Source organism: Bombina bombina, chromosome 2 (assembly GCF_027579735.1).
Source record: "Bombina bombina isolate aBomBom1 chromosome 2, aBomBom1.pri, whole genome shotgun sequence".
Lineage (NCBI taxonomy): Eukaryota > Metazoa > Chordata > Amphibia > Anura > Bombinatoridae > Bombina > Bombina bombina.
This window is the reverse complement of record NC_069500.1, coordinates 1,437,466,902-1,437,529,401: the sequence shown is the minus strand read 5'-3', so window position 1 is coordinate 1,437,529,401 and position 62,500 is coordinate 1,437,466,902. Positions and strand designations below refer to the sequence as shown.

Here is a 62,500-nt window from a genome sequence, read left to right as displayed (position 1 = left end):
TTTTTCGTACTTTAGATAATTTTATTTAATTGTAATTAATTGTATATTATTTATGTAATTAATTTAATTATAGTGTAGTGTTAGGTGTAATTGTAACTTAGGTTAGGTTTTATTTTACAGGTAAATTAGTCTTTATTTTAACTAGGTAGTTATTAAATAGTTAATAACTATTTAATAACTATTCTACCTAGTTAAAATAAATACAAAGTTGCCTGTAAAATAAAAATAAACCCTAAGATAGCTACAATGTAGCTATTAGTTATATTGTAGCTATCTTAGGGTTTATTTTATAGGTATTTAGTTTTAAATAGGAATAATTTAGGTAATTGTAGTAATTTTATTTAGATTTATTGTAATTATATTTAAGTTAGAATGTGTTAGGGTTAGGGTTAGACTTAGGTTTAGGGGTTAAACATTTAATATAGTGGTGGCGACGTTGTGGGCGGCAAATTAGGGCTTAATAAATGTAGTTAGGCTGCAGCGACATTGGGGGCGGCAGATTAGGGGTTAATAAATATAATGTAGGGTACGGCGATGTTGGGGGCAGCAGATTAGGGGTTCATAAGTATAATGTAGGTGGCGGCGGTGTCCGGAGCGGCAGATTAGGGGTTAATAATATAATGCAGGTGTCGGCGATGTCGGGGGCGGCAGATTAGGGGTTAATAAGTGTAAGATTAGGGGTGTTTAGATTCGGGGTTCATGTTAGGGTGTTAGATATAGACATAAAAAGTCTTTCCCCATAGGAATCAATGGGGCTGCGTTAGGAGCTGAACGCTGCTTTTTTGCAGGTGTTAGGTTTTTTTCAGCCGGCTCAGCCCCATTGTTTCCTATGGGGATATCGTGCACAAGCACATTTTACCTGCTCACTGCTAACGTAAGCAGCGCTGGTATTGAGTTGAGATGTGGAGCTAAATTTTGCTCTTCGCTCACTTTTTTGCGGTTAACGCCGGGTTTCTAAAACCCCGTAATACCAGCGCTGTCTGTAAGTGAGCGGTGAGCATAAACTGCTCGTTAGCACTGCACCCCTCCTGACGCAAAACTCGTAATCTAGGTGATAGTATGTCATATAAAGTGTATATAGTATGACATATGAAGTGTATATAGTATGTCATATAAAGTGTATATAGTATGTAATATAAAGTGTATATATTATGTAATATAAAGTGTATATAGTATGACATATGCAGTGTATATAGTATGACATATGAAGTGTATATAGAGTGTCATATGAAGTGTATATAGTATGACATATAAACTGTATATAGTATGACATATGAAGTGAATATAGAGTGACATATGAAGTGTATATAGTATGACATATACACTGTATATAGTATGACATATGAAGTGATGTGTATATAGAGTGACATATGAAGTGTATATAGAGTGTAATATGAAGTGTATATAGTATGACATATAAAGTGTATATAGTATGTCATATGAAGTGTATATAGAGTGTCATATGAAGTGTATATAGTATGTCATATGAAGTGTATATAGTATGTCATATGAAGTGTATATAGAGTGACATATGAAGTGTATATAGTATGTCATATGAAGTGTATATAGAGTGTCATATTAAGTGTATATAGTATGTCATATGAAGTGTATATAGTATGTCATATGAAGTGTATATAGAGTGACATATGAAGTGTATATAGTATGACATATGAAGTGTATATAGTATGACATATGAAGTGTATATAGTATGTCATATGAAGTGTATATAGAGTGTCATATGAAGTGTATATAGTATGTCATATGAAGTGTATATAGTATGTCATATGAAGTGTATATAGAGTGACATATGAAGTGTATATAGTATGACATATGAAGTGTATATAGTATGACATATGAAGTGTATATAGTATGTCATATGAAGTGTATATAGAGTGTCATATGAAGTGTATATAGTATGACATATGAAGTGTATATAGTATGTCATATGAAGTGTATATAGAGTGTCATATGAAGTGTATATAGTATGACATATGAAGTGTATATAGTATGCCATATGAAGTGTATATAGTGTCATATGAAGTGTATATAGTATGACATATGAAGTGTATATAGTATGTCATATAAAGTGTATATAGTATGTCATATAAAGTGTATATAGTATGTCATATGAAGTGTATATAGTATGTCATATGAAGTGTATATAGTATGATATATGAAGTGTATATAGTATGACATATGAAGTGTATATAGAGTGTCATATGAAGTGTATATAGTATGTCATATAAAGTGTATATAGTATGTCATATGAAGTGTATATAGTATGACATATAAAGTGTATATAGTATGTCATATGAAGTGTATATAGTATGACATATGAAGTGTATATAGTATGACATATGAAGTGTATATAGAGTGTCATATGAAGTGTATATAGTATGACATATGAAGTGTATATAGTATGTCATATGAAGTGTATATAGAGTGTCATATGAAGTGTATATAGTATGACATATGAAGTGTATATAGTGTCATATGAAGTGTATATAGTATGACATATGAAGTGTATATAGTATGTCATATAAAGTGTATATAGTATGTCATATAAAGTGTATATAGTATGTCATATGAAGTGTATATAGTATGACATATGAAGTGTATATAGTATGTCATATGAATTGTATATAGTATGACATATGAAGTGTATATAGTATGACATATGAAGTGTATATAGAGTGTCATATGAAGTGTATATAGTATGTCATATAAAGTGTATATAGTATGTCATATGAAGTGTATATATTATGACATATAAAGTGTATATAGTATGTCATATGAAGTGTATATAGTATGACATATGAAGTGTATATAGTATGACATATGAAGTGTATATAGAGTGTCATATGAAGTGTATATAGTATGACATATGAAGTGTATATAGAGTGTCATATGAAGTGTATATAGTATGTCATATGAAGTGTATGTAGTATGACATATGAAGTGTATATAGTATGTCATATGAAGTGTATATAGTATGACATATGAAGTGTATATAGTATGACATATGAAGTGTATATAGAGTGTCATATGAAGTGTATATAGTATGACATATAATATGTATATAGTATGTCATATAAAGTGTATAAAGTATGTCATATAAAGTGTATATAGTATGACATATGAAGTGTATATAGAGTGTCATATAAAGTGTATATAGTATGACATATAAAGTGTATATAGTATGTCATATAAAGTGTATATAGTATGACATATGAAGTGTATATAGAGTGTCATATAAAGTGTATATAGTATATCATATGAAGTGTATATAGAGTGTTGTATGAAGTGTATATAGTATGACATATAAAGTGTGTGGGCGGCAAATTAGGGCTTAAAGGGACAGTATACTGAAAAATAGTTTTTCGCTTAATGTGTTTACAATTGCTTTTTTTACCAACTGCAGAGAAAAAAATGTATGAAAAATAGCTTTTTAAGGCTTATTTGTGTATATTAAAGCTCTGATTTTGTGTTTTGAAGCCACAACCTAATAAAATGGGTTGAGCTTGTAGGTATAATCAGATCTCATTACTGTATCACATTGTGCACATATACCTTCTTCTTTATCTTATATCTGTCCATAAAACAATCACCAGTTCTTGGAGAAAACAATGGAAAATCAACATTGTATAACCTTATCTCTGCTATATCCCACTGGGAGTATAATTTCTTCTGCTAGCTGTGTTTACAAAGCTTATCTATAGCTGGGACCTGCGGCCACAAACTTTCAGAATAGGTGGGGATACCACATGCTAAATCAACTATTTCAAATGCCAATATAAGGGTAAAGGAGCTACTTGTAAACAATTTAATACACTCCAGCAGGTAAAATGGATCATTGGGAACAAATTAAAGGGGAGAAAAATTTTGAGTAAACTGTCCCTTTAATAAATGTAGTTAGGCTGCAGCGACATTGGGGGCGGCAGATTAGGGGTTAATAAATATAATGTAGGGTACGGCGATGTTGGGGGCAGCAGATTAGGGGTTCATAACTATAATGTAGGTGGTGGCGGTGTCCGGAGCGGCAGATTAGGGGTTAATAATATAATGCAGGTGTCGGCGATGTCGGGGGCGGCAGATTAGGGGTTAATAAGTGTAAGATTAGGGGTGTTTAGATTCGGGGTTCATGTTAGGGTGTTAGATGTAGACATAAAAATTCTTTCCCCATAGGAATCAATGGGGCTGCGTTAGGAGCTGAACGCTGCTTTTTTGCAGGTGTTAGGTTTTTTTCAGCCGGCTTAGCCCCATTGTTTCCTATAGGGATATCGTGCACGAGCACATTTGACCTGCTCACCGCTAACGTAAGCAGCGCTGGTATTGAGGTGAGATGTGGAGCTAAATTTTGCTCTTCGCTCACTTTTTTGCGGTTAACGCCGGGTTTCTAAAAACCCGTAATATCAGCGCTGTCTGTAAGTGAGCGGTGAGTATATAGAGTGTCATATGAAGTGTATATAGTATGATATATAAAGTGTATATAGTATGTCATATGAAGTGTATATAGAGTGTCATATGAAGTGTATATAGTATGTCATATGAAGTGTATATAGTATGTCATATGAAGTGTATATAGAGTGACATATGAAGTGTATATAGTATGTCATATGAAGTGTATATAGTATGACATATGAAGTGTATATAGTATGTCATATGAAGTGTATATAGTATGTCATATGAAGTGTATATAGAGTGACATATGAAGTGTATATAGTATGACATATGAAGTGTATATAGTATGACATATGAAGTGTATATATAATGACATATGAAGTGTATATAGTATGACATATAAAGTGTATATAGTATGTCATATGAAGTGTATATAGAGTGTCATATGAAGTGTATATAGTATGTCATATGAAGTGTATATAGTATGTCATATGAAGTGTATATAGAGTGACATATGAAGTGTATATAGTATGTCATATGAAGTGTATATAGAGTGTCATATGAAGTGTATATAGTATGTCATATGAAGTGTATATAGTATGTCATATGAAGTGTATATAGAGTGACATATGAAGTGTATATAGTATGACATATGAAGTGTATATAGTATGACATATGAAGTGTATATAGTATGTCATATGAAGTGTATATAGAGTGTCATATGAAGTGTATATAGTATGTCATATGAAGTGTATATAGTATGTCATATGAAGTGTATATAGTATGACATATGAAGTGTATATAGTATGTCATATGAAGTGTATATAGAGTGTCATATGAAGTGTATATAGTATGACATATGAAGTGTATATAGTATGTCATATGAAGTGTATATAGAGTGTCATATGAAGTGTATATAGTATGACATATGAAGTGTATATAGTATGCCATATGAAGTGTATATAGTGTCATATGAAGTGTATATAGTATGACATATGAAGTGTATATAGTATGTCATATAAAGTGTATATAGTATGTGATATAAAGTGTATATAGAGTGTCATATAAAGTGTATATAGTATGTCATATGAAGTGTATATAATAATGACATATGAAGTGTATATAGAGTGACATATGAAGTTTATATAGTATGTCATATGAAGTGTATATAGTATGACATATGAAGTGTATATAGTATGTCTTATGAAGTGTATATAGTATGTCATATGAAGTGTATATAGTATGACATATGAAGTGTATATATTATGACATATGAAGTGTATATAGTATGACATATGAAGTGTATATAGAGTGTCATATGAAGTGTATATAGTATGACATATGAAGTGTATATAGAGTGTCATATGAAGTGTATATAGTATGACATATAATATGTATATAGTATGTCATATAAAGTGTATATAGTATGTCATATAAAGTGTATATAGTATGACATATGAAGTGTATATAGAGTGTCATATAAAGTGTATATAGTATGACATATAAAGTGTATATAGTATGTCATATAAAGTGTATATAGTATGACATATGAAGTGTATATAGAGTGTCATATAAAGTGTATATAGTATATCATATGAAGTGTATATAGAGTGTTGTATGAAGTGTATATAGTATGACATATAAAGTGTATATATATAATGTCATATGAAGTGTATATAGTATGACATATGAAGTGTATATAGTATGTCATATGAAGTGTATATAGTATGACATATGAAGTGTATATATAATGACATATGAAGTGTATATAGTATGTCATATAAAGTGTATATAGTATGACATATAAAGTGTATATATAATGACATATGAAGTGTATATAGTATGTCATATAAAGTGTATATAGTATGACATATAAAGTGTATATATAATGACATATAAAGTGTATATAGTTTGACATATGAAGTGTATATAGTATGACATATGAAGTGTATATATAATGACATATGAAGTGTATATAGTATGACATATGAAGTGTATATATAATGACATATGAAGTGTATATAGTATGACATATGAAGTGTATATATAATGACATATAAAGTGTATATAGTATGACATATTAAGTGTATATATAATGACATATAAAGTGTATGTAGTATGACATATGAAGTGTATATATAATGTCATATAAAGTGTATATAGAGTGTCGTATGAAGTGTATATAGTATGTCATATAAAGTGTATATAGTATGACATATGAAGTGTATATAGTATGACATATAAAGTGTATATAGTATGACATATGAAGTGTATATAGTATTACATATAAAGTGTATATAGTATGTCATATGAAGTGTATATAGTATGTCATATGAAGTGTATATAGTATGACATATGAAGTGTATATAGTATGACATATGAAGTGTATATAGTATGTCATATAAAGTGTATATAGTATGACATATGAAGTGTATATAGTATGACATATAAAGTGTATATAGTATGTCATATGAAGTCTATATAGTATGTCATATGAAGTGTTTATAGTATGACATATGAAGTGTATATAGTATGTCATATGAAGTGTATATAGAGTGTCATATGAAGTGTATATAGGATGTCATACTAAGTGTATATAGTATGACATATAAAGTGTATATAGTATGACATATGAAGTGTATATAGTGTGTCATATGAAGTGTATATAGTATGTAATATAAAGTGTATATAGTATGACATATGCAGTGTATATAGTATGACATATGAAGCATATATAGTATGACATATAAAGTGTATATAGTATGACATATGAAGTGTATATAGTATTACATATACGTGTATATAATATTTCATATGAAGTGTATATAGTATGTCATATGAAGTGTATATAGTATGACATATGAAGTGTATATAGTATGACATATGAAGTGTATATAGTATGTCATATAAAGTGTATATAGTATGTCATATGAAGTGTATATAGTATGACATATGAAGTGTATATAGTATGTCATATAAAGTGTATATAGTATGACATATGAAGTGTATATAATATGACATATAAAGTGTATATAATATGACATATGAAGTGTATATAGAGTGTCATATGAAGTGTATATAGTATGTCATATGAAGTGTATATAGTATGACATATGAAGTGTATATATAATGTCATATGAAGTGTATATAGTATGTCATATGAAGTGTATATAGTATGACATATGAAGTGTATATATTATGACATATGAAGTGTATATAGTATGACATATGAAGTGTATATAGTATGACATATAAAGTGTATATAGTATGTCATATGAAGTCTATATAGTATGTCATATGAAGTGTTTATAGTATGACATATGAAGTGTATATAGTATGTCATATGAAGTGTATATAGAGTGTCATATGAAGTGTATATAGGATGTCATACTAAGTGTATATAGTATGACATATAAAGTGTATATAGTATGACATATGAAGTGTATATAGTGTGTCATATGAAGTGTATATAGTATGTAATATAAAGTGTATATAGTATGACATATGCAGTGTATATAGTATGACATATGAAGCATATATAGTATGACATATAAAGTGTATATAGTATGACATATGAAGTGTATATAGTATTACATATACGTGTATATAATATTTCATATGAAGTGTATATAGTATGTCATATGAAGTGTATATAGTATGACATATGAAGTGTATATAGTATGACATATGAAGTGTATATAGTATGTCATATAAAGTGTATATAGTATGTCATATGAAGTGTATATAGTATGACATATGAAGTGTATATAGTATGTCATATAAAGTGTATATAGTATGACATATGAAGTGTATATAATATGACATATAAAGTGTATATAATATGACATATGAAGTGTATATAGAGTGTCATATGAAGTGTATATAGTATGTCATATGAAGTGTATATAGTATGACATATGAAGTGTATATATAATGTCATATGAAGTGTATATAGTATGTCATATGAAGTGTATATAGTATGACATATGAAGTGTATATATTATGACATATGAAGTGTATATAGTATGACATATGAAGTGTATATAGAGTGTCATATGAAGTGTATATAGTATGACATATGAAGTGTATATAGAGTGTCATATGAAGTGTATATAGTATGACATATAATATGTATATAGTATGTCATATAAAGTGTATATAGTATGTCATATAAAGTGTATATAGTATGACATATGAAGTGTATATAGAGTGTCATATAAAGTGTATATAGTATGACATATAAAGTGTATATAGTATGTCATATAAAGTGTATATAGTATGACATATGAAGTGTATATAGAGTGTCATATAAAGTGTATATAGTATATCATATGAAGTGTATATAGAGTGTTGTATGAAGTGTATATAGTATGACATATAAAGTGTATATATAATGTCATATGAAGTGTATATAGTATGACATATGAAGTGTATATATAATGACATATGAAGTGTATATAGTATGACATATGAAGTGTATATATAATGACATATGAAGTGTATATAGTATGTCATATAAAGTGTATATAGTATGACATATAAAGTGTATATATAATGACATATGAAGTGTATATAGTATGTCATATAAAGTGTATATAGTATGACATATAAAGTGTATATATAATGACATATGAAGTGTATATAGTTTGACATATGAAGTGTATATAGTATGACATATGAAGTGTATATATAATGACATATGAAGTGTATATAGTATGACATATGAAGTGTATATATAATGACATATGAAGTGTATATAGTATGACATATGAAGTGTATATATAATGACATATAAAGTGTATATAGTATGACATATTAAGTGTATATATAATGACATATAAAGTGTATGTAGTATGACATATGAAGTGTATATATAATGTCATATAAAGTGTATATAGAGTGTCGTATGAAGTGTATATAGTATGTCATATAAAGTGTATATAGTATGACATATGAAGTGTATATAGTATGACATATAAAGTGTATATAGTATGACATATGAAGTGTATATAGTATTACATATAAAGTGTATATAGTATGTCATATGAAGTGTATATAGTATGTCATATGAAGTGTATATAGTATGACATATGAAGTGTATATAGTATGACATATGAAGTGTATATAGTATGTCATATAAAGTGTATATAGTATGACATATGAAGTATATATAGTATGACATATAAAGTGTATATAGTATGTCATATGAAGTCTATATAGTATGTCATATGAAGTGTTTATAGTATGACATAGTATGTCATATATATAATGACATATGAAGTGTATATAGTTTGACATATGAAGTGTATATAGTATGACATATGAAGTGTATATATAATGACATATGAAGTGTATATAGTATGACATATGAAGTGTATATATAATGACATATGAAGTGTATATAGTATGACATATGAAGTGTATATATAATGACATATAAAGTGTATATAGTATGACATATTAAGTGTATATATAATGACATATAAAGTGTATGTAGTATGACATATGAAGTGTATATATAATGTCATATAAAGTGTATATAGAGTGTCGTATGAAGTGTATATAGTATGTCATATAAAGTGTATATAGTATGACATATGAAGTGTATATAGTATGACATATAAAGTGTATATAGTATGACATATGAAGTGTATATAGTATTACATATAAAGTGTATATAGTATGTCATATGAAGTGTATATAGTATGTCATATGAAGTGTATATAGTATGACATATGAAGTGTATATAGTATGACATATGAAGCGTATATAGTATGACATATAAAGTGTATATAGTATGACATATGAAGTGTATATAGTATTACATATAAGTGTATATAATATTTCATATGAAGTCTATATAGTATGTCATATGAAGTGTTTATAGTATGACATATGAAGTGTATATAGTATGTCATATGAAGTGTATATAGAGTGTCATATGAAGTGTATATAGGATGTCATACTAAGTGTATATAGTATGACATATAAAGTGTATATAGTATGACATATGAAGTGTATATAGTGTGTCATATGAAGTGTATATAGTATGTAATATAAAGTGTATATAGTATGACATATGCAGTGTATATAGTATGACATATGAAGCGTATATAGTATGACATATAAAGTGTATATAGTATGACATATGAAGTGTATATAGTATTACATATAAGTGTATATAATATTTCATATGAAGTGTATATAGTATGTCATATGAAGTGTATATAGTATGACATATGAAGTGTATATAGTATGACATATGAAGTGTATATAGTATGTCATATAAAGTGTATATAGTATGTCATATGAAGTGTATATAGTATGACATATGAAGTGTATATAGTATGTCATATAAAGTGTATATAGTATGACATATGAAGTATATATAATATGACATATAAAGTGTATATAATATGACATATGAAGTGTATATAGAGTGTCATATGAAGTGTATATAGTATGTCATATGAAGTGTATATAGTATGACATATGAAGTGTATATATAATGTCATATGAAGTGTATATAGTATGTCATATGAAGTGTATATAGTATGACATATGAAGTGTATATAGTATGTCATATAAAGTGTATATAGTATGACATATGAAGTGTATATAGTATGTCATATGAAGTGTATATAGTATGACATATAAAGTGTATATAGTATGACATATGAAGTGTATATAGAGTGTCATATGAAGTGTATATTGTATGTCATATGAAGTGTATATAGTATGACATATGAAGTGTATATAGTATGACATATGAAGTGTATATAGTGTGTCATATGAAGTGTATATAGTATGTAATATAAAGTGTATATAGTATGACATATGCAGTGTATATAGTATGACATATGAAGTGTATATAGTATGACATATAAAGTGTATATATATGTCATACGAAGTGTATATAGAGTGTCATATAAAGTGTATATAAAGTATGACATATGAAGTGTATATAGAGTGTCATATGAAGTGTATATAGTATGACATATGAAGTGTATATATAATGACATATGAAGTGTATATATAATGACATATTAAGTGTATATAGTATGTCATATGAAGTGTATATAGTATGTCATATGAAGTGTATATAGTATGTCATATGAAGTGTATATATAATGACACATGAAGTGTATATATAATGACATATGAAGTGTATATATAATGACATATGAAGTGTATATAGTATGACATATGAAGTGTATATAGTATGTCATATGAAGTGTATATAGTATGACATTTGAAGTGTATATAGTATGTCATATGAAGTGTATATAGTATGACATATGAAGTGTATATAGTATGACATATGAAGTGTATATATAATGACATATGAAGTGTATATAGTATGACATATGAAGTGTATATATAATGACATATGAAGTGTATATAGTGCGTCATATGAAGTGTATATAGAGTTACATATGAAGTGTATATAGTATGTCATATGAAGTGTATATAGAGTGTCATATGAAGTGTATATAGTATGACGTATGAAGTGTATATATGTCATATGAAGTGTATATATAATGACATATAAAGTGTATATAGTATGTCATATGAAGTGTATATAGTATGTCATATGAAGTGTATATATAATGACATATGAAGTGTATATAGTATGTCATATGAAGTGTATATAGTATGTCATATGAAGTGTATATAGAGTGACATATGAAGTGTATATAGTATGTCATATGAAGTGTATATATAATGACATATGAAGTGTATATAGTATGTCATATGAAGTGTATATATAATAACATATGAAGTGTATATAGAGTGTCATATGAAGTGTATATATTATGTCATATGAAGTGTATATATAATGGCATATGAAGTGTATATAGAGTTTCATATGAAGTGTATATAGAGTGTCGTATGAAGTGTATATATAATGACATATGAAGTGTATATAGTATGTCATATGAAGTGTATATAGAGTGACATATGAAGTGTATATAGTATGTCATATGAAGTGTATATAGTATGTCATATGAAGTGTATATAGAGTGTCATATGAAGTGTATATATAATGACATATGAAGTGTATATAGTATGTCATATGAAGTGTATATAGAGTGACATATGAAGTATATATAGTATGTCATATGAAGTGTATATAGTATGTCATATGAAGTGTATATATAATGACATATGAAGTGTATATAGAGTGTCATATGAAGTGTATATATAATGACATATGAAGTGTATATAGTATGTCATATGAAGTGTATATAGAGTGACATATGAAGTGTATATAGTATGTCATATGAAGTGTATATAGAGTGTCATATGAAGTGTATATATAATGACATATGAAGTGTATATATAATGACATATGAAGTGTATATATAATGACATATGAAGTGTATATATAATGTCATATGAAGTGTATATAGATTGTCGTATGAAGTGTATATATAATGTCATATGAAGTGTATATAGAGTGTCGTATGAAGTGTATATAGTATGTCATATGAAGTGTATATAGAGTGACATATCAAGTGTATATAGAGTGTCGTATGAAGTGTATATAGTATATCATATAAAGTGTATATAGTATGTCATATGAAGTGTATATATAATGTCATATGAAGTGTATATAGTATGTCATATGAAGTGTATATAGTATGTCATATGAAGTGTATATAGTATGTCATATGAAGTGTATATATAATGTCATATGAAGTGTATATAGTATGTCATATGAAGTGTATATAGTATGTCATATGAAGTGTATATATAATGTCATATGAAGTGTATATAGTATGTCATATGAAGTGTATATAGAGTGTCGTATGAAGTGTATATATAATGTCATATGAAGTGTATATAGTATGTCATATGAAGTATATATAGAGTGTCGTATGAAGTGTATATAGTATGTCATATGAAGTGTATATAGTATGTCATATGAAGTGTATATAGTATGTCATATGAAGTGTATATATAATGTCATATGAAGTGTATATAGTATGTCATATGAAGTGTATATAGTATGTCGTATGAAGTGTATATATAATGTCATATGAAGTGTATATAGTATGTCATATGAAGTGTATATAGAGTGTCATATGAAGTGTATATAGTATGTCATATGAAGTGTATATAGAGTGTCATATGAAGTGTATATAGAGTGTCGTATGAAGTGTATATATAATGACATATGAAGTGTATATAGAGTGTCATATGAAGTGTATATAGAGTGTCATATGAAGTGTATATAGTATGACATATGAAGTGTATATAGTGTGACATATGAAGTGTATATAGTATGTCATATGAAGTGTACATAGTATGTCATATGAAGTGTATATAGTATGACATATGAAGTGTATATAGTATGACATATGAAGTGTATATAGAGTGTCGTATGAAGTGTATATAGTATGACATATGAAGTGTATATAGTATGACATATGAAGTGTATATAGAGTGTCGTATGAAGTGTATATAGTATGTCATATGAAGTGTATATAGAGTGTCATATGAAGTGTATATATAATGACATATGAAGTGTATATAGAGTGTTATATGAAGTGTATATATAATGACATATGAAGTGTATATAGAGTGTCGTATGAAGTGTAATAGAGTGTCATATGAAGTGTATATAGTATGACATATGAAGTGTATATAGAGTGTCGTATGAAGTGTATATAGTATGTCATATGACGTGTATATAGAGTAACATATGAAGTGTATATAGTATGACATATGAAGTGTATATAGTATGACATATGAAGTGTATATAGTATGACGTATGAAGTGTATATAGTATGACGTATGAAGTGTATATAGTATGACATATGAAGTGTATATAGTATGACATATGAAGTGTATATATAATGACATATGAAGTGTATATAGTATGTCATATGAAGTGTATATATAATGACATATGAAGTGTATATAGTATGACGTATGAAGTGTATATAGTATGACATATGAAGTGTATATAGTATGACGTATGAAGTGTATATAGTATGACATATGAAGTGTATATAGTATAACGTATGAAGTGTATATAGTATGACATATGAAGTGTATATAGTATGTCATATGAAGTGTATATATAATGACATATGAAGTGTATATAGTATGTCATATGAAGTGTATATAGTATGTCATATGAAGTGTATATAGAGTGTCATATGAAGTGTATATAGAGTGTCGTATGAAGTGTATATTGTATGACATATGAAGTGTATATAGAGTGTCATATGAAGTGTATATAGAGTGTCGTATGAAGTGTATATAGAGTGTCATATGAAGTGTATATAGTATGACATATGAAGTGTATATAGTATGACATATGAAGTGTATATAGAGTGTCATATGAAGTGTATATAGAGTGTCATATGAAGTGTATATAGAGTGTCATATAAAGTGTATATAGAGTGTCATATGAAGTGTATATAGTATGTCATATGAAGTGTATATAATAATGACATATGAAGTGTATATAGAGTGACATATGAAGTTTATATAGTATGTCATATGAAGTGTATATAGTATGACATATGAAGTGTATATAGTATGTCTTATGAAGTGTATATAGTATGTCATATGAAGTGTATATAGTATGACATATGAAGTGTATATATTATGACATATGAAGTGTATATAGTATGACATATGAAGTGTACATAGAGTGTCATATGAAGTGTATATAGTATGACATATGAAGTGTATATAGAGTGTCATATGAAGTGTATATAGTATGACATATAATATGTATATAGTATTGTGACAGACCCTTCTGTCAGGACTGAAGGAGTTAATTGTGTTTAGCTAAGAATCTAATTTCTAAAGACAGGTTTTCTGGCCTCAGCTATTGTGTGCTATAATTACATTTAAGTAATAAACAGGCCATTGTTTAATCACCCTCAGAGAGCAGACGCTAGGTGATAAGACAAGCCAAATGTGTTTAAGTTGTTATCTGCCTAAGTAAAGTATTTAAGTAATGTAATTCTACTGTTTCATAAAAGGGCGTCTTCCCCTTTTTATCTAAATGTACAAGAGTCTTTCAACCCCCCCATCTGGGGTCAAACCTGTATAAATACTAGGCATCTAGCCTTTAATAAATGTCATTCGGTTTAAACCTGAAAACTGGCTGGTTTGTGAATTGCTGATTTCCTATGCAGGACGTTGTTCATCTGGTATTAAACCTTGGTACACTGTTGGTACCGTAACATTGGTGGCAAGCGACGGAATGAACCTTATCGCCCAGAAGAGCAACTACACAAGCCAGTAACCTCAGGAAGAGGGGGATTATTACAATACTGACTAAGATGGAAAGAGTACCAGGGACAGAAGGAACCAATGGGCCCAGCATATCAGACAGAACCCCTGAAGAAGCAAGCTTTGATCGGGCGGTTAAAATAAGACTGGCATATTATGGCCCCAACCCATCTGCGGAAATTATCGACCGGGTCATAGCAGCTGTGGAGGCCAACCTACTTCGCCAAAGCAGCGCTGCAGCAGCCCAAGTGGAAAAGAGAAAAGTAAATTTTGCAGCTTTTAAAAACTTCCTGGAAACAGAAGGAGAGATTGATGGGTTCCTTGCGGATTTTGAGAGGCAATGTGCACTACACAAGGTACCCGCAGAGGACTGGGTCACGATATTATCCGGAAAATTATCCGGCCGGGCCAGTGAGGCTTTTCGGGCCATTCCAGATGAGGAGGTTGGGGATTATAATACTGTGAAAGAGGCTCTGCTCTCCAGGTATGCGGTTACACCGGAGGCATACCGGAGGCGGTTCAGAGACACTGTTAAATTGGCTGGCGATTCCTACGTTGAGTGGGCATGTAAGGTGCACCGCACAGCAGCTCACTGGATAGCGGGGTGCCAAGCCGTATCTGGGGAAGAGGTGCTGCAGCTATTCCTGTTGGAACATTGCTTTGACAAGTTATCAGCAGGAGTTAGAGAGTGGGTTCGGGACCGTAAACCCTCCACCCTGCATGAAGCTGCTCGCCTGGCAGATGAGTATATGGATGCCCGCAAACTGGACACTGCTACCACTAAGCCCCCTGCTAGAGTGGAGTACAGACCCCCAGTCACCCCAGCAGCTGCCAGTTACCAACCCCCGGCGCACCGCTATACCACACGGCCTCCGGCCACGAACTACCCTCAGAGAGCCCGGTTCAATTTGCGGGGCTACTCACAACCTATTCGGTGCTTTGGATGTAAGCAACTAGGGCACAAAAGACCAGAGTGCCCCCTAAACGCAGCGAACCAAGCACAGTCCTGGAGAAGACCCGCCGGCGGAATCCCACGTAACTCTCAGCCTGCGGCCCGCTACGTAGAGGCGCAAGAATGCTGGAGCATCCTACATGAGGCAGACCTTGTGCAAGCTGCCCACCGGAATAACCGGCAACTGGTTAAAGTGAATGGGAAGAAGGTCAGTGGTCTACGGGATACTGGTGCTACCATGACCTTGCTTCAAAAGAACTTGGTGTCTGAGAAACAGTACACTGGAGACACTGTGGCTGTGAGGGTAGCAGGGGGCGATGTGTTCAGCCTACCTGTTGCCAGGGTACATTTGGATTGGGGAGTGGGCACTAGACCTGTGAATGTGGGGGTCAAGAAGGACTTACCTGCTGATGTTCTTCTTGGAAATGATTTGGCTCCCCTTGTTTCTGCCTATGCTCCCATGTGTCCCGCTGATGTTAACCCTGTGACTACCCGTGCTCAGATCCGTGCAGCAGAGACTGACCCCCCTGCTGCTAAGCCCCAGGACGCTGAGCTCAGTAAATCTCTATCCGCTATTGATACGTGGAAGTCCCGTTACAATGCGCTGATGAAGGAGAAGAGGAGCGCAGAGGAAAAAGCACGTTTAGAACGTGAATCTCTGCTAGACAAGCTGCACCGACAGACTGCAGAAAACACCAGCTTGAGAGTGGGACATGAAACATTAAAGACAAACTTAGCGACACTTGAGGAGAAGCTGACGCTGGCTCATAGTGAGGTGCAGCAACTCAAGGGCACCCTATGTCAGTATGAAGGGATTGTGGATACCTATAAAGAGCAGGTACAGAGAACTCGTAAAGAAGCTGATGGGATTTTGAAGGACTGTTTAGCCCTAGTCTGGGCACTGAGGAAGTTGAACCCTTGTTTGTATGGACAGGAATTCTCTCTCATAACGGGAATACAGATGGATTGTCCTGGCAAACTGACATGCCTACCACCTCCTAGTCCGGTCATCCCCAGGTTGACCCGCAAAAGGGTCAAGCCGGGTCTGCCAGAGTGTTCCACAAGGGGGGAGCTATGTGACAGACCCTTCTGTCAGGACTGAAGGAGTTAATTGTGTTTAGCTAAGAATCTAATTTCTAAAGACAGGTTTTCTGGCCTCAGCTATTGTGTGCTATAATTACATTTAAGTAATAAACAGGCCATTGTTTAATCACCCTCAGAGAGCAGACGCTAGGTGATAAGACAAGCCAAATGTGTTTAAGTTGTTATCTGCCTAAGTAAAGTATTTAAGTAATGTAATTCTACTGTTTCATAAAAGGGCGTCTTCCCCTTTTTATCTAAATGTACAAGAGTCTTTCAACCCCCCCATCTGGGGTCAAACCTGTATAAATACTAGGCATCTAGCCTTTAATAAATGTCATTCGGTTTAAACCTGAAAACTGGCTGGTTTGTGAATTGCTGATTTCCTATGCAGGACGTTGTTCATCTGGTATTAAACCTTGGTACACTGTTGGTACCGTAACAAGTATGTCATATAAAGTGTATATAGTATGTCATATAAAGTGTATATAGTATGACATATGAAGTGTATATAGAGTGTCATATAAAGTGTATATAGTATGACATATAAAGTGTATATAGTATGTCATATAAAGTGTATATAGTATGACATATGAAGTGTATATAGAGTGTCATATAAAGTGTATATAGTATATCATATGAAGTGTATATAGAGTGTTGTATGAAGTGTATATAGTATGACATATAAAGTGTATATATAATGTCATATGAAGTGTATATAGTATGACATATGAAATGTATATATAATGACATATGAAGTGTATAATGTATGACATATGAAGTGTATATATAATGACATATGAAGTGTATATAGTATGTCATATAAAGTGTATATAGTATGACATATAAAGTGTATATATAATGACATATGAAGTGTATATAGTATGTCATATAAAGTGTATATAGAATGACATATAAAGTGTATATATAATGACATATGAAGTGTATATAGTTTGACATATGAAGTGTATATAGTATGACATATGAAGTGTATATATAATGACATATGAAGTGTATATAGTATGACATATGAAGTGTATATATAATGAGATATGAAGTGTATATAGTATGACATATGAAGTGTATATATAATGACATATAAAGTGTATATAGTATGACATATTAAGTGTATATAATGACATATAAAGTGTATGTAGTATGACATATGAAGTGTATATATAATGTCATATAAAGTGTATATAGAGTGTCGTATGAAGTGTATATAGTATGTCATATGTATGTCATATGAAGTGTATATAGAGTGACATATGAAGTGTATATAGTATGACATATGAAGTGTATATAGTATGACATATGAAGTGTATATAGTATGACGTATGAAGTGTATATAGTATGTCATATCAAGTGTATATAGTATGACATATGAAGTGTATATAGAGTGACATATGAAGTGTATATAGTATGTCATATGAAGTGTACATAGTATGTCATATGAAGTGTATATAGTATGACATATGAAGTGTATATAGTATGACATATGAAGTGTATATAGAGTGTCGTATGAAGTGTATATAGTATGTCATATGAAGTGTATATAGAGTGTCATATGAAGTGTATATATAATGACATATGAAGTGTATATAGAGTGTTATATGAAGTGTATATATAATGACATATGAAGTGTATATAGAGTGTCGTATGAAGTGTAATAGAGTGTCATATGAAGTGTATATAATATGACATATGAAGTGTATATAGAGTGTCGTATGAAGTGTATATAGTATGTCATATGAAGTGTATATAGAGTGACATATGAAGTGTATAAAGTATGACATATGAAGTGTATATAGTATGACATATGAAGTGTATATAGTATGACGTATGAAGTGTATATAGTATGTCATATCAAGTGTATATAGTATGACATATGAAGTGTATATAGTATGACGTATGAAGTGTATATAGTATGACATATGAAGTGTATATAGTATGACATATGAAGTGTATATATACAGGGAGTGCAGAATTATTAGGCAAGTTGTATTTTTGAGGATTAATTTTATTATTGAACAAGAACCATGTTCTCAATGAACCTAAAAAACTCATTAATATCAAAGCTGAATAGTTTTGGAAGTAGTTTTTAGTTTGTTTTTAGTTATAGCTATTTTAGGGGGATATCTGTGTGTGCAGGTGACTATTACTGTGCATAATTATTAGGCAACTTAACAAAAAACAAATATATACCCATTTCAATTATTTATTTTTACCAGTGAAACCAATATAACATCGCAACATTCACAAATATACATTTCTGACATTCAAAAACAAAACAAAAACAAATCAGTGACCAATATAGCCACCTTTCTTTGCAAGGACACTCAAAAGCCTGCCATCCATGGATTCTGTCAGTCTTTTGATCTGTTCACCATCAACATTGCGTGCAGCAGCAACCACAGCCTCCCAGACACTGTTCAGAGAGGTGTACTGTTTTCCCTTCTTGTAAATCTCACATTTGATGATGGACCACAGGTTCTCAATGGGGTTCAGATCAGGTGAACAAGGAGGCCATGTCATTAGATTTTCTTCTTTTATACCCTTTCTTGCCAGCCACGCTGTGGAGTACTTGGACGCGTGTGATGTAGCATTGTCCTGCATGAAAATCATGTTTTTCTTGAAGGATGCAGACTTCTTCCTGTACCACTGCTTGAAGAAGGTGTCTTCCAGAAACTGGCAGTAGGACTGGGAGTTGAGCTTGACTCCATCCTCAACCCGAAAAGGCCCCACAAGCTCATCTTTGATGATACCAGCCCAAACCAGTACTCCACCTCCACCTTGCTGGCGTCTGAGTTGGACTGGAGCTCTCTGCCCTTTACCAATCCAGCCACGGGCCCATCCATCTGGTCCATCAAGACTCACTCTCATTTCATCAGTCCATAAAACCTTAGAAAAATCAGTCTTGAGATATTTCTTGGCCCAGTCTTGACGTTTCAGCTTGTGTGTCTTGTTCAGTGGTGGTCGTCTTTCAGCCTTTCTTACCTTGGCCATGTCTCTGAGTATTGCACACCTTGTGCTTTTGGGCACTCCAGTGATGTTGCAGCTCTGAAATATGGCCAAACTGGTGGCAAGTGGCATCTTGGCAGCTGCACGCTTGACTTTTCTCAGTTCATGGGCAGTTATTTTGCGCCTTGGTTTTTCCACACGCTTCTTGCGACCCTGTTGACTATTTTGAATGAAACACTTGATTGTTCGATGATCACGCTTTAGAAGCTTTGCAATTTTAAGAGTGCTGCATCCCTCTGCAAGATATCTCACTATTTTTGACTTTTCTGAGCCTGTCAAGTCCTTCTTTTGACCCATTTTGCCAAAAGAAAGGAAGTTGCCTAATAATTATGCACACCTGATATAGGGTGTTGATGTCATTAGACCACACCCCTTCTCATTACAGAGATGCACATCACCTAATATGCTTAATTGGTAGTAGGCTTTCAAGCCTATACAGCTTGGAGTAAGACAACATGCATAAAGAGGATGATGTGGTCAAAATACTCATTTGCCTAATAATTCTGCACTCACTGTAATGACATATGAAGTGTATATAGTATGTCATATGAAGTGTATATATAATGACATATGAAGTGTATATCGTATGACGTATGAAGTGTATATAGTATGACATATGAAGTGTATATAGTATGACGTATGAAGTGTATATAGTATGACATATAAAGTGTATATATAATGTCATATGAAGTGTATATAGTATGTCATATGAAGTGTATATATAATGACATATGAAGTGTATATAGTATGTCATATGAAGTGTATATAGTATGTCATATGAAGTGTATACAGAGTGTCATATGAAGTGTATATAGAGTGTCATATGAAGTGTATATAGAGTGTCGTATGAAGTGTATATAGTATGACATATGAAGTGTATATAGAGTGTCATATGAAGTGTATATAGAGTGTCGTATGAAGTGTATATAGAGTGTCATATGAAGTGTATATAGTATGACATATGAAGTGTATATAGAGTGTCATATGAAGTGTATATAGAGTGTCATATGAAGTGTATATAGAGTGTCATATAAAGTGTATATAGAGTGTCATATGAAGTGTATATAGTATGTCATATGAAGTGTATATAGTATGACATATGAAGTGTATATAGTATGTCATATGAAGTGTATATAGTTTGTCATATGAAGTGTATATAGTATGTCATATGAAGTGTATATATAATGTCATATGAAGTGTATATAGTATGTCATATGAAGTGTATATAGTATGGCATATGAAGTGTATATAGTATGTCATATGAAGTGTATATAGAGTGTCGTATGAAGTGTATAAAGTATGTCATATAAAGTGTATTTAGTATGTCATATGAAGTGTATATAGAATGTCATATGAAGTGTATATAGTATGATATATGAAGTGTATATAGTATGTCATATGAAGTGTATATAGTATGATATATGAAGTGTATATAGTATGTCATATGAAGTGTATATAGTATGTCATATGAAGTGTATATAGTATGACATATGAAGTATATATAGTATGTCATATGAAGTGTATATAGTATGACATATGAAGTGTATATAGAGTGTCGTATGAAGTGTATATAGTATGTCATATAAAGTGTATATAGTATGATATATGAAGTGTATATAGAGTGTCGTATGAAGTGTATATAGAGTGTCGTATGAAGTGTATATAGAGTGACATATGAAGTGTATATAGAGTGTCGTATGAAGTGTATATAGTATGTCATATGAAGTGTATATATAATGACATATGAAGTGTATATAGTATGTCATATGAATTGTATATAGTATGTCGTATGAAGTGTATATAGAGTGTCGTATGAAGTGTATATAGTATGTCATATGAAGTGTATATAGTATGTCATATGAAGTGTATATAGTATGTCATATGAAGTGTATATAGTATGTCGTATGAAGTGTATATAGAGTGTCGTATGAAGTGTATATAGTATGTCATATGATGTGTATATAGTATGTCATATGAAGTGTATATAGTAAGTCATATGAAGTGTATATAGTATGTCATATGAAGTGTATATATAATGACATATGAAGTGTATATAGTATGTCATATAAAGTGTATATAGTATGATATATGAAGTGTATATAGAGTGTCGTATGAAGTGTATATAGAGTGTCGTATGAAGTGTATATAGAGTGTCGTATGAAGTGTATATATAATGACATATGAAGTGTATATATAATGTCATATGAAGTGTATATAGTATGTCATATGAAGTGTATATAGAGTGTCGTATGAAGTGTATATAGTATGTCGTATGAAGTGTATATATAATGACATATGAAGTGTATATATAATGACATATGAAGTGTATATAGAATGTCGTATGAAGTGTATATATAATGACATATGAAGTGTATATAGAGTGTCGTATGAAGTTTATATATAATGACATATGAAGTGTATATAGAGTGTCGTATGAAGTGTATATAGAGTGTCATATGAAGTGTATATATAATGACATATGAAGTGTATATAGAGTGTCGTATGAAGTGTATATATAATGACATATGAAGTGTATATAGAGTGTCGTATGAAGTGTATATATAATGACATATGAAGTGTATATAGTATGTCATATGAAGTGTATATAGTATGACATATGAAGTGTATATATAATGACATATGAAGTGTATATAAAGTGTCATATGAAGTGTATATATAATGACATATGAAGTGTATATAGAGTGTCGTATGAAGTGTATATATAATGACATATGAAGTGTATATAGTATGTCATATGAAGTGTATATAGTATGACATATGAAGTGTATATATAATGACATATGAAGTGTATATAGAGTGTCGTATGAAGTGTATATATAATGACATATGAAGTGTATATATAATGACATATAAAGTGTATATAGTATGTCATATGAAGTGTATATAGTATGTCATATGAAGTGTATATAGAGTGTCATATGAAGTGTATATAGTATGTCATATGAAGTGTATATAGAGTGTCATATGAGGTGTATATAGAGTGTCGTATGAAGTGTATATAGAGTGAAATATGAAGTGTATATAGAGTGTCATATGAAGTGTATATAGAGTGTCGTATGAAGTGTATATAGTATGTCATATGAAGTGTATATAATAATGACATATGAAGTGTATATAGTATGACATATGAAGTGTATATAGTATGTCATATAAAGTGTATATAGTATGACATATGAAGTGTATATAGTATTACATATAAGTGTATATAATATTTCATATGAAGTGTATATAGTATGTCATATGAAGTGTATATAGTATGACATATGAAGTGTATATAGTATGACATATGAAGTGTATATAGTATGTCATATAAAGTGTATATAGTATGTCATATGAAGTGTATATAGTATGACATATGAAGTGTATATAGTATGTCATATAAAGTGTATATAGTATGACATATGAAGTATATATAATATGACATATAAAGTGTATATAATATGACATATGAAGTGTATATAGAGTGTCATATGAAGTGTATATAGTATGTCATATGAAGTGTATATAGTATGACATATGAAGTGTATATATAATGTCATATGAAGTGTATATAGTATGTCATATGAAGTGTATATAGTATGACATATGAAGTGTATATAGTATGTCATATAAAGTGTATATAGTATGACATATGAAGTGTATATAGTATGTCATATGAAGTGTATATAGTATGACATATAAAGTATATATAGTATGACATATGAAGTGTATATAGAGTGTCATATGAAGTGTATATTGTATGTCATATGAAGTGTATATAGTATGACATATAAAGTGTATATAGTATGACATATGATGTGTATATAGTGTGTCATATGAAGTGTATATAGTATGTAATATAAAGTGTATATAGTATGACATATGCAGTGTATATAGTATGACATATGAAGTGTATATAGTATGACATATAAAGTGTATATATATATGTCATACGAAGTGTATATAGAGTGTCATATAAAGTGTATAAAGTATGACATATGAAGTGTATATAGAGTGTCATATGAAGTGTATATAGTATGACATATGAAGTGTATATATAATGACATATGAAGTGTATATATAATGACATATGAAGTGTATATAGTATGTCATATGAAGTGTATATAGTATGTCATATGAAGTGTATATAGTATGTCATATGAAGTGTATATATAATGACACATGAAGTGTATATATAATGACATATGAAGTGTATATATAATGACATATGAAGTGTATATAGTATGACATATGAAGTGTATATAGTATGTCATATGAAGTGTATATAGTATGACATATGAAGTGTATATAGTATGTCATATGAAGTGTATATAGTATGACATATGAAGTGTATATAGTATGACATATGAAGTGTATATATAATGACATATGAAGTGTATATAGTATGACATATGAAGCGTATATATAATGACATATGAAGTGTATATAGTACGTCATATGAAGTGTATATAGAGTTACATATGAAGTGTATATAGTATGTCATATGAAGTGTATATAGAGTGTCATATGAAGTGTATATAGTATGACGTATGAAGTGTATATATGTCATATGAAGTGTATATATAAATGACATATGAAGTGTATATAGAGTGTCATATGAAGTGTATATAGTATGTCATATGAAGTGTATATATAATGACATATGAAGTGTATATAGAGTAACATATGAAGTGTATATAGTATGTCATATGAAGTGTATATATAATGACATATGAAGTGTATATAGTATGTCATATGAAGTGAATATATAATAACATATGAAGTGTATATAGAGTGTCATATGAAGTGTATATAGTATGTCATATGAAGTGTATATATAATGGCATATGAAGTGTATATAGAGTTTCATATGAAGTGTATATAGAGTGTCGTATGAAGTGTATATATAATGACATATGAAGTGTATATAGTATGTCATATAAAGTGTATATAGAGTGTCATATGAAGTGTATATATAATGACATATGAAGTGTATATAGTATGTCATATGAAGTGTATATAGAGTGACATATGAAGTGTATATAGTATGTCATATGAAGTGTATATAGTATGTCATATGAAGTGTATATAGAGTGTCATATGAAGTGTATATATAATGACATATGAAGTGTATATAGTATGTCATATGAAGTGTATATAGAGTGACATATGAAGTATATATAGTATGTCATATGAAGTGTATATAGTATGTCATATGAAGTGTATATATAATGACATATGAAGTGTATATAGAGTGTCATATGAAGTGTATATATAATGACATATGAAGTGTATATAGTATGTCATATGAAGTGTATATAGAGTGACATATGAAGTGTATATAGTATGTCATATGAAGTGTATATAGAGTGTCATATGAAGTGTATATATAATGACATATGAAGTGTATATATAATGAGATATGAAGTGTATATATAATGACATATGAAGTGTATATATAATGTCATATGAAGTGTATATAGATTGTCGTATGAAGTGTATATATAATGTCATATGAAGTGTATATAGTGTCGTATGAAGTGTATATAGTATGTCATATGAAGTGTATATAGAGTGACATATGAAGTGTATATAGAGTGTCGTATGAAGTGTATATAGTATGTCATATAAAGTGTATATAGTATGTCATATGAAGTGTATATATAATGTCATATGAAGTGTATATAGTATGTCATATGAAGTGTATATAGTATGTCATATGAAGTGTATATAGTATGTCATATGAAGTGTATATATAATGTCATATGAAGTGTATATAGTATGTCATATGAAGTGTATATAGTATGTCATATGAAGTGTATATATAATGTCATATGAAGTGTATATAGTATGTCAAATGAAGTGTATATAGAGTGTCGTATGAAGTGTATATATAATGTCATATGAAGTGTATATAGTATGTCATATGAAGTATATATAGAGTGTCGTATGAAGTGTATATAGTATGTCAAATGAAGTGTATATAGTATGTCATATGAAGTGTATATATAATGTCATATGAAGTGTATATAGTATGTCATATGAAGTGTATATAGTATGTCGTATGAAGTGTATATATAATGTCATATGAAGTGTATATAGTATGTCATATGAAGTGTATATAGAGTGTCATATGAAGTGTATATAGTATGTCATATGAAGTGTATATAGAGTGTCATATGAAGTGTATATAGAGTGTCGTATGAAGTGTATATATAATGACATATGAAGTGTATATAGAGTGTCATATGAAGTGTATATAGAGTGTCATATGAAGTGTATATAGTATGACATATGAAGTGTATATAGTGTGACATATGAAGTGTATATAGTATGTCATATGAAGTGTACATAGTATGTCATATGAAGTGTATATAGTATGACATATGAAGTGTATATAGTATGACATATGAAGTGTATATAGAGTGTCGTATGAAGTGTATATAGTATGTCATATGAAGTGTATATAGAGTGTCATATGAAGTGTATATATAATGACATATGAAGTGTATATAGAGTGTTATATGAAGTGTATATATAATGACATATGAAGTGTATATAGAGTGTCGTATGAAGTGTAATAGAGTGTCATATGAAGTGTATATAGTATGACATATGAAGTATATATAGAGTGTCGTATGAAGTGTATATAGTATGTCATATGACGTGTATATAGAGTAACATATGAAGTGTATATAGTATGACATATGAAGTGTATATAGTATGACGTATGAAGTGTATATAGTATGACGTATGAAGTGTATATAGTATGACATATGAAGTGTATATAGTATGACATATGAAGTGTATATATAATGACATATGAAGTGTATATAGTATGTCATATGAAGTGTATATATAATGACATATGAAGTGTATATAGTATGACGTATGAAGTGTATATAGTATGACATATGAAGTGTATATAGTATGACGTATGAAGTGTATATAGTATGAGATATGAAGTGTATATAGTATGACGTATGAAGTATATATAGTATGACATATGAAGTGTATATAGTATGTCATATGAAGTGTATATATAATGACATATGAAGTGTATATAGTATGTCATATGAAGTGTATATAGTATGTCATATGAAGTGTATATAGAGTGTCATATGAAGTGTATATAGAGTGTCATATGAAGTGTATATAGAGTGTTGTATGAAGTGTATATAGTATGACATATGAAGTGTATATAGAGTGTCATATGAAGTGTATATAGAGTGTCGTATGAAGTGTATATAGAGTGTCATATGAAGTGTATATAGTATGACATATGAAGTGTATATAGTATGACATATGAAGTGTATATAGAGTGTCATATGAAGTGTATATAGAGTGTCATATGAAGTGTATATAGAGTGTCATATGAAGTGTATATAGTATGTCATATGAAGTGTATATAATAATGACATATGAAGTGTATATAGAGTGACATATGAAGTTTATATAGTATGTCATATGAAGTGTATATAGTATGACATATGAAGTGTATATAGTATGTCTTATGAAGTGTATATAGTATGTCATATGAAGTGTATATAGTATGAAATATGAAGTGTATATATTATGACATATGAAGTGTATATAGTATGACATATGAAGTGTACATAGAGTGTCATATGAAGTGTATATAGTATGACATATGAAGTGTATATAGAGTGTCATATGAAGTGTATATAGTATGACATATAATATGTATATAGTATGTCATATAAAGTGTATATAGTATGTCATATAAAGTGTATATAGTATGACATATGAAGTGTATATAGAGTGTCATATAAAGTGTATATAGTATGACATATAAAGTGTATATAGTATGTCATATAAAGTGTATATAGTATGACATATGAAGTGTATATAGAGTGTCATATAAAGTGTATATAGTATATCATATGAAGTGTATATAGAGTGTTGTATGAAGTGTATATAGTATGACATATAAAGTGTATATATAATGTCATATGAAGTGTATATAGTATGACATATGAAATGTATATATAATGACATATGAAGTGTATAATGTATGACATATGAAGTGTATATATAATGACATATGAAGTGTATATAGTATGTCATATAAAGTGTATATAGTATGACATATAAAGTGTATATATAATGACATATGAAGTGTATATAGTATGTCATATAAAGTGTATATAGAATGACATATAAAGTGTATATATAATGACATATGAAGTGTATATAGTTTGACATATGAAGTGTATATAGTATGACATATGAAGTGTATATATAATGACATATGAAGTGTATATAGTATGACATATGAAGTGTATATATAATGACATATGAAGTGTATATAGTATGACATATGAAGTGTATATATAATGACATATAAAGTGTATATAGTATGACATATTAAGTGTATATAATGACATATAAAGTGTATGTAGTATGACATATGAAGTGTATATATAATGTCATATAAAGTGTATATAGTATGTCATATGAAGTGTATATAGTATGTCATATGAAGTGTATATAGTATGTCATATGAAGTGTATATAGTATGTCATATGAAGTGTATATATAATGTCATATGAAGTGTATATAGTATGTCATATGAAGTGTATATAGTATGTCATATGAAGTGTATATATAATGTCATATGAAGTGTATATAGTATGTCAAATGAAGTGTATATAGAGTGTCGTATGAAGTGTATATATAATGTCATATGAAGTGTATATAGTATGTCATATGAAGTATATATAGAGTGTCGTATGAAGTGTATATAGTATGTCATATGAAGTGTATATAGTATGTCATATGAAGTGTATATATAATGTCATATGAAGTGTATATAGTATGTCATATGAAGTGTATATAGTATGTCGTATGAAGTGTATATATAATGTCATATGAAGTGTATATAGTATGTCATATGAAGTGTATATAGAGTGTCATATGAAGTGTATATAGTATGTCATATGAAGTGTATATAGAGTGTCATATGAAGTGTATATAGAGTGTCGTATGAAGTGTATATATAATGACATATGAAGTGTATATAGAGTGTCATATGAAGTGTATATAGAGTGTCATATGAAGTGTATATAGTATGACATATGAAGTGTATATAGTGTGACATATGAAGTGTATATAGTATGTCATATGAAGTGTACATAGTATGTCATATGAAGTGTATATAGTATGACATATGAAGTGTATATAGTATGACTTATGAAGTGTATATAGAGTGTCGTATGAAGTGTATATAGTATGTCATATGAAGTGTATATAGAGTGTCATATGAAGTGTATATATAATGACATATGAAGTGTATATAGAGTGTTATATGAAGTGTATATATAATGACATATGAAGTGTATATAGAGTGTCGTATGAAGTGTAATAGAGTGTCATATGAAGTGTATATAGTATGACATATGAAGTGTATATAGAGTGTCGTATGAAGTGTATATAGTATGTCATATGACGTGTATATAGAGTAACATATGAAGTGTATATAGTATGACATATGAAGTGTATATAGTATGACATATGAAGTGTATATAGTATGACGTATGAAGTGTATATAGTATGACGTATGAAGTGTATATAGTATGACATATGAAGTGTATATAGTATGACATATGAAGTGTATATATAATGACATATGAAGTGTATATAGTATGTCATATGAAGTGTATATATAATGACATATGAAGTGTATATAGTATGACGTATGAAGTGTATATAGTATGACATATGAAGTGTATATAGTATGACGTATGAAGTGTATATAGTATGAGATATGAAGTGTATATAGTATGACGTATGAAGTGTATATAGTATGACATATGAAGTGTATATAGTATGTCATATGAAGTGTATATATAATGACATATGAAGTGTATATAGTATGTCATATGAAGTGCATATAGTATGTCATATGAAGTGTATATAGAGTGTCATATGAAGTGTATATAGAGTGTCATATGAAGTGTATATAGAGTGTCGTATGAAGTGTATATAGTATGACATATGAAGTGTATATAGAGTGTCATATGAAGTGTATATAGAGTGTCGTATGAAGTGTATATAGAGTGTCATATGAAGTGTATATAGTATGACATATGAAGTGTATATAGTATGACATATGAAGTGTATATAGAGTGTCATATGAAGTGTATATAGAGTGTCATATGAAGTGTATATAGAGTGTCATATAAAGTGTATATAGAGTGTCATATGAAGTGTATATAGTATGTCATATGCAGTGTATATAATAATGACATATGAAGTGTATATAGAGTGACATATGAAGTTTATATAGTATGTCATATGAAGTGTATATAGTATGACATATGAAGTGTATATAGTATGTCTTATGAAGTGTATATAGTATGTCATATGAAGTGTATATAGTATGAAATATGAAGTGTATATATTATGACATATGAAGTGTATATAGTATGACATATGAAGTGTACATAGAGTGTCATATGAAGTGTATATAGTATGACATATGAAGTGTATATAGAGTGTCATATGAAGTGTATATAGTATGACATATAATATGTATATAGTATGTCATATAAAGTGTATATAGTATGTCATATAAAGTGTATATAGTATGACATATGAAGTGTATATAGAGTGTCATATAAAGTGTATATAGTATGACATATAAAGTGTATATAGTATGTCATATAAAGTGTATATAGTATGACATATGAAGTGTCTATAGAGTGTCATATAAAGTGTATATAGTATATCATATGAAGTGTATATAGAGTGTTGTATGAAGTGTATATAGTATGACATATAAAGTGTATATATAATGTCATATGAAGTGTATATAGTATGACATATGAAATGTATATATAATGACATATGAAGTGTATAATGTATGACATATGAAGTGTATATATAATGACATATGAAGTGTATATAGTATGTCATATAAAGTGTATATAGTATGACATATAAAGTGTATATATAATGACATATGAAGTGTATATAGTATGTCATATAAAGTGTATATAGAATGACATATAAAGTGTATATATAATGACATATGAAGTGTATATAGTTTGACATATGAAGTGTATATAGTATGACATATGAAGTGTATATATAATGACATATGAAGTGTATATAGTATGACATATGAAGTGTATATATAATGACATATGAAGTGTATATAGTATGACATATGAAGTGTATATATAATGACATATAAAGTGTATATAGTATGACATATTAAGTGTATATAATGACATATAAAGTGTATGTAGTATGACATATGAAGTGTATATATAATGTCATATAAAGTGTATATAGCGTGTCGTATGAAGTGTATATAGTATGTCATATGTATGTCATATGAAGTGTATATAGAGTGACATATGAAGTGTATATAGTATGACATATGAAGTGTATATAGTATGACGTATGAAGTGTATATAGTATGTCATATCAAGTGTATATAGTATGACATATGAAGTGTATATAGAGTGACATATGAAGTGTATATAGTATGTCATATGAAGTGTACATAGTATGTCATATGAAGTGTATATAGTATGACATATGAAGTGTATATAGTATGACATATGAAGTGTATATAGAGTGTCGTATGAAGTGTATATAGTATGTCATATGAAGTGTATATAGAGTGTCATATGAAGTGTATATATAATGACATATGAAGTGTATATAGAGTGTTATATGAAGTGTATATATAATGACATATGAAGTGTATATAGAGTGTCGTATGAAGTGTAATAGAGTGTCATATGAAGTGTATATAGAGTGTCGTATGAAGTGTATATAATATGACATATAAAGTGTATATAGAGTGTCATATGAAGTGTATATAGAGTGACATATGAAGTGTATAAAGTATGACATATGAAGTGTATATAGTATGACATATGAAGTGTATATAGTATGACGTATGAAGTGTATATAGTATGTCATATCAAGTGTATATAGTATGACATATGAAGTGTATATAGTATGACGTATGAAGTGTATATAGTATGACATATGAAGTGTATATAGTATGACATATGAAGTGTATATATACAGGGAGTGCAGAATTATTAGGCAAGTTGTATTTTTGAGGATTAATTTTATTATTGAACAAGAACCATGTTCTCAATGAACCTAAAAAACTCATTAATATCAAAGCTGAATAGTTTTGGAAGTAGTTTTTAGTTTGTTTTTAGTTATAGCTATTTTAGGGGGATATCTGTGTGTGCAGGTGACTATTACTGTGCATAATTATTAGGCAACTTAACAAAAAACAAATATATACCCATTTCAATTATTTATTTTTACCAGTGAAACCAATATAACATCGCAACATTCACAAATATACATTTCTGACATTCAAAAACAAAACAAAAACAAATCAGTGACCAATATAGCCACCTTTCTTTGCAAGGACACTCAAAAGCCTGCCATCCATGGATTCTGTCAGTCTTTTGATCTGTTCACCATCAACATTGCGTGCAGCAGCAACCACAGCCTCCCAGACACTGTTCAGAGAGGTGTACTGTTTTCCCTCCTTGTAAATCTCACATTTGATGATGGACCACAGGTTCTCAATGGGGTTCAGATCAGGTGAACAAGGAGGCCATGTCATTAGATTTTCTTCTTTTATAACCTTTCTTGCCAGCCACGCTGTGGAGTACTTGGACGCGTGTGATGGAGCATTGTCCTGCATGAAAATCATGTTTTTCTTGAAGGATGCAGACTTCTTCCTGTACCACTGCTTGAAGAAGGTGTCTTCCAGAAACTGGCAGTAGGACTGGGAGTTGAGCTTGACTCCATCCTCAACCCGAAAAGGCCCCACAAGCTCATCTTTGATGATACCAGCCCAAACCAGTACTCCACCTCCACCTTGCTGGCGTCTGAGTCGGACTGGAGCTCTCTGCCCTTTACCAATCCAGCCACGGGCCCATCCATCTGGTCCATCAAGACTCACTCTCATTTCATCAGTCCATAAAACCTTAGAAAAATCAGTCTTGAGATATTTCTTGGCCCAGTCTTGACGTTTCAGCTTGTGTGTCTTGTTCAGTGGTGGTCGTCTTTCAGCCTTTCTTACCTTGGCCATGTCTCTGAGTATTGCACACCTTGTGCTTTTGGGCACTCCAGTGATGTTGCAGCTCTGAAATATGGCCAAACTGGTGGCAAGTGGCATCTTGGCAGCTGCACGCTTGACTTTTCTCAGTTCATGGGCAGTTAGTTTGCGCCTTGGTTTTTCCACACGCTTCTTGCGACCCTGTTGACTATTTTGAATGAAACACTTGATTGTTCGATGATCACGCTTTAGAAGCTTTGCAATTTTAAGAGTGCTGCATCCCTCTGCAAGATATCTCACTATTTTTGACTTTTCTGAGCCTGTCAAGTCCTTCTTTTGACCCATTTTGCCAAAAGAAAGGAAGTTGCCTAATAATTATGCACACCTGATATAGGGTGTTGATGTCATTAGACCACACACCTTCTCATTACAGAGATGCACATCACCTAATATGTTTAATTGGTAGTAGGCTTTCAAGCCTATACAGCTTGGAGTAAGACAACATGCATAAAGAGGATGATGTGGTCAAAATACTCATTTGCCTAATAATTCTGCACTCACTGTAATGACATATGAAGTGTATATAGTATGTCATATGAAGTGTATATATAATGACATATGAAGTGTATATAGTATGACGTATGAAGTGTATATAGTATGACATATGAAGTGTATATAGTATGACGTATGAAGTGTATATAGTATGACATATGAAGTGTATATAGTATGTCATATGAAGTGTATATATAATGACATATGAAGTGTATATAGTATGTCATATGAAGTGTATATAGTATGTCATATGAAGTGTATACAGAGTGTCATATGAAGTGTATATAGAGTGTCATATGAAGTGTATATAGAGTGTCGTATGAAGTGTATATAGTATGACATATGAAGTGTATATAGAGTGTCATATGAAGTGTATATAGAGTGTCGTATGAAGTGTATATAGAGTGTCATATGAAGTGTATATAGTATGACATATGAAGTGTATATAGAGTGTCATATGAAGTGTATATAGAGTGTCATATGAAGTGTATATAGTATGACATATAAAGTGTATATAGTATGACATATGAAGTGTATATAGTATGACATATGAAGTGTATATAGTATGTCATATGAAGTGTATATAGAGTGTCATATAAAGTGTATATAGAGTGTCATATGAAGTGTATATAGTATGTCATATGAAGTGTATATAGTATGACATATGAAGTATATATAGTATGTCATATGAAGTGTATATAGTTTGTCATATGAAGTGTATATAGTATGTCATATGAAGTGTATATATAATGTCATATGAAGTGTATATAGTATGTCATATGAAGTGTATATAGTATGGCATATGAAGTGTATATAGTATGTCATATGAAGTGTATATAGAGTGTCGTATGAAGTGTATATAGTATGTCATATAAAGTGTATATAGTATGTCATATGAAGTGTATATAGAATGTCATATGAAGTGTATATAGTATGATATATGAAGTGTATATAGTATGTCATATGAAATGTATATAGTATGATATATGAAGTGTATATAGTATGTCATATGAAGTGTATATAGTATGTCATATGAAGTGTATATAGTATGACATATGAAGTATATATAGTATGTCATATGAAGTGTATATAGTATGACATATGAAGTGTATATAGAGTGTCGTATGAAGTGTATATAGTATGTCATATGAAGTGTATATAGTATGTCATATGAAGTGTATATAGTATGACATATGAAGTGTATATAGTATGTCATATGAAGTGTATATAGAGTGACATATGAAGTGTATATAGAGTGTAATATGAAGTGTATATAGTATGACATATGAAGTGTATATAGTATGTCGTATGAAGTGTATATAGAGTGTCGTATGAAGTGTATATAGTATGTCATATGATGTGTATATAGTATGTCATATGAAGTGTATATAGTAAGTCATATGAAGTGTATATAGTATGTCATATGAAGTGTATATATAATGACATATGAAGTGTATATAGTATGTCATATAAAGTGTATATAGTATGAAATATGAAGTGTATATAGAGTGTCGTATGAAGTGTATATAGAGTGTCGTATGAAGTGTATATATAATGACATATGAAGTGTATATATAATGTCATATGAAGTGTATATAGTATGTCATATGAAGTGTATATAGAGTGTCGTATGAAGTGTATATAGTATGTCGTATGAAGTGTATATATAATGACATATGAAGTGTATATATAATGACATATGAAGTGTATATAGAATGTCGTATGAAGTGTATATATAATGACATATGAAGTGTATATAGAGTGTCGTATGAAGTTTATATATAATGACATATGAAGTGTATATAGAGTGTCGTATGAAGTGTATATAGAGTGTCATATGAAGTGTATATATAATGACATATGAAGTGTATATAGAGTGTCGTATGAAGTGTATATATAATGACATATGAAGTGTATATAGAGTGTCGTATGAAGTGTATATATAATGACATATGAAGTGTATATAGTATGTCATATGAAGTGTATATAGTATGACATATGAAGTGTATATATAATGACATATGAAATGTATATAAAGTGTCATATGAAGTGTATATATAATGACATATGAAGTGTATATAGAGTGTCGTATGAAGTGTATATATAATGACATATGAAGTGTATATAGTATGTCATATGAAGTGTATATAGTATGACATATGAAGTGTATATATAATGACATATGAAGTGTATATAGAGTGTCGTATGAAGTGTATATATAATGACATATGAAGTGTATATATAATGACATATAAAGTGTATATAGTATGTCATATGAAGTGTATATAGTATGTCATATGAAGTGTATATAGAGTGTCATATGAAGTGTATATAGTATGTCGTATGAAGTGTATATAGTATGTCATATGAAGTGTATATATAATGTCATATGAAGTGTATATAGTATGTCATATGAAGTGTATATAGTATGTCATATGAAGTGTATATAGAGTGTCATATGAAGTGTATATAGTATGTCATATGAAGTGTATATAGAGTGTCGTATGAAGTGTATATAGAGTGTCGTATGAAGTGTATATAGAGTGAAATATGAAGTGTATATAGAGTGTCATATGAAGTGTATATAGAGTGTCGTATGAAGTGTATATAGTATGTCATATGAAGTGTATATAGAGTGTCATATGAAGTGTATATAGAGTGTCATATGAAGTGTATATAGTAGGACGTATGAAGTGTATATAGTATGTCATATGAAGTGTATATAGTATGTCGTATGAAGTGTATATATAATGTCATATGAAGTGTATATAGTATGACATATGAAGTGTATATAAAGTGTCATATGAAGTGTATATAGTATGTCATATGAAGTGTATATAGTATGACATATGAAGTGTATATAGTATGACATATAATATGTATATAGTATGTCATATAAAGTGTATATAGTATGTCATATAAAGTGTATATAGTATGACATATGAAGTGTATATAAAGTGTCATATGAAGTGTATATAGTATGTCATATGAAGTGTATATAGTATGACATATGAAGTGTATATAGTATGTCATATGAAGTGTATATAGTATGTCATATGAAGTGTATATAGTATGTCATATGAAGTGTATATAGTATGACATATGAAGTGTATATAAAGTGTCATATGAAGTGTATATAGTATGTCATATGAAGTGTATATATTATAAGTGTCTATGAAGACAGGTGCTGGTGGAGACAGTTACAGAGATACCGGGGTCTCCCAGACAAATGCTGGGGACAAGTCACATTCTCTGCCCGGCTGCTGTAGGTGACAGACACAGTCTACAAGTAGCAAGTGATGAGAGTATAACATGTACTGTTAAACTTCTAATACCCCCACTGCTTCAGTGTAAAGTGCTTTAACTTATTGGCTTCCATAGCCACTGCCAATGTTTTGAGGTTGCTATATCCCTCTCTGGCAGCTGAGGGGTTTTATTGTCATACACAGCTGTATGTGACAGGCTGGGGTTAGCCAGTAACTGGTGTCACCTGTTAATAAGTGACCCCCCCTGATGAGTTATAAAGCAGCAGGTTAGAAGCCACTGGTGACAGGAAATCACTGGATCCCTCTGTGCACTGACAGCACCTGGGTGTAAAGTCCAGCCTCCTCATTAGTCAGAGTGTGAGTCATAGCAGGAAATAGCAGGGGAGTGGTAGTGTGAGACGCTGAGAGGGGAACCAGTGGGAGAGAAGGGACGGGGGCACTAGAGGGAGACGGTAAGGGAGAGGGGAACCAGAGGGAGAGGGGAACTAGAGGGAGAGAAGCGACGGGGGCACTAGAGGGAGAGAAGAAGGGAGAGGGGAACTAGAGGGAGAGAAGAAGGGAGAGAATAAGGGAGAGGGGAACTAGAGGGAGAGGGGAACTAGAGGGAGAGAAGCGACGGGGGCACTAGAGGGAGAGAATAAGGGAGAGGGGAACTAGAGGGAGAAAAGGGACGGGGGGCACTAGAGGGAGAGGGGAACTAGAGGGAGAGAAGCGACGGGGCACTAGAGGGAGAGAAGGGACGGGGGCACTAGAGGGAGACGGTAAGGGAGAGGGGAACAAGAGGGAGAGAAGGGACGGGGGCACTAGAGGGAGAGGGGAACTAGAGGGAGAGAAGAAGGGAGAGAATAAGGGAGAGGGGAACCAGTGGGAGAGAAGAAGGGAGAGGGAAACTAGAGGGAGAGAAGAAGGGAGAGGGGAACTAGAGGGAGAGAAGGGACGGGGGGCACTAGAGGGAGAGAAGAAGGGTGAGGGGAACTAGAGGGAGAGAATAAGGGAGAGGGAAACTAGAGGGAGAGAAGAAGGGTGAGGGAAACTAGAGGGAGAGAAGAAGGGAGAGGGAAACTAGAGGGAGAGAAGAAGGGTGAGGGAAACTAGAGGGAGAGAAGAAGGGTGAGGGGAACTAGAGGGAGAGAAGAAGGGTGAGGGAAACTAGAGGGAGAGAAGAAGGGAGAGGGGAACCAGAGGGAGAGAAGAAGGGTGAGGGGAACCAGAGGGAGAGAAGAAGGGTGAGGGGAACTAGAGGGAGAGAAGAAGGGTGAGGGGAACCAGAGGGAGAGAAGAAGGGTGAGGGGAACCAGAGGGAGAGAAGAAGGGGAGGGAAACTAGAGGGAGAGAAGAAGGGTGAGGGGAACCAGAGGGAGAGAAGAAGGGGAGGGAAACTAGAGGGAGAGAAGAAGGGTGAGGGGAACCAGAGGGAGAGAAGAAGGGTGAGGGGAACTAGAGGGAGAGAAGAAGGGGAGGGAAACTAGAGGGAGAGAAGAAGGGTGAGGGAAACTAGAGGGAGAGAAGAAGGGAGAGGGAAACTAGAGGGAGAGAAGAAGGGTGAGGGAAACTAGAGGGAGAGAAGAAGGGTGAGGGAAACTAGAGGGAGAGAAGAAGGGTGAGGGAAACTAGAGGGAGAGAAGAAGGGTGAGGGAAACTAGAGGGAGAGAAGAAGGGTGAGGGAAACTAGAGGGAGAGAAGAAGGGTGAGGGGAACTAGAGGGAGAGAAGAAGGGTGAGGGGAAACTAGAGGGAGAGAAGAAGGGAGAGGGGAACTAGAGGGAGAGAAGAAGGGTGAGGGGAACCAGAGGGAGAGAAGAAGGGAGAGGGAAACTAGAGGGAGAGAAGAAGGGAGAGGGAAACTAGAGGGAGAGAAGAAGGGAGAGGGAAACTAGAGGGAGAGAAGAAGGGTGAGGGGAACTAGAGGGAGAGAAGAAGGGTGAGGGAAACTAGAGGGAGAGAAGAAGGGTGAGGGGAACTAGAGGGAGAGAAGAAGGGAGAGGGAAACTAGAGGGAGAGAAGAAGGGTGAGGGGAACTAGAGGGAGAGAAGAAGGGTGAGGGAAACTAGAGGGAGAGAAGAAGGGTGAGGGGAACTAGAGGGAGAGAATAAGGGAGAGGGGAACTAGAGGGAGAGAAGGGACGGGGGGCACTAGAGGGAGAGAAGAAGGGTGAGGGGAACTAGAGGGAGAGAAGAAGGGTGAGGGGAACTAGAGGGAGAGAAGAAGGGAGAGGGAAACTAGAGGGAGAGAAGAAGGGTGAGGGGAACTAGAGGGAGAGAAGAAGGGAGAGGGGAACTAGAGGGAGAGAAGAAGGGTGAGGGGCACTAGAGGGAGAGAAGAAGGGTGAGGGGAACCAGAGGGAGAGAAGAAGGGAGAGGGAAACTAGAGGGAGAGAAGAAGGGAGAGGGAAACTAGAGGGAGAGAAGAAGGGAGAGGGGAACTAGAGGGAGAGAAGAAGGGAGAGGGGAACTAGAGGGAGAGAAGAAGGGAGAGGGAAACTAGAGGGAGAGAAGAAGGGAGAGGGGAACTAGAGGGAGAGAAGGGACGGGGGGCACTAGAGGGAGAGAAGAAGGGTGAGGGGAACTAGAGGGAGAGAATAAGGGAGAGGGGAACCAGAGGCAGAGAAGAAGGGTGAGGGGAACTAGAGGGAGAGAAGAAGGGAGAGGGAAACTAGAGGGAGAGAAGAAGGGTGAGGGAAACTAGAGGGAGAGAAGAAGGGTGAGGGAAACTAGAGGGAGAGAAGAAGGGTGAGGGGAACTAGAGGGAGAGAAGAAGGGAGAGGGGAACTAGAGGGAGAGAAGGGACGGGGGGCACTAGAGGGAGAGAAGAAGGGTGAGGGGAACTAGAGGGAGAGAAGAAGGGAGAGGGAAACTAGAGGGAGAGAAGAAGGGTGAGGGGAACTAGAGGGAGAGAAGAAGGGTGAGGGGAACTAGAGGGAGAGAAGAAGGGTGAGGGGAACTAGAGGGAGAGAAGAAGGGTGAGGGGAACTAGAGGGAGAGAAGAAGGGTGAGGGGAACTAGAGGGAGAGAAGAAGGGTGAGGGGAACCAGAGGGAGAGAAGAAGGGTGAGGGGAACCAGAGGGAGAGAAGAAGGGTGAGGGGAACCAGAGGGAGAGAAGAAGGGTGAGGGGAACTAGAGGGAGAGAAGAAGGGTGAGGGGAACCAGAGGGAGAGAAGAAGGGTGAGGGGAACTAGAGGGAGAGAAGAAGGGTGAGGGGAACCAGAGGGAGAGAAGAAGGGTGAGGGGAACCAGAGGGAGAGAGGCAAGCGAGTCAGGGAGAGAAGAAGGGAGAGGGGAACCAGAGGGAGAGAAGAAAGCTGAGGGGAACCAGAGGGAGAGAAGAAGGGTGAGGGGAACCAGAGGGAGAGAAGAAGGGTGAGGGGAAACAGAGGGAGAGAAGAAGGGTGAGGGGAACTAGAGGGAGAGGGGCAAGCGAGTCAGGGAGAGAAGGGTAAGGGGAACCAGAGGGAGAGAAGAAGGGTGAGGGGAACTAGAAGGAGAGAAGAAGGGAGAAGTTTCAGTGAGTGCAGCGTAGTGGGCGTGCTAGTGTGAATAAGCGCAGTATACAGGGTGCACTAGTGTGAGTAAGAACAGTATACAGGGTGCACTAGTGTGAGTAAGAACAGTATACAGGGTGCACTAGTGTGAGTAAGAACAGTATATAGGGTGCACTAGTGTGAGTAAGCGCAGTATACAGGGGCACTAGTGTGAGTAAGAACAGTATACAGGGTGCACTAGTGTGAGTAAGCGCAGTATACAGGGGCACTAGTGTGAGTAAGAACAGTATACAGGGTGCACTAGTGTGAGTAAGCGCAGTATACAGGGGCACTAGTGTGAGTAAGAACAGTATACAGGGTGCACTAGTGTGAGTAAGAACAGTATACACCGTGCACTAGTGTGAGTAAGCGCAGTATACAGGGTGCACTAGTGTGAGTAAGAACAGTATATAGGGTGCACTAGTGTGAGTAAGCGCAGTATACAGGGGCCCTAGTGTGAGTAAGAACAGTATACAGGGTGCACTAGTGTGAGTAAGAACAGTATACAGGGTGCACTAGTGTGAGTAAGAACAGTATACAGGATGCACTAGTGTGAGTAAGAACAGTATACAGGGTGCACTAGTGTGAGTAAGAACAGTATACAGGGTGCACTAGTGTGAGTAAGAACAGTATACAGGGTGCACTAGTGTGAGTAAGAACAGTATACAGGGTTCACTAGTGTGAGTAAGAACAGTATACAGGGTGCACTAGTGTGAGTAAGCACAGTATACAGGGTGCACTAGTGTGAGTAAGAACAGTATATAGGGTGCACTAGTGTGAGTAAGCGCAGTATACAGGGTGCACTAGTGTGAGTAAGCACAGTATACAGGGTGCACTAGTGTGAGTAAGAACAGTATATAGGGTGCACTAGTGTGAGTAAGCGCAGTATACAGGGGCACTAGTGTGAGTAAGAACAGTATACAGGGTGCACTAGTGTGAATAAGTGCAGTATACACCGTGCACTAGTGTGAGTAAACACAGTATACAGGGTGCACTAGTGTGAGTAAGCACAATATACAGGGTGCACTAGTGTGAGTAAGCACAATATACAGGGTCACTAGTGTGAATGAGTGCAGTATACAGGGTGCACTAGTGTGAGTAAGCAGAATATACAGGGGCACTAGTGTGAGTAAGCACAGTATACAGGGGGCACTAGTGTGAGTAAGCAGAGTATACAGGGACACTAGTCTGAGTAAGCACAGTATACAAGGGCACTAGTGTGACTAAGTACAGTATACAGGGGCACTAGTGTGAGTAAGCACAGTATACAGGGGCACTAGTGTGAGTAAGTACAGTATACAGGGGCACTAGTGTGAGTAAGCACAGTATACAGGGACACTAGTGTGAGTAAGCACAGTATACAGGGGCACTAGTGTGAGTAAGCACAGTATACAGGAACACTAGTGTGAGTAAGCACAGTATACAAGAGCACTAGTGTGAGTAAGTACAGTATACAGGGGCACTAGTGTGAATAAGCACAGTATACAGGGGCACTAGTGTGAGTAAGTACAGTATACAGGGGCACTAGTGTGAGTAAGTACAGTAAACAGGGGCTCTAGTGTAAGTAAGCACAGTATACAGGGACACTAGTGTGAGTAAGCACAGTATACAGGGGGCACTAGTGTGAGTAAGCAGAGTATACAGGGGCACGAGTGTGAGTAAACACAGTATACAAGGGCATTAGTGTGAGTAAGCGCAGTATACAGGGACACTAGTGTGAGTAAACACAGTATACAAGGGCACTAGTGTGAGTAAGCAGAGTATACAGGGGCACTAGTGTGAGTAAGTGCAGTATACAGGGGCACTAGTGTGAGTAAGTGCAGTATACAGGGGCACTAGTGTGAGTAAGCACAGTATACAGGGACACTAGTGTGAGTAAGCACAGTATACAAGGGCACTAGTGTGAGTAAGCAGAGTATACAGGGGCACTAGTGTGAGTAAACACAGTATACAAGGGCACTAGTGTGAGTAAGCGCAGTATACAGGGACACTAGTGTGAGTAAACACAGTATACAAGGGCACTAGTGTGAGTAAGCAGAGTATACAGGGGCACTAGTGTGAGTAAGCACAGTATACAAGGGCACTAGTGTGAGCAAGTGCAGTATACAAGGGCACTAGTGTGAGTAAGCACAGTATACAAGGGCACTAGTGTGAGTAAGCACAGTATACAAGGGCACTAGTGTGAGTAAGCACGGTATACAGGGGCACTAGTGTGAGTAAGCACAGTATACAGGGGGCACTAGTGTGAGTAAGCAGAGTATACAGGGATGCTAGTGTGAGTAAGTGCAGTATACAGGGGCACTAGTGTGAGTAAGCACAGTATACAGGGGCACTAGTGTGAGTAAGCACAGTATACAGGGACACTAGTGTGAGTAAGCACAGTAAACAAGGGCACTAGTGTGAGTAAGCAGAGTATACAGGGGCACTAGTTTGAGTAAGCACAGTATACAAGGGCACTAGTGTCAGTAAGTGCAGTATACAGGGGCACTAGTGTGAGTAAGTGCAGTATACAAGGGCACTAGTGTGAGTAAGCACAGTATACAAGGGCACTAGTGTGAGTAAGTGCAGTATACAGGGGCACTAGTGTGAGTAAGCACAGTATACAGGGACACTAGTGTGAGTAAGCACAGTATACAAGGGCACTAGTGTGAGTAAGCACAGTATACAAGGGCACTAGTGTGAGTAAGTGCAGTATACAGGGGCACTAGTGTGAGTAAGCACAGTATACAGGGACACTAGTGTGAGTAAGCACAGTATACAAGGGCACTAGTGTGAGTAAGCACAGTATACAAGGGTACTAGTGTGAGTAAGCATAGTATACAGGGGCACTAGTGTGAGTAAGCACAGTATACAGGGACACTAGTGTGAGTAAGCACAGTATACAAGGGCACTAGTGTGAGTAAGCACAGTATACAAGGGCACTAGTGTGAGTAAGTGCAGTATACAGGGGCACTAGTGTGAGTAAGCACAGTATACAGGGACACTAGTTTGAGTAAGCACAGTATACAAGGGCACTAGTGTGAGTAAGCACAGTATACAAGGGTACTAGTGTGAGTAAGCACAGTATACAGGGGCACTAGTGTGAGTAAGCACAGTATACAGGGACACTAGTGTGAGTAAGCACAGTATACAAGGGCACTAGTGTGAGTAAGCACAGTATACAGGGACGCTAGTGTGAGTAAGCACAGTATACAAGGGCACTAGTGTGAGTAAGCACAGTATACAAGGGCACCAGTGTGAGTAAGTGCAGTATACAGGGACACTAGTGTGAGTAAGCACAGTGTACAAGGGTACTAGTGTGAGTAAGCACAGTATACAGGGGCACTAGTGTGAGTAAGCACAGTATACAGGGACACTAGTGTGAGTAAGCACAGTATACAAGGGCACTAGTGTGAGTAAGCACAGTATACAAGGGCACTAGTGTGAGTAAGTGCAGTATACAGGGGCACTAGTGTAAATAAGCAGAGTGTGCACATTGCCTGGATATACAGTCAATCTCAGGAAAGCATAACACACCAGGAAGAGGCAGGAGTGGGCAGGGCAGAGAGACGCACCCTCGGTGAGTACAAGATGACATCATTATAGTTAACCCTTTGTTCGCAAGAGTGTTGCTGGAGACAGATATTTACTAACCACAAACTGAGCTGTTGTGTCCCCTCAACAACTCACAGAGATCTGTGTCTCTGCTTATTATCAGGACAGGCTCACACAGTGCTGAGTGAATGCTGACTGCTTATTATCAGGATAGGCTCACACAGTGCTGAGTGAATGCTGACTGCTTATTATCAGGACAGGCTCACACAGTGCTGAGTGAATGGTGACTGCTTATTATCAGGTTAGGCTCACACAGTGCTGAGTGAATGCTGACTGCTTATTATCAGGTTAGGCTCACACAGTGCTGAGTGAATGCTGACTGCTTATTATCAGTACAGGCTCACACAGTGCTGAGTGAATAATGACTGCGTATTATCAGGACAGGCTCAGACAGTGCTGAGTGAATGTTGACTGCTTATTATCAGGACAGGCTCACACATTGCTGAGTGAAAGCTGACTGCTTATTATCAGGACTGGCTCACACAGTGCTGAGTGAATGCTGACTGCTTATTATCAGGACTGGCTCACACAGTTTTGAGTGAATACTGACTGCTTATTATCAGGACAGCCACACACAGTGCTGAGTGAATGCTGACTGCTTATTATCAGGACAGGCTCAGACAGTGCTGAGTAAATGCTCACTGGTTATTATCAGGGCAGGCTCACACAGTGCTGAGTGAATGGTGACTGCTTATTATCAGAACAGGCTCACACAGTGCTGAGTGAAAGCTGACTGCTTATTATCAGGACTGGCTCACACAGTGCTGAGTGAATGCTGACTGCTTATTATCAGGACTGGCTCACACAGTTTTGAGTGAATACTGACTGCTTATTATCAGGACAGCCACACACAGTGCTGAGTGAATGCTGACTGCTTATTATCAGGACAGGCTCAGACAGTGCTGAGTAAATGCTCACTGGTTATTATCAGGGCAGGCTCACACAGTGCTGAGTGAATGGTGACTGCTTATTATCAGGACAGGCTCACACAGTGCTGAGTAAATGCTGACTGCTTATTATCAGGACAGCCACACACAGTGCTGAGTAAATGCTGACTGTTTAGTATCAGGACAGGCTCACACAGTGCTGAGTAAATGCTGACTGCTTATTATCTGGACAGCCACACACAGTGCTGAGTAAATGCTGACTGCTTATTATCAGGACAGGCTTACACAGTACTGAATAAAAGCTGACTGCTTAGTATCAGGACTGGCTCACACAGTGCTGAGTGAATACTGATGGCTTATTGTCAGGACAGGCTCACACAGTGCTGTGTTCCTGGGGTGTGAGACTGTGTCCTGGGGTGTGAGACTGTGTCCTGGGGTGTGAGACTGTGTCCTGGTTTGTGACAATGTGTCCTGGGGTGTGAGACTGTGTCCTGGGGTTGTGAGACTGTGTTCTGAGTGTTGTGAGACTGTGTCCTGGGGTTGTGAGACTGTGTCCTGGGGTGTGAGACTGTGTCCTGGGGTTGTGAGACTGTGTTCTGGGTGTTGTGAGACTGTGTCCTGGGGTTGTGAGACTGTGTCCTGGGGTTGTGAGACTGTGTCCTGGGGTTGTGAGATTGTGTTCCTGGGTTGTGAGATTGTGTTCCTGGGTTGTGAGACTGTGTCCTGGGGTTGTGAGACTGTGTCCTGGGGTTGTGAGACTGTGTCCTCGAGTGTGAGACTGTGTCCTGGGGTTGTGAGACTGTGTCCTGGGGTTGTGAGACTGTGTCCTGGGGTTGTGAGACTATGTCCTGGGGTGTGAGACTGTGTCCTGGGGTTGTGAGACTGTGTCCTGGGGTTGTGAGATTGTGTTCCTGGGTTGTGAGACTGTGTTCCTGGGGTGTGAGACTGTGTTCCTGAAGTGTGAGACTGTGTTCCTGGGGTGTGAGACTGTGTTCCTGAAGCTTATTATCTGGACAGCCACACACAGTGCTGAGTAAATGCTGACTGCTTATTATCAGGACAGGCTTACACAGTACTGAATAAAAGCTGACTGCTTAGTATCAGGACTGGCTCACACAGTGCTGAGTGAATACTGATGGCTTATTGTCAGGACAGGCTCACACAGTGCTGTGTTCCTGGGGTGTGAGACTGTGTCCTGGGGTGTGAGACTGTGTCCTGGGGTGTGAGACTGTGTCCTGGTTTGTGACAATGTGTCCTGGGGTGTGAGACTGTGTCCTGGGGTTGTGAGACTGTGTTCTGGGTGTTGTGAGACTGTGTCCTGGGGTTGTGAGACTGTGTCCTGGGGTGTGAGACTGTGTCCTGGGGTTGTGAGACTGTGTTCTGGGTGTTGTGAGACTGTGTCCTGGGGTTGTGAGACTGTGTCCTGGGGTTGTGAGACTGTGTCCTGGGGTTGTGAGACTGTGTCCTCGAGTGTGAGACTGTGTCCTGGGGTTGTGAGACTGTGTCCTGGGGTTGTGAGACTGTGTCCTGGGGTTGTGAGACTGTGTCCTGGGGTTGTGAGATTGTGTTCCTGGGTTGTGAGACTGTGTTCCTGGGGTGTGAGACTGTGTTCCTGAAGTGTGAGACTGTGTTCCTGGGGTGTGAGACTGTGTTCCTGAAGTGTGAGACTGTGTCCTGGGGTGTGAGACTGTGTTCCAAGGGCTGTGAGACTGTGTTCCTGGGGTGTGAGACTGTTCCTGGGGTGTGAGACTGTGTCCTGGGGTTGTGAGACTGTGTTCCTGGGCTGTGAGACTGTGTTCCTGGGGTGTGAGACTGTGTCCTTGGGTGTGAGACTGTTCCTGGGGTGTGAGACTGTGTCCTTGGGTGTGAGACTGTGTCCTTGGGTGTGAGACTGTGTCCTTGGGTGTGAGACTGTTCCTGGGGTGTGAGACTGTGTTCCTGGGGTGTGAGACTGTGTTCCTGGGGTGTGAGACTGTGTTCCTGTGGTGTGAGACTGTGTTCCTGGGGTGTGAGACTGTGTTCCTGGGGTTGTGAGACTGTGTTCCTGGGGTGTGAGACTGTGTCCTGGGGTGTGAGACTGTGTTCCTGGGGTGTGAGACTGTGTTCCTGGGGTGTGAGACTGTGTTCCTGGGGTGTGAGACTGTGTTCCTGGGGTTGTGAGACTGTGTCCTCGGGTGCAAGACTGTGTCCTGGGGTGTGAGACTGTGTTCCTGGCGTGTGAGACTGTGTTCCTGGGGTGTGAGACTGTGTTCCTGGGGTGTGAGACTGTGTCCTGGGGTTGTGAGACTGTGTCCTCGGGTGCAAGACTGTGTCCTGGGGTGTGAGACTGTGTTCCTGGGGTGTGAGACTGTGTTCCTGGGGTTGTGAGACTGTGTCCTCGGGTGCGAGACTGTGTCCTGGGGTGTGAGACTGTGTTCCTGGGGTGTGAGACTGTGTTCCTGGGGTGTGAGACTGTGTCCTTGGGTGTGACACTGTTCCTGGGGTGTGAGACTGTGTCCTGGGTTGTGAGACTGTCCCAGGTCTGTCTTCCTGTAACCTGTAATTATTTCTATGCAGATCAGGTCAGGCACATAAGACAATGCCACGAACCAGAATCCCATCCAGCCTGCTGACCCTGTGTCTGCAGAACATTGCAGAAAACATGCAGAGTGTGTGGGTGTCTGATTACAGTGAGAAATACATAGAGGAATACAGCTTCCTGTACATAGAAGGGCCTTTCAACCAGCTGGGTGAGTGTGCTACTAGCTGTAACTGTCCCAAAGATTGTGAGATTGCCTCCATGATCCATATAGAGCGCTTATAGTTAGAGGGGTCATGTAATAGGGCAGTGATAGGTACAGGCAGTTATAGGGTGAGGAATCATGTAATAGGGCAGTTATAGGGTGAGGGGTCAGGTAATAGGGCAGTGATAGGTACAGACAGTTATAGGGTGAGGGGTCATGTAATATGGCAGTGATAGGTACAGACAGTTATAGGGTGAGGAATCATGTAATAGGGCAGTGATAGGTACAGACAGTTATAGGGTGAGGGGTCATGTAATAGGGCAGTGATAGGTACAGACAGTTATAGGGTGAGGGGGTCATGTAATAGGGCAGTGATAGGTACAGACAGTTATAGGGTGAGGGGTCATGTAATAGGGCAGTGATAGGTACAGGCAGTTATAGGGTGAGGGGTCATGTTATAGGGCAGTGATAGGTACAGGCAGTTATAGGGTGAGGGGTCATGTAATAGGGCAGTGATAGGTACAGGGCAGTTATAGGGTGAGGGGTCATGTAATAGGGCAGTGATAGGTACAGACAGTTATAGGGTGAGGGGTCATGTAATAGGGCAGTGATAGGTACAGACAGTTATAGGGTGAGGGGTCATGTAATAGGGCAGTGATAGGTACAGGCAGTAATAGGGTGAGGGTTCATGTAATAGGGCAGTGATAGGTACAGGTAGCTATACGGTGAGGGCTCACGTAATAAGGCAGTGATAGGTACAGACAGTTATAGGGTGAGGGGTCATGTAATAGGGCAGTGATAGGTACAGGCAGTTATAGGGTGAGGGGTCATGTAATAGGGCAGTGATAGGTACAGGCATTTATAGGGTGAGGGGTCATGTAATAGGGCAGTGATAGGTACAGACAGTTATAGGGTGAGGGGTCATGTAATAGGGCAGTGATAGGTACAGGCAGTTATAGGGTGAGGGGTTATGTTATAGGGCAGCGATAGGTACAGGCAGTTATAGGGTGAGGGGTCATGTAATAGGGCAATGATAGGTACAGTATAGGGTGAGGGGTCATGTAATAGGGCAGTGATAGGTACAGGTAGCTATACGGTGAGGGCTCACGTAATAAGGCAGTGATAGGTACAGACAGTTATAGGGTGAGGGGTCATGTAATAGGGCAGTGATAGGTACAGGCAGTTATAGGGTGAGGGGTCATGTAATAGGGCAGTGATAGGTACAGGCATTTATAGGGTGAGGGGTCATGTAATAGGGCAGTGATAGGTACAGACAGTTATAGGGTGAGGGGTCATGTAATAGGGCAGTGATAGGTACAGGCAGTTATAGGGTGAGGGGTTATGTTATAGGGCAGCGATAGGTACAGGCAGTTATAGGGTGAGGGGTCATGTAATAGGGCAATGATAGGTACAGTTATAGGGTGAGGGGTCATGTAATAGGGCAGTGATAGGTACAGGCAGTTATAGGGTGAGGGGTCATGTAATAGGGCAGTGATAGGTACAGGCATTTATAGGGTGAGGGGTCATGTAATAGGGCAGTGATAGGTACAGACAGTTATAGGGTGAGGGGTCATGTAATAGGGCAGTGATAGGTACAGGCAGTTATAGGGTGAGGGGTTATGTTATAGGGCAGCGATAGGTACAGGCAGTTATAGGGTGAGGGGTCATGTAATAGGGCAGTGATAGGTACAGGCAGTTATAGGGTGAGGGGTCATGTAATAAGGCAGTGATAGGTACAGGCAGTTATAGGGTGAGGGGTCATGTAATAGGGCAGTGATAGGTACAGACAGTTATAGGGTGAGGGGTCATGTAATAGTGCAGTGATAGGTACAGACAATTATAGGGTGAGGGGTCATGTAATAGGGAAATGATAGGTACAGACAGTTATAGGGTGAGGGGTCATGTAATAGGGAAATGATAGGTACAGACAGTTATAGGGTGAGGGTCATGTAATAGGGAAATGATAGGTACAGACAGTTATAGGGTTAGGGGTCATGTAATAGGGCAGTGATAGGTACAGACAGTTATAGGGTTAGGGGTCATGTAATAGGGCAGTGATAGGTACAGGCAGTTATAGGGTGAGGAATCATGTAATAGGGCAGTGATAGGTACAGGCAGTTATAGGGTGAGGGGTAATGTAATAGGGCAGTGATAGGTACAGGCAGTTATAGGGTGAGGAATCATGTAATAGGGCAGTGATAGGTACAGGCAGTTATAGGGTGAGGGGTCATGTAATAGGGCAGTGATAGTTACAAGTTATAAGGTGAGGGGTCATGTAATAAGGCAGTGATAGTTACAGACAGATATAGGGTGAGGGGTCATGTAATAGGGCAGTGATAGGTACAGACAGTTATAGGGTGAGGGGTCATGTAATAGGGCAGTGATAGGTACAGGCAGTTATAGGGTGAAGGGTCATGTAATAGGGCAGCGATAGCGTGAGGGGTCATGTAATTGGGCAGTGATAGGTACAGGCAGTTATAGGGTGAGGGGTCATGTAATAGGGCAGTGATAGGTACAGGCAGTTATAGGGTGAGGGGTCATGTAATAGGGCAGTGATAGGTACAGGCAGTTATAGGGTGAGGGGTCATGTAATAGGGCAGTGATAGGTACAGGCAGTTATAGGGTGAGGGGTCATGTAATAGGGCAGTGATAGGTACAGGCAGTTATAGGGTGAGGGGTCATGTAATAGGGCAGTGATAGGTACAGGCAGTTATAGGGTGAGGGGGTCATGTAATAGGGCAGTGATAGGGTGAGGGGTCATGTAATAGGGCAGTGATAGGGTGAGGGGTCATGTAATAGGGCAGTGATAGGTGCAGGCAGTTATAGGGTGAGGGGTCATGTAATAGGGCAGTGATAAGTACAGACAGTTATAGGGTGAGGGGTCATGTAATAGGGCAGTGATAGTTACAGACAGATATAGGGTGAGGGGTCATGTAATAGGGCAGTGATAGGGTGAGGGGTCATGTAATAGTGCAGTGATAGGTACAGGCAGTTATAGGGTGAGGGGTCATGTAATAGGGCAGCGATAGGGTGAGGGGTCATGTAATAGGGCAGTGATAGGTACAGGCAGTTATAGGGTGAGGGGTCATGTAATAGGGCAGTGATAAGTACAGACAGCTATAGGGTGAGGGGTCATGTAATAGGGCAGTGATAGTTACAAGTTATAAGGTGAGGGGTCATGTAATAAGGCAGTGATAGTTACAGACAGATATAGGGTGAGGGGTCATGTAATAGGGCAGTGATAGGGTGAGGGGTCATGTAATAGTGCAGTGATAGGTACAGGCAGTTATAGGGTGAGGGGTCATGTAATAGGGCAGCGATAGGTTGAGGGGTCATGTAATAGGGCAGTGATAGGTACAGGCAGTTATAGGGTGAGGGGTCATGTAATAAGGCAGTGATAGGTACAGGCAGTTATAGGGTGAGGGGTCATGTAATAGGGCAGTGATAGGTACAGACAGTTATAGGGTGAGGGGTCATGTAATAGTGCAGTGATAGGTACAGACAGTTATAGGGTGAGGGGTCATGTAATAGGGAAATGATAGGTACAGACAGTTATAGGGTGAGGGGTCATGTAATAGGGAAATGATAGGTACAGACAGTTATAGGGTGAGGGTCATGTAATAGGGAAATGATAGGTACAGACAGTTATAGGGTTAGGGGTCATGTAATAGGGCAGTGATAGGTACAGGCAGTTATAGGGTGAGGAATCATGTAATAGGGCAGTGAAAGGTACAGGCAGTTATAGGGTGAGGGGTAATGTAATAGGGCAGTGATAGGTACAGGCAGTTATAGGGTGAGGTATCATGTAATAGGGCAGTGATAGGTACAGGCAGTTATAGGGTGAGGGGTCATGTAATAGGGCAGTGATAGTTACAAGTTATAAGGTGAGGGGTCATGTAATAAGGCAGTGATAGTTACAGACAGATATAGGGTGAGGGGTCATGTAATAGGGCAGTGATAGGTACAGACAGTTATAGGGTGAGGGGTCATTTAATAGGGTAGTGATAGGTACAGGCAGTTATAGGGTGAAGGGTCATGTAATAGGGCAGCGATAGGGTGAGGGGTCATGTAATAGGGCAGTGATAGGTACAGGCAGTTATAGGGTGAGGGGTCATGTAATAGGGCAGTGATAGGTACAGGCAGTTATAGGGTGAGGGGTCATGTAATAGGGCAGTGATAGGTACAGGCAGTTATAGGGTGAGGGGTCATGTAATAGGGCAGTGATAGGTACAGGCAGTTATAGGGTGAGGGGTCATGTAATAGGGCAGTGATAGGTACAGGCAGTTATAGGGTGAGGGGTCATGTAATAGGGCAGTGATAGGTACAGGCAGTTATAGGGTGAGGGGGTCATGTAATAGGGCAGTGATAGGGTGAGGGGTCATGTAATAGGGCAGTGATAGGGTGAGGGGTCATGTAATAGGGCAGTGATAGGTACAGGCAGTTATAGGGTGAGGGGTCATGTAATAGGGCAGTGATAAGTACAGACAGTTATAGGGTGAGGGGTCATGTAATAGGGCAGTGATAGTTACAGACAGATATAGGGTGAGGGGTCATGTAATAGGGCAGTGATAGGGTGAGGGGTCATGTAATAGTGCAGTGATAGGTACAGGCAGTTATAGGGTGAGGTATCATGTAATAGGGCAGTGATAGGTACAGGCAGTTATAGGGTGAGGGGTCATGTAATAGGGCAGTGATAGTTACAAGTTATAAGGTGAGGGGTCATGTAATAAGGCAGTGATAGTTACAGACAGATATAGGGTGAGGGGTCATGTAATAGGGCAGTGATAGGTACAGGCAGTTATAGGGTGAGGTATCATGTAATAGGGCAGTGAAAGGTACAGGCAGTTATAGGGTGAGGGGTCATGTAATAGGGCAGTGATAGTTACAAGTTATAAGGTGAGGGGTCATGTAATAAGGCAGTGATAGTTACAGACAGATATAGGGTGAGGGGTCATGTAATAGGGCAGTGATAGGTACAGACAGTTATAGGGTGAGGGGTCATGTAATAGGGTAGTGATAGGTACAGGCAGTTATAGGGTGAAGGGTCATGTAATAGGGCAGCGATAGGGTGAGGGGTCATGTAATAGGGCAGTGATAGGTACAGGCAGTTATAGGGTGAGGGGTCATGTAATAGGGCAGTGATAGGTACAGGCAGTTATAGGGTGAGGGGTCATGTAATAGGGCAGTGATAGGTACAGGCAGTTATAGGGTGAGGGGTCATGTAATAGGGCAGTGATAGGTACAGGCAGTTATAGGGTGAGGGGTCATGTAATAGGGCAGTGATAGGTACAGGCAGTTATAGGGTGAGGGGTCATGTAATAGGGCAGTGATAGGTACAGGCAGTTATAGGGTGAGGGGGTCATGTAATAGGGCAGTGATAGGGTGAGGGGTCATGTAATAGGGCAGTGATAGGGTAAGGGGTCATGTAATAGGGCAGTGATAGGTGCAGGCAGTTATAGGGTGAGGGGTCATGTAATAGGGCAGTGATAAGTACAGACAGTTATAGGGTGAGGGGTCATGTAATAGGGCAGTGATAGTTACAGACAGATATAGGGTGAGGGGTCATGTAATAGGGCAGTGATAGGGTGAGGGGTCATGTAATAGTGCAGTGATAGGTACAGGCAGTTATAGGGTGAGGGGTCATGTAATAGGGCAGCGATAGGGTGAGGGGTCATGTAATAGGGCAGTGATAGGTACAGGCAGTTATAGGGTGAGGGGTCATGTAATAGGGCAGTGATAAGTACAGACAGTTATAGGGTGAGGGGTCATGTAATAGGGCAGTGATAGTTACAAGTTATAAGGTGAGGGGTCATGTAATAAGGCAGTGATAGTTACAGACAGATATAGGGTGAGGGGTCATGTAATAGGGCAGTGATAGGGTGAGGGGTCATGTAATAGTGCAGTGATAGGTACAGGCAGTTATAGGGTGAGGGGTCATGTAATAGGGCAGCGATAGGGTGAGGGGTCATGTAATAGGGCAGTAATAGGTACAGGCAGTTATAGGGTGAGGGGTCATGTAATAGGGCAGTGATAGGTACAGGCAGTTATAGGGTGAGGGGTCATGTAATAGGGCAGTGATAGGTACAGGGCAGTTATAGGGTGAGGGGTCATGTAATAGGGCAGTGATAGGTACAGGCAGTTATAGGGTGAGGGGTCATGTTATAGGGCAGTGATAGGTACAGGCAGTTATAGGGTGAGGGGTCATGTAATAGGGCAGTGATAGGTACAGGCAGTTATAGGGTGAGGAATCATGTAATAGGGCAGTGATAGGTACAGACAGTTATAGGGTGAGGGGTCATGTAATAGGGCAGTGATAGTTACAGACAGATATAGGGTGAGGGGTCATGTAATAGGGCAGTGATAGGGTGAGGGGTCATGTAATAGTGCAGTGATAGGTACAGGCAGTTATAGGGTGAGGGGTCATGTAATAGGGCAGCGATAGGGTGAGGGGTCATGTAATAGGGCAGTGATAGGTACAGGCAGTTATAGGGTGAGGGGTCATGTAATAGGGCAGTGATAAGTACAGACAGTTATAGGGTGAGGGGTCATGTAATAGGGCAGTGATAGTTACAAGTTATAATGTGAGGGGTCATGTAATAAGGCAGTGATAGTTACAGACAGATATAGGGTGAGGGGTCATGTAATAGGGCAGTGATAGGGTGAGGGGTCATGTAATAGTGCAGTGATAGGTACAGGCAGTTATAGGGTGAGGGGTCATGTAATAGGGCAGCGATAGGGTGAGGGGTCATGTAATAGGGCAGTGATAGGTACAGGCAGTTATAGGGTGAGGGGTCATGTAATAGGGCAGTGATAGGTACAGGCAGTTATAGGGTGAGGGGTCATGTAATAGGGCAGTGATAGGTACAGGGCAGTTATAGGGTGAGGGGTCATGTAATAGGGCAGTAATAGGTACAGGCAGTTATAGGGTGAGGGGTCATGTTATAGGGCAGTGATAGGTACAGGCAGTTATAGGGTGAGGGGTCATGTAATAGGGCAGTGATAGGTACAGGCAGTTATAGGGTGAGGAATCATGTAATAGGGCAGTGATAGGTACAGGCAGTTATAGGGTGAGGGGTCATGTAATAGGGCAGTGATAGGTACAGGCAGTTATAGGGTGAGGGGTCATGTAATAGGGCAGTGATAGATACAGACAGTTATAGGGTGAGGGGTCATGTAATAGGGCAGTGATAGGTACAGGCAGTTATAGGGTGAGGAATCATGTAATAGGGCAGTGATAGGTACAGGCAGTTATAGGGTGAGGGGTCATGTAATAGGGCAGTGATAGGTACAGACAGTTATAGGGTGAGGGGTCATGTAATAGGGCAGTGATAGGTACAGACAGTTATAGGGTGAGGGGTCATGTAATAGGGCAGTGATAGGTACAGACAGTTATAGAGTGAGGGGTCATGTAATAGGGCAGTGATAGGTACAGGCAGTTATAGGGTGAGGGGTCATGTAATAGGGCAGTGATAGGTACAGGCAGTTATAGGGTGAGGGGTCATGTAATAGGGCAGTGATAGGTACAGGCAGTTATAGGGTGAGGGGTCATGTAATAGGGCAGTGATAGGTACAGACAGTTATAGGGTGAGGGGTCATGTAATAGGGCAGTGATAGGTACAGGCAGTTATAGGGTGAGGGGTCATGTAATAGGGCAGTGATAGGTACAGGCAGTTATAGGGTGAGGGGGTCATGTAATAGGGCAGTGATAGGGTGAGGGGTCATGTAATAGGGCAGTGATAGGGTGAGGGGTCATGTAATAGGGCAGTGATAGGTGCAGGCAGTTATAGGGTGAGGGGTCATGTAATAGGGCAGTGATAAGTACAGACAGTTATAGGGTGAGGGGTCATGTAATAGGGCAGTGATAGTTACAGACAGATATAGGGTGAGGGGTCATGTAATAGGGCAGTGATAGGGTGAGGGGTCATGTAATAGTGCAGTGATAGGTACAGGCAGTTATAGGGTGAGGTATCATGTAATAGGGCAGTGATAGGTACAGGCAGTTATAGGGTGAGGGGTCATGTAATAGGGCAGGTGATAGTTACAAGTTATAAGGTGAGGGGTCATGTAATAAGGCAGTGATAGTTACAGACAGATATAGGGTGAGGGGTCATGTAATAGGGCAGTGATAGGTACAGGCAGTTATAGGGTGAGGTATCATGTAATAGGGCAGTGATAGGTACAGGCAGTTATAGGGTGAGGGGTCATGTAATAGGGCAGTGATAGTTACAAGTTATAAGGTGAGGGGTCATGTAATAAGGCAGTGATAGTTACAGACAGATATAGGGTGAGGGGTCATGTAATAGGGCAGTGATAGGTACAGACAGTTATAGGGTGAGGGGTCATGTAATAGGGTAGTGATAGGTACAGGCAGTTATAGGGTGAAGGGTCATGTAATAGGGCAGCGATAGGGTGAGGGGTCATGTAATAGGGCAGTGATAGGTACAGGCAGTTATAGGGTGAGGGGTCATGTAATAGGGCAGTGATAGGTACAGGCAGTTATAGGGTGAGGGGTCATGTAATAGGGCAGTGATAGGTACAGGCAGTTATAGGGTGAGGGGTCATGTAATAGGGCAGTGATAGGTACAGGCAGTTATAGGGTGAGGGGTCATGTAATAGGGCAGTGATAGGTACAGGCAGTTATAGGGGTGAGGGGTCATGTAATAGGGCAGTGATAGGTACAGGCAGTTATAGGGTGAGGGGGGTCATGTAATAGGGCAGTGATAGGGTGAGGGGTCATGTAATAGGGCAGTGATAGGGTGAGGGGTCATGTAATAGGGCAGTGATAGGTGCAGGCAGTTATAGGGTGAGGGGTCATGTAATAGGGCAGTGATAAGTACAGACAGTTATAGGGTGAGGGGGTCATGTAATAGGGCAGTGATAGTTACAGACAGATATAGGGTGAGGGGTCATGTAATAGGGCAGTGATAGGGTGAGGGGTCATGTAATAGTGCAGTGATAGGTACAGGCAGTTATAGGGTGAGGGGTCATGTAATAGGGCAGCGATAGGGTGAGGGGTCATGTAATAGGGCAGTGATAGGTACAGGCAGTTATAGGGTGAGGGGTCATGTAATAGGGCAGTGATAAGTACAGACAGTTATAGGGTGAGGGGTCATGTAATAGGGCAGTGATAGTTACAAGTTATAATGTGAGGGGTCATGTAGAGGGGTCATGTAATAAGGCAGTGATAGTTACAGACAGATATAGGGTGAGGGGTCATGTAATAGGGCAGTGATAGGGTGAGGGGTCATGTAATAGTGCAGTGATAGGTACAGGCAGTTATAGGGTGAGGGGTCATGTAATAGGGCAGCGATAGGGTGAGGGGTCATGTAATAGGGCAGTGATAGGTACAGGCAGTTATAGGGTGAGGGGTCATGTAATAGGGCAGTGATAGGTACAGGCAGTTATAGGGTGAGGGGGTCATGTAATAGGGCAGTGATAGGTACAGGGCAGTTATAGGGTGAGGGGTCATGTAATAGGGCAGTGATAGGTACAGGCAGTTATAGGGTGAGGGGTCATGTAATAGGGCAGTGATAGGTACAGGCAGTTATAGGGTGAGGGGTCATGTAATAGGGCAGTGATAGGTACAGGCAGTTATAGGGTGAGGGATCATGTAATAGGGCAGTGATAGGTACAGGCAGTTATAGGGTCAGGAATCATGTAATAGGGCAGTGATAGGTACAGGCAGTTATAGGGTGAGGGGTCATGTAATAGGGCAGTGATAGGTACAGACAGTTATAGGGTGAGGGGTCATGTAATAGGGCAGTGATAGGTACAGGCAGTTATAGGGTGAGGGGTCATGTAATAGGGCAGTGATAGGTACAGGCAGTTATAGGGTGAGGGGTCATGTAATAGGGCAGTGATAGGTACAGACAGTTATAGGGTGAGGGGTCATGTAATAGGGCAGTGATAGGTACAGGCAGTTATAGGGTGAGGGGTCATGTAATAGGGCAGTGATAGGTACAGGACAGTTATAGGGTGAGGGGTCATGTAATAGGGCAGTGATAGGTTACAGAAGTTATAAGGGTGAGGGGTCATGTAATAAGAGTGATAGTTACAGACAGATATAGGGTGAGGGGTCAATGTAATAGGGACAGTGATAGGGTGAGGGGTCATGTAATAGTGCAGTGATAGGTACAGGCAGTTATAGGGTGAGGGGTCATGTAATAGAGGCAGCGATAGGGTGAGGGGTCATGTAATAGGGCAGTGATAGGTACAGGCAGTTATAGGGTGAGGGTCATGTAATAGGGCAGTGATAGGTACAGGCAGTTATAGGGTGAGGGGTCATGTAATAGGGCAGTGATAGGTACAGGGCAGTTATAGGGTGAGGGGTCATGTAATAGGGCAGTAATAGGTACAGGCAGTTATAGGTGAGGGGTCATGTTATAGGGCAGTGATAGGTACAGGCAGTTATAGGGTGAGGGGTCATGTAATAGGGCAGTGATAGGTACAGGCAGTTATAGGGTGAGGAATCATGTAATAGGGCAGTGATAGGTACAGGCAGTTATAGGGTGAGGGGTCATGTAATAGGGCAGTGATAGGTACAGGCAGTTATAGGGTGAGGGGTCATGTAATAGGGCAGTGATAGATACAGACAGTTATAGGGTGAGGGGTCATGTAATAGGGCAGTGATAGGTACAGGCAGTTATAGGGTGAGGGGATCATGTAATAGGGCAGTGATAGGTACAGGCAGTTATAGGGTGAGGGGTCATGTAATAGGGCAGTGATAGGTACAGGCAGTTATAGGGTGAGGGGTCATGTAATAGGGCAGTGATAGGTACAGGACAGTTATAGGGTGAGGGGTCATGTAATAGGGCAGTGATAGGTACAGACAGTTATAGGGTGAGGGGTCATGTAATAGGGCAGTGATAGGTACAGGCAGTTATAGGGTGAGGGGTCATGTAATAGGGCAGTGATAGGTACAGGCAGTTATAGGGTGAGGGGTCATGTAATAGGGCAGTGATAGGTACAGGCAGTTATAGGGTCAGGAATCATGTAATAGGGCAGTGATAGGTACAGGCAGTTATAGGGTGAGGGGTCATGTAATAGGGCAGTGATAAGTACAGACAGTTATAGGGTGAGGGGTCATGTAATAGGGCAGTGATAGTTACAAGTTATAAGGTGAGGGGTCATGTAATAAGGCAGTGATAGTTACAGACAGATATAGGGTGAGGGGTCATGTAATAGGGCAGTGATAGGTACAGACAGTTATAGGGTGAGGGGTCATGTAATAGGGCAGTGATAGGGTGAGGAATCATGTAATAGGGCAGTGATAGGTACAGGCAGTTATAGGGTGAGGGGTCATGTAATAGGGCAGTGATAGGTACAGGCAGTTATAGGGTGAGGGGTCATGTAATAGGGCAGTGATAGGTACAGGCAGTTATAGGGTGAGGGGTCATGTAATAGGGCAGTGATAGGTACAGGCAGTTATAGGGTGAGGGGTCATGTAATAGGGCAGTGATAGGTACAGGCAGTTATAGGGTGAGGAATCATGTAATAGGGCAGTGATAGGTACAGGCAGTTATAGGGTGAGTGGTCATGTAATAGGGCAGTGATAGGTACAGACAGTTATAGGGTGAGGTGTCATGTAATAGGGCAGTGATAGGTACAGGCAGTTATAGGGTGAGGGGTCATGTAATAGGGCAGTGATAGGTACAGGCAGTTATAGGGTCAGGAATCATGTAATAGGGCAGTGATAGGTACAGGCAGTTATATGGTGAGGGGCCATGTAAAAGGGCAGTGATAGGTACAGGCAGTTATAGGGTGAGGGGTCATGTAATAGGGCAGTGATAGGTACAGACAGTTATAGGGTGAGGGGTCATGTAATAGGGCAGTGATAGGTACAGGCAGTTATAGGGTGAGGGGTCATGTAATAGGGGCAGTGATAGGTACAGGCAGTTATAGGGTGAGGGGTCATGTAATAGGGCAGTGATAGGTACAGGGCAGTTATAGGGTGAGGACTCATGTAATAGGGCAGTGATAGGTACAGGCAGTTATAGGGTGAGGGGTCATGTAATAGGGCAGTGATAGGTACAGACAGTTATAGGGTGAGGGTCATGTAATAGGGCAGTGATAGGTACAGGCAGTTATAGGGTGAGGGGGGTCATGTAATAGGGCAGTGATAGGTACAGTATAAGGGTGAAGGGTCATGTAATAGGGCAGTGATTAGGTACAGACAGTTATAGGGTCCAGGGATCATGTAATAGGGCAGTGATAGGTACAGGCAGTTATAGGGTGAGGGGGCATGTAATAGGGCAGTGATAGGTACAAGACAGTTATAGGGTGAGGGGTCATGTAATAGGGCAGTGATAGGTACAGGCAGTTATAGGGTGAGGGGTCATGTAATAGGGCAGTGATAGGTGCAGACAGTTATAGGGTGAGGGCTCATGTAATAGGGCAGTGATAGGTACAGACAGTTATATTGTGAGGGGTCATGTAATAGGGCAGTGATAGGTACAGGCAGTTATAGGGTGAGGGGTCATGTAATAGGGCAGTGATAAGTACAGACAGTTATAGGGTGAGGGGTCATGTAATTGGGCAGTGATAGTTACAAGTTATAAGGTGAGGGGTCATGTAATAAGGCAGTGATAGTTACAGACAGATTTAGGGTGAGGGGTCATGTAATAGGGCAGTGATAGGTACAGGCAGTTATAGGGTTGAGGGGTCATGTAATAGGGCAGTGATAGGTACAGGCAGTTATAGGGTGAGGGTCATGTAATAGGGCAGTGATAAGTACAGACATGTTATAGGGTGAGGGGTCATGTAATAGGGCAGTGATAGTTACAGGAAGTTATAAGGTGAGGGGTCATGTAATAGGGCAGTGATAGGTACAGACAGTTATAGGGTGAGGGGGTCATGTAATAGGGCAGTGATAGGTACAGACAGTTATAGGGTGAGGGGTCATGTAATAGGGCAGTGATAGGGTGAGGGGTCATGTAATAGGGCAGTGATAGGTACAGGCAGTTATAGGGTGAGGGGTCATGTAATAGGGCAGTGATAGGTACAGGCAGTTATAGGGTGAGGGGTCATGTAATAGGGGCAGTGATATGGTACAGGCAGTTATAGGGTGAGGGGTCATCGTAATAGGGCAGTGATAGGTACAGGCAGTTATAGGGTGAGGGTCATGTAATAGGGCAGTGATAGGTACAGACAGTTATAGGGTGAGGGGTCATGTAATAGGGCAGTGATAGGTACAGACAGTTATAGGAGGGGTCATGTAATAGGGCAGTGATAGGTACAGGGCAGTTATAGGGTGAGGGGTCATGTAATAGGGCAGTGATAGGTACAGGCAGTTATAGGGTCAGGAATCATGTAATAGGGCAGTGATAGATACAGGCAGTTATATGGTGAGGGGCCATGTAAAAGGGCAGTGATAGGTACAGGCAGTTATAGGGTGAGGGGTCATGTAATAGGGCAGTGATAAGTACAGACAGTTATAGGGTGAGGGGTCATGTAATAGGGCAGTGATAGTTACAAGTTATAAGGTGAGGGGTCATGTAATAGGGCAGTGATAGGTACAGACAGTTATAGGGTGAGGGGTCATGTAATAGGCAGTGATAGGTACAGGGCAGTTATAGGGTGAGGGGTCATGTAATAGGGCAGTGATAGGTACAGGCAGTTATAGGGTGAGGGGTCATGTAATAGGGCAGTGATAGGTACAGGCAGTTATAGGGTGAGGGGTCATGTAATAGGGCAGGTGATAGGTACAGACAGTTATAGGTGTGAGGGGTCAGGTAATAGGGCCAGTGATAGGTACAGGCAGTTATAGGGTGAGGGGTCATTGTAATAGGGCAGTAGATAGGTACAGGCAGTATTAGGGGTGATGGGTCATGTAATGGGCAGTGATAGTACTAGGACAGTTATAGGGTGAGGGGTCATGTCATCAGGGCAGTGATAGGTACAGGCATTTATAGGGTGAGGGGGTCATGTAATAGGGCAGTGATAGGTACAGGCAGTGTATAGGGGTGAGGGGTCATGTAATAGGGGCAGTGATAGGTACAGGAGTTATAGGGTGAGGGGTCATGTAATAGGGCAGTGATAGGTACAGGCAGTTATAGGGTGAGGGGGTCATGTAATAGGGCAGTTTTTGGGAGAGGGGTCATGTATTAGGGCGTGATAGGTGCAGGCAGTTAGAGGGTGAGGGGTCATGTTATAGGGCAGTGATACGTACAGGACAGTTTTAGGG

At 37.4% G+C, this 62,500-nt stretch overlaps 1 long non-coding RNA gene across 10 annotated transcripts; it reads left to right on the top strand.

Annotated features, from left to right (window-relative positions):
- The first annotated feature begins 40,721 nt into the window (after window positions 1-40,721).
- On the top strand, window positions 40,722-57,467 carry LOC128650442 (uncharacterized). Of its 10 annotated transcripts, none has more exons than XR_008400756.1 (4): window positions 40,722-44,673; window positions 48,152-56,176; window positions 56,350-56,632; window positions 57,247-57,467. It is a non-coding gene; the product is annotated as an uncharacterized LOC128650442 (long non-coding RNA). The 10 variants fall into 10 exon arrangements; XR_008400760.1 differs by lacking the exon at window positions 57,247-57,467 and having other exon boundaries at window positions 48,152-51,813; window positions 52,095-56,176; window positions 56,350-56,958; XR_008400761.1 differs by lacking the exon at window positions 57,247-57,467 and having other exon boundaries at window positions 40,723-44,673; window positions 48,152-50,658; window positions 51,270-56,176; window positions 56,350-56,958.
- Window positions 57,468-62,500: the final 5,033 nt, after the last annotated feature.